General features: G+C 44.8%; 2 protein-coding genes across 5 annotated transcripts in view; one reads left to right on the forward strand and one right to left on the reverse strand.

Annotated features, from left to right (window-relative positions):
• Positions 1-9418, reverse strand: part of dock1 (dedicator of cytokinesis 1) — a 258525-nt gene extending 249107 nt beyond the window's left edge. For both annotated transcript variants that reach the window (XM_066662743.1, XM_066662746.1), the window contains exon 1: positions 9244-9418. In XM_066662743.1, coding sequence (XP_066518840.1) covers positions 9244-9286 — 43 coding nt within the window. In that variant the 5' untranslated portion in view covers positions 9287-9418. The remainder of the gene's footprint in view (positions 1-9243) is intronic.
• Positions 9419-24547: 15129 nt separating this feature from the next.
• On the forward strand, positions 24548-57215 carry c3h10orf90 (chromosome 3 C10orf90 homolog). 3 transcript variants are annotated; one of them, XM_066666130.1, is made up of 10 exons: positions 24548-24665; positions 30491-30563; positions 33314-33387; positions 38912-40223; positions 41235-41390; positions 45775-45932; positions 46488-46623; positions 47242-47305; positions 49699-49798; positions 56548-57215. In XM_066666130.1, exons 1-10 carry the CDS (start codon positions 24561-24563, stop codon positions 56584-56586), a joined length of 2217 nt encoding a protein of 738 aa, XP_066522227.1. In that variant the 5' UTR covers positions 24548-24560; the 3' UTR covers positions 56587-57215. The 3 variants fall into 3 exon arrangements, 2 of the variants coding, with proteins under 2 accessions (XP_066522227.1, XP_066522226.1); XR_010801955.1 differs by lacking the exon at positions 47242-47305; XM_066666129.1 differs by lacking the exons at positions 24548-24665; positions 30491-30563; positions 56548-57215 and adding exons at positions 32435-32745; positions 50257-50651.
• The last annotated feature ends 9106 nt before the right edge of the window (positions 57216-66321 follow it).

Here is a 66321-nt window from a genome sequence, read left to right on the forward strand (position 1 = left end):
AGCTAACCCCGCTCTGTAATTTTATGTGGCCTATCACTTCACGGACAAGTTGCTGTCATTCCCAATCACCTCCACTTTGTTATAATTCCACTGACAGTTGACTGTGGAATATTTAGTAGGGAGGAGATTTCTTGACTGATTTTGTTGCACAGGTGTCATCTTTTCACCGTACCACGCTAGAATTCACTGAGCTCCTGAGAGTGACCCTTTTTTTACAAATGTTTGTAGAAGCAGGCTGCATACCTAGGTGCTTGGTTTTATATACCAGTGGCCATGGAAGTGTTTGGAACACCCGAACTTCCAAACAATATAGTGTAGTTGCACAAATACAGACTATAGTCAATGTGTTGGTCTGCATACTTCCTTCCCCCTTAACTTAATATATTTATTTTAACACACAAACATGTATCAGCTCACGACTATATCACCCTCAGAAAAACAGGTACAAACAACCAAACAAATAAACAGGTTGTTATCCTGGATTTGAAACAGGACTATGGTGGAAGAAAAAACATCTTCCAAAAATTCCTCCACCAAAAATATAGAGGAGTATATGAGGCTTGTTGGATGGTAGCAGGAAGATAGGCCAAGTAGGGCTTGTAACCTCAAAGACACAAACAGGACACCACAATAGAACTATGCAGCTGCAGGTTATGCAACATCACACAAAGAGCTGCACATTTCTGGAATAGAATTTAATATTTATCAGTCTGCTCTGGGCTTCAACTTTGTGTCAAATTTAGTCTTGCTTCTTAGTGACAATACCTCAGACCACAGTTAAGGCAACAACATAGAAGTTTTTAAAAATACATGCCATTGACTTTCTTTATACTACCTCATTTCCTTTGGCAACAACTATTGCACAAAGGCATACGGGGTGTGTAAATGGCAAAAAGACCCATTCTTCAACAAAGGACAAAAATACCAATATGTTGCTACAATTCTTATCTGAGTCTTTTTCAGCCCCATGTCCTTCATTCAACCTAATTAGGGCTGCCAGTGTGAATTATTTGATGATTAATCTCAGTTTTAAAAAAACATTCAAAGAATAAAAATGGATATAACTAAATAACAATGAAGCATGGAGAACATTTTAAATATTGCCTAGAAAGAACCTAGAAATCTCTTTAAAAGGTTTAAATAAAAACACTATTTGGGGAAAAATGCTTATAAATAGGATGTCTTTCAGGCTCAGTTTCTTAATTTAAGAGAAAGCAGTAGGATAATTTAAAACACGCATTTTCATTTAGCTGACAACTAACTGCTAATTCATCTAGAAAATACATTTCTCCACATAGCAGGTTTGTTTTTGTAAACTAAGCAGGTAAAAATATATAGAGAAAGAAAAAAGACAGGCACTTCTCTCCCTGGTTAAAACATTTCAGAGTCTCCAAGGGGTAGAAGTGCTTCAACAGGACAATATTCTCAAGTCAGTGTTGCAGTTTCCAAAGCGGATTTGAATTCATTTGTCTCAAGCCGAGGAGAATGGCAGAAAACAATGCTGATTCCCCGAGGGTCTGGATCAGATTTCACACACGTTTCTGTGTGCCAACAACAAGGACCAACATGAATTCCTTCCACACTTTTGATCTGCTGACTTTCTTTTGGCACTAGAAAATGGCAGTGTACTGGCACAGACAGCAGGTCTGACTGATAGGTGAACAATTCAGATTTTAAGATTTAAAGTGCCCCCAAAGAAAAAAAAAGAAATGCAGAGCACATGTTTAAATCCATGTGACAACTGAGATAGACTGCAAAGAGGATTTTGCATGAAGTTGCTTTAAGAGCTTTAAACAAGGGTGCACAACTCCGGTCCTAGACGGATGGAGTCCTGCACGCATTGGTGATTCACCAGGACCCGAGTTGTGCACCCTTAGTTTAGAAGAAAATAGAGGAAAAAACGTTTTATTATTATACAAATATTCTATATGGCAGTTCAGAGGTCCAAATTTACTGTGATGCCAAAAGGGCACCCATGGTCTCCAGGGATGGGCCACAGTAAATATCTACGGTCACAATGTCCACCATAGGTCAGAGACAGCTTCAGAGACATAACACCCCTTAAAACAGGTGATGGAGCACCTTGGGGATGAGCTGGAGTTCTGTTTGAACTAATCACCCAATATCACTTAACTTTCTAATTAACTCACATATGCTTTAGTGGCTTGAAGCAATCCAATACTTGCAATAAAATGTCTCCATATCTAACGTTAAGCCTTCCCAGAAGGGTAGAAGCTGTTACTGCAACAAAGAGGAGCAGAAAATCCCTGTTCATATACTAGATTTCAACAAGAGAACTAGATGAGCATGCATTCACAAACATTTGAAAATAGTGTATTAAAACTGGCAGGAGCTAGGATCTAAACAATTCTTTATACTAAAGCAGGCTGTGCCTGCCAGCTGGCTGGAGTTTCACTAAAGCTCCTCGTTTCTGGTGACGCAGCAGGGAGGTATTAGAAGCATGCCTGTGGAATGCTGCACTCCAACCAGGAAACAGGAAAACAGGAAGTTTAACTCAGTCTTGCAGCCTCCAGGCAACCTTCACATCACAGTTTCTCAAAGAACAACTCAGGAAAAAAAATACAAGGCTATCAAGGTAGAAGCCTGCACCTTCAGGGAAAGTGGTGGCTGAGGTAAGGATTCTGTTCAACATCCCCAGCTTAAAATGTTTAAATCTACCTTAAGCAGTGATTTAATTCTCTACCCAAAAACCCTCAGTCAACAGCAGAATGACTAAAGGCACCATAGTCATCAGAAGCCAATCACACATTCCTGACATGTGGAAAAAAAAGTAATAGTGGGGAAAGCTCTGGTTTAGCTTCAACAAAGGCCAGCCAGAGGGACGTGGAGAAAGAAGGGATGTTCTTGTTCAACCTGATCCAAACTCACAGCACATTGCCCGTCTCAGACACAAAGTGAAGAAGAAAGATTTGCAGGAATGACTCAGCCAGAGTGGGAGGCCTCGGCTAAAGGCTAAAGGCTAATGAAGAGACACACCGAACCTTACTTCTCAGGCCACTGCTGTTGTAAGAGAGTGGTTCACAGCTATGAATCAGCACAGAAGACAAAAATAATAACATAATTAAGATTAATCCATTTTCAAATGCATGTAGACAAGGGCACAGATACACGATGTTTTTGTGTATTCTCTAATTAACACACGGCTTCAAAATGTATCCAATGACAATTTACAGCTTTAACCAGGATTTGTCCAGCTAGACTCTCAAAATAGTGTTCAAAGCATACAAAGCTTGAAATCATCGTATACAAACTACTTCACAATGTTTTCATTTAGAACATAAAGCTCATTTTGAATGAACTGCAAAAACTAACAAAACAGCATATTATTTGACTATTGGGAAAGGCTTAATAGATTACAGCTCGTAATTCTCATGCTTTTTTTTTTTTAATGAGCACTTCCTGAAATACCTGCGCTTAAACTCATAGCCTAGCAGAGCTGCTGGTTGATTTAACCCTTATAGTTCCTCATTTTTCTTCAGTTCTTTTTCTCTAATAACTCTGGCAATGCTCAGTAATGACTAGGGCTGGGTAACAACAACAAAATAAAAACCAAAAGGCTATGAATTGTCTTTTTTAACTAATTTAATTACAACTGCAAATTGGGTGCGAGTTATGATAAATAAAATTCATAATGCTAATAATAAATATATAACATTAATAATAATAATAATAATTATAACAATAATAATAAAAAAAAGAATATTGTAGAACTGGTCCTAACACACTGCCTAATATATATATAAAGAGTATACGGGGTCCTCGACTTACGACGTTGATCCGTTCCTACGTCGCGTCGTAAACCGATTTTCGGTGTAAGTCGGAACATACGTACACACTGTACGTAAATAACATAAAACTGGCGTACAATGCGACTGGGGTGACGCCGTCCTCCTCGGTCCCAAGCCGCGTAACTGTGTATTCTTCCGCCACGCACACCAAACACGAAGTTAGCGTTACTACGTTTATGACGCAAAACCACTTAAGTCGAAACAAGGCTTTATACTTTACTTTACTTTACTTTAAACACTTTTAAATCAAGACTTAAAACATTCCGGTTTGAGCAGGCTTACAGCTCTGCACTTTTCTGTAACGGCATTTTATTTCTTTTATTTATTTTCTTTTATTGTCATTTTAAATCGTTTTAATCATTTTACTCTTTTTATGTAATTGTCTTATTGGACATTTATGATTTTATTCTGGCTTTTAATTTAATTGTTTCTTTTTCTGTAAAGCACTTTGAATTGTTTCTGTATGAAAGGGGATCTATAAATAAACTTGCCTTGCCTATACAGTAAATGGGAAATGTGTTGTAACCACGAAACATCGTAACTCGGGACTGACGTAACCCGAGGACCTCCTGTATGTGTATGTATTTGTTTCTGTCCCCTGTGTTGAGAAAATATTCTCCTTGCTCTTACTCACCTGACTTATTTCATAAATACGATTGTCACTATTCAGTGAAAAGTCCAGAGAGAACACATAAATCATAAAAGTGCCATGCCCCTGTCAGTCTTTGATTGAAGTGCAGTTTAGACAAACCATCTGCTTCCATTCCAGTCTCAGAGGATTGTTCCTCAGGTCACTTTTTTGCCCACATGTTGACATCTATAAAATAACATTTACACTAGGGTTGGGAGGTATAACTATAATACCATATATCACAGTGTTTACAAATGTGGATGGTATCTCACAATCAGGGCGGTACTTATGATGTGTGTGGGGTGTGTCAAATTTCTGTTCTGTGGCTACGGACTTGGCGATAAAGTTAATTTATGTGCAGTTAAGAGTGCCACAGGGAGGGGGCACTGTTGGAGCTCACTGACTGGTGATGTCACAAACGGGTGGGAAAAGAACACAAGCTCAGTAGCCCACCACAGTTGTGAGTTTAGCGCTGGGTTTGGGTTAAAAGAGAGAAGAATGAAGCCAAAAATCAAACAAAATACTGGACTTTATGCTCACAGGTATGAGGTTTTATCCTCTAAATCTGTGTTTTTTGAGCCTCAGCTGGCTGGAAAATCATCTGCTGTGGTGTGCTAAACCTCAGGTGCCTGTTAGCTGACCATGTCTTGAAGTCTCTTGTTTCACTTATTTTTTTACATTTCTGTTCCTCCAGCATCAGTTGCTGAAATTTGTATACCTTGATAATATTTTGAGACGGTATGACCATATGAAAAATGTGGATACCGCTCGTACCTAATTTACAATTTTATTTGATATTAAAAGGCACCTTCTGGCAACAATGCTGCCAAACTTTCATTGTTTCAATGTTCCAATGTTTTATGCCATGGTTTAAAAATAAATAAAAACGCTGCTACTGCACACTAAGACCATTCAAGAGAACATTGTCTTAGTCATGAACTATGACTCAAACTCTTGCAATCAAAGTTTTGGGAAAGTGTTATTCACACACTTAAAGTGACAGTGGTAATGTGACCAATGCAAATGTACCTTTAAACTGTACAACAGTTGTCCTCAAGTGCAACGGTATACTCTGTAGGTTACACCTCATTAACTTTTCCAGAAGGAAACTGGAATATATCTATGGTTTCATAATAACTCAAAGCTTTCAATAGCTTAAAATCTAAAACGCCTGGAATGAAAACACAGTGTATGGTTTTGCAATTGCATTGGAACATACATCCATTGCATCACTGCGGTGAGACTGACGACAGGGTGATGCTTTGTTTGCACGAGTTATGCTGTTATGCGTGGAACTGGCACAGCAGTGCTACTAGAGTTTTTAAACACTGCGCCCACGTCATTTCTTTCCTGGTTCCGGGGTTTCTTGGCCCAACAATAAAGCCACCGGACAAAACCCTTCTCACATCTTCAAGAAAAATTAGCACCCAGCTACAATCTCGTCTGAAATGTATTCTGTTCACATACATGTGGGAGATGAAATTTTAAAGAGCCCTCCCTCCCCACACCCTGTTTAATTGCTTCCCTCAGGTAAAAGATTTCAATCAATGCGGTCTAGTACTTCAAGGTTCATAAACTGTACATGTTGGGATTCGTATTTTGAATGCACCCCTTATAAACAGCTTAAGACGTGTGCGGTGTGTGGTTACATCGTAAAGTGAAGCTAATAAAATGAGTGTACAAACAAGCAATTTCATTTTAATGTTTTGTCTGATCTATTCAGTAGAATACCATTTGAAAGGGAAAATCACCAGCCCTGTGACACTTCTCCTGTAGAGTGTAGTACAATGAACTATCATTTCATTAGCCTGTTAAGTTACTGCTGATCTCAGTTCAGTTTTTATTTTTGGAGACAATGCGTCAGCTGATCATTGTTCACAGAAATGGGCCTGTCATTTATCATCAATATATACCTTGTAACAGAGAAAATTTGTTTATACACACCACCTCACCCTACCCCAGGACTGCATCAGTAAGTATTCACAGCAGCAATTAGGCTAAAACTTACAATGTATAACTTCCATAAAGCCTATCAAGACGTGGCGATCTGTTCACCAAAGAGTAGATTAGAGCTTAGCAAGTATGCAAGTCTACCAGAAACTGCTCGTCTAAGATATGATCGCCCAATCAGCATCGTAGGACATTAATATAACGTTCATCTGACACGATAATAATCCCAAATGAGACGAGAGAAACCGTACCAGAAATTAAAATAGGAATCAACCACGATTTCTACTTAAAACAATAAAGCAGCATGGTGACAATACAGTTCTGCAAATAAAGGGAATAGATTTGTTGATCACAAATCTATCAGACAGAAGAACTGTTTAAATTCAGTCCTTTAATATGTTTGTGTTACAGCACAGTGCCTAACTTAGGTGTACTAGGTTCTGTATTTGTATTTGTACAAATAAAAACGCAGGAGAGCGCAGTCAGAAAAAAATAGAAGCCACACCACACATACACACACCCCCACACAGCAACCCAAGCCTTTAACACGGAGACTTGTGGTTAGCTCTGCTGTGTATTTCAAAAGAGCAGACTAAAGGCTGCTCTCCTCCTCACTGCAATTCTCTGGTGTATTCCTCATCACACATGACTCATCAAATTACCAACCAGAAAACTCATGTGAATGAAAACTCTTACTGCTATGACTGCGTGCAGGACAAAAATAACCTAGAACCAGAAAGTCAAAAGATCCTGCATAGCAGAGATAATATAAATAGATTTTTTTTCAATTCACCACACATTCGTGTATTTGGCTTTGAACGTTTTAACCCTGCTGTTGAGAGTAAATGTTAACAGTAAAACATACACACATCAGTCTTAAACGGTACCACAGCAACAAAAACAACTGTTTAATTCTAAGGGATAGAAGGAACCCGGATAATTGTCATGCCAAAATAAATTGTGCATTTTTACGGCACAGGATTAAAAGAAATACTTTGCGAAGCGACAGAACGTGGGCCCTTTAATGACCGTCTTCCTCTCCATTTGAGCCCAACGTCATTGCAGAGACATCCTGTATCCTTCTCTTCCCACAGCGTCCTCAGGGACAGGCATGGACACACCACTAATTTATAAACAACGATCAAGTGCAGATAACCTCCATTCCACAGAATCTATAAGCTTTGAACTTTTAAATAAAAATAAATGGCATAACCATGTCGCCTAGTAACTAAAAAATTACCAATTCTCACACAGGACATATTCCCATACCTTTGCAAACAGTCCCGGGGAAAATACGCAATATTCCGGATTATAAAAAGCTTTGGACGTCAGAATAGAAGCTATTTTATCTGACAGAGAGAGACAGATAACATATTTTAAGACTGATAAGTGACAAAAAAGAGAAAGGATTTTATCTGAAAGTCTTTACACCATTCCAAGAAGGATGTTACACACACAAGGTTTACAGGAAAATCATTAATAAATGTTAATAAGTGAAAGATGTAAATGTATAAAGCACCATGGAAGGAGTTAGTCGTTCAGGTTTTCGTCTCTACAGGTAGAGAGACAAGTACAAACAAGAACACACTCTCACTAGCTTCCTGGAGATTCCTGACACTAAACAAAAAAAAATACCTCTTTCAACACAGTTCACAACACATTCCTCAGCACTGAACCACTTCAAAACACTGATAATTTAAAAACAAATCTTGATTTTATGGTTGTAACTACAGCTGCTCGTCAATATTACAGCTATATCACCCAGTAAACAATGAACGTCCCTGGACGTTCAAAATAGATCTAAAAGTAGTCTGTCCGTCAAGGACATATTTTAAACGTCAATGGACGTCCAAAATCCATCTTAATAAGTTAGTTAAGTGGTGACCAATCGATAACGTCAGTGGACGTCCAAAACGCGTTTTATACAAGTAATTTATTTCGGGACCAATTAATAACGTCAATGGACGTCCAAAAATACGTCTAATAGTCGTCTTTTCAATGTCTGTGTTTGGACGTCTTTTCAACTTTCATTTTCAACCTTAAGAGAACGTTGATTAGACGGCAGTCATTACGTTATTTCAACGTTGAATCAACGGCTAAATGTTTACTGGGCAGTGACAAACACTGCAACAATCAGGAAAGAGACTCAGTGTTTGAAACTGTGAATGAAAACAAAAACTGCAGCTTATTCTCAGCAGGAAGTTATTATTATTTCTAAGTGTTTCACAATAAAACCTAAAACGTATATATGTTTAAAGAACTATTTACAGCAGTGTTTTTAATCACAGAGCAGAAATATTTATCCAGACACAGACTTACATACGTAAGGTATTTAACTTTCTTCAGGGCTCTTTAAAGAACCATGGCTTCTAATGGAGAATACATTTTTTTATTGATCTAACGTTAATCACAGCTCGCTCACTCCCGTCCAGGCCCTCCTCCCCCTCCTCCTCCTTCTCACAGGAAACTCTGGCCATTCCCAACACACAAACACAACATAAAAGGTGTTTTCTACACAACAATGCTCTGTTCCACCTAAACAGCGCTGGTGTTTCTTGTAACGGCTGCCCTTTTTTAAGGTGGAACGGAGAATTCCAATAAAAAGTAGAAAACAACCAGCGGCGAACAGATTCTCACAGTTCTCCCACAAAAACCACTTATTTGCATGTATTCAAACACAAGCGAAGCACTTCCCAAACCACACACGCTTACCCTGGTTTGGGGACTCACGTCTGCTCACTGTTATTTATAACAAGGCCTTCGGGAAATAGGAGGGAAAAACAGTAAAGTGGAGATAGAAAACTGCCCATAATCTCCACTCTCCAACTTTGTGCGGCAACGGTCGTTACTCACCAACTCCATACTTTTCCTTTTTCGTGGGGACCCAACGCGACATGCTCTTAAACGGAATAATTTAGTAAAACTCTAAGAAGAGCCCTTGTCGTCCCCGCTCAGCATCCACAGTTTCCTCCTGCACTTTTTGTGTGTTTTCACTCCTAGTGTGAGCGGGCTAGTCTATCCGCCATTTTCCATCACTAACTGATTGCTCCGCGAGCGCAAACTTTTTTCCCACCCGTTTTCTAACAAGCCCCGCCCATCCCGCGATATCATTGGCTACAAAATTCACACTGGTGAACAATCCGCTCATTCTGATTGGCGGTTGATTTACTGGTAGCCAGTCGAATAGCAAAGTGACGGCTGTCCTGCCTGAATACGGGTGGAGGAGAGCAATGCTTTTCAGAGAGTGTCAGCAGAGCAGTGGAGTCACCTACAGAGGGAAAACATTACTTTATCCGTCATATTATATAAGAGGTGTTTTATCTGACCTTCCTTAATTTTTCTAGTGGTACTTTTTTTTAGTAGAACTGTTTATTTAAAGAGTTTAAAAACTTTTTTTAAAGAGACACTCCATTAAAGTTTCTCAATTGTTGTCGAGTAGACAAATTCAGACACCCACTTTTAAAGCACAGGAGATTTTTCCTTGAAGACCATCTCTAAATATGTAATTCAGAGGAAAGGGACTGGTTTAGAGGTTTAATCGACTACCATATGTAGGTTTGATCATATTGGTTTAATACATAATTATGTCCAAGCATTGAGTCCCAAGATTAATTAATAAAAAATCAAATCCTTTAATTTCAAATCCTTTAAATTTTTTTAACCCACATGACATCAGTCGGGTCACATTTCAAAATTATTTTGACCTTGGAGGGGACCCCACTCCTTCAAAGGGGAACACACACACACTCACACATTCGCTCACACACTCACACCTACGGATACATTTGAGTCGCCAATCCACCTACCAACGTGTGTTTTTGGACTGTGGGAGGAAACCGGAGCACCCGGAGGAAACCCACGCGGACACAGGGAGAACACACCACACTCCTCACAGACAGTCACCCGGATGAAACCCACGCTGACACAGGGAGAACACACCACACTCCTCACAGACAGTCACCTGGAGGAAACCCACACAGACACAGGGAGAACACACCACACTCCTCACAGACAGTCACCCGGAGGAAACCCACGCAGACACAGAGAGAACACACCACACTCCTCGCAGACAGTCACCCAGAGGAAACCCTTGCAGACACAGGGAGAACACACCACACTCCTCACAGACAGTCACCCGAAGGAAACCCACGCAAACACAGAGAGAACACACCAACTCCTCACAGACAGTCACCCGGAGGAAACCCACGCTGACACAGGGAGGACACACCACACTCCTCGCAGACAGTCACCCAGAGGAAACCCTTGCAGACACAGGGAGAACACACCACACTCCTCACAGACAGTCACCCGGAGGAAACCCACGCTGACACAGGGAGAACACACCACACTCCTCGCAGACAGTCACCCAGAGGAAACCCTTGCAGACACAGGGAGAACACACCACACTCCTCACAGACAGTCACCCGAAGGAAACCCACGCAAACACAGAGAGAACACACCAACTCCTCACAGACAGTCACCCGGAGGAAACCCACGCTGACACAGGGAGAACACACCACACTCCTCGCAGACAGTCACCCAGAGGAAACCCTTGCAGACACAGGGAGAACACACCACACTCCTCACAGACAGTCACCCGGAGGAAACCCACGCTGACACAGGGAGAACACACCACACTCCTCGCAGACAGTCACCCAGAGGAAACCCTTGCAGACACAGGGAGAACACACCACACTCCTCACAGACAGTCACCCGAAGGAAACCCACGCAAACACAGAGAGAACACACCAACTCCTCACAGACAGTCACCCGGAGGAAACCCACGCTGACACAGGGAGAACACACCACACTCCTCGCAGACAGTCACCCAGAGGAAACCCTTGCAGACACAGGGAGAACACACCACACTCCTCACAGACAGTCACCCGGAGGAAACCCACGCTGACACAGGGAGAACACACCACACTCCTCGCAGACAGTCACCCAGAGGAAACCCTTGCAGACACAGGGAGAACACACCACACTCCTCACAGACAGTCACCCAAAGGAAACCCACGCAAACACAGAGAGAACACACCAACTCCTCACAGACAGTCACCCGGAGGAAACCCACGCTGACACAGGGAGAACACACCACACTCCTCGCAGACAGTCACCCAGAGGAAACCCTTGCAGACACAGGGAGAACACACCACACTCCTCACAGACAGTCACCCGAAGGAAACCCACGCAAACACAGAGAGAACACACCAACTCCTCACAGACAGTCACCCGGAGGAAACCCACGCTGACACAGGGAGAACACACCACACTCCTCACAGACAGTCACCCGGAGGAAACCCACGGGGAAAACACACCACACTCCTCACAGTCACCCAGAGAAAACCCACGGGGACACAGGGAGAACACACCACACTCCTCACAGACAGTCACCCGGAGGAAACCCACGCAGACACAGAGAGAACACACCACACTCCTCACAGACAGTCACCCAGAGGAAACCCACGGGGAAAACACACCACACTCCTCACAGTCACCCAGAGAAAACCCACGCGGACACAGGGAGAACACACCACACTCCTCACAGACAGTCACCCGGAGGAAACCCACGCTGACACAGGGAGAACACACCACACTCCTCGCAGACAGTCACCCAGAGGAAACCCTTGCAGACACAGGGAGAACACACCACACTCCTCACAGACAGTCACCCGGAGGAAACCCACGCTGACACAGGGAGAACACACCACACTCCTCGCAGACAGTCACCCAGAGGAAACCCTTGCAGACACAGGGAGAACACACCACACTCCTCACAGACAGTCACCCGAAGGAAACCCACGCAAACACAGAGAGAACACACCAACTCCTCACAGACAGTCACCCGGAGGAAACCCACGCTGACACAGGGAGAACACACCACACTCCTCACAGACAGTCACCCGGAGGAAACCCACGGGGAAAACACACCACACTCCTCACAGTCACCCAGAGAAAACCCACGCGGACACCGGGAGAACACACCACACTCCTCACAGACAGTCACCCGGAGGAAACCCACGCAGACACAGAGAGAACACACCACACTCCTCACAGACAGTCACCCGGAGGAAACCCACGGGGAAAACACACCACACTCCTCACAGTCACCCAGAGAAAACCCACGCGGACACAGGGAGAACACACCACACTCCTCACAGACAGTCACCCGGAGGAAACCCACGCAGACACAGAGAGAACACACCACACTCCTCACAGACAGTCACCCAGAGGAAACCCACGGGGAAAACACACCACACTCCTCACAGTCACCCAGAGAAAACCCACGCGGACACAGGGAGAACACACCACACTCCTCACAGACAGTCACCCGGAGGAAACCCACGCTGACACAGGGAGAACACACCACACTCCTCGCAGACAGTCACCCAGAGGAAACCCTTGCAGACACAGGGAGAACACACCACACTCCTCACAGACAGTCACCCGGAGGAAACCCACGCTGACACAGGGAGAACACACCACACTCCTCGCAGACAGTCACCCAGAGGAAACCCACGCAGACACGGGGAGAACACACCAAACTCCTCACAGACAGTCACCCGGAGGCAACCCACACAGACACAGGGAGAACACACCACACTCCTTACAGACAGTCACCCAGAGGAAACCCACGCAGACACAGGGAGAACACACCACACTCCTTACAGACAGTCACCCAGAGGAAACCCACACAGACACAGGGAGAACACACCACACTCTTCACAGACAGTCACCCGGAGGAAACCCACACAGACACAGGGAGAACACACCACACTCCTCACAGACAGTCACCCGGAGGAAACCCACGCAGACCCAGGGAGAACACACCACACTCCTCACAGACAGTCACCCGGAGGAAACCCACGCAGACACAGAGAGAACACACCACACTCCTCACAGACAGTCACCCAGAGGAAACCCACGGGGAAAACACACCACACTCCTCACAGTCACCCAGAGAAAACCCACGCGGACACAGGGAGAACACACCACACTCCTCACAGACAGTCACCCGGAGGAAACCCACGCTGACACAGGGAGAACACACCACACTCCTCGCAGACAGTCACCCAGAGGAAACCCTTGCAGACACAGGGAGAACACACCACACTCCTCACAGACAGTCACCCGAAGGAAACCCACGCAAACACAGAGAGAACACACCAACTCCTCACAGACAGTCACCCGGAGGAAACCCACGCTGACACAGGGAGAACACACCACACTCCTCACAGACAGTCACCCGGAGGAAACCCACGGGGAAAACACACCACACTCCTCACAGTCACCCAGAGAAAACCCACGCGGACACAGGGAGAACACACCACACTCCTCACAGACAGTCACCCGGAGGAAACCCACGCAGACACAGAGAGAACACACCACACTTCTCACAGACAGTCAGACCATACCTTTTAATAAATCATTAATTCAACAGTTAATTCATTGTCCTAGACATCTTCCTAGATATTTAACATTTATTTATAATAGTAATAAAATATTATTATTATTATTATTATTATTAAGCTTATCATAAAATATAAGGACATTTTTTTAAAAGTGTGAAGCTAACGTGAAGCTAAAACAGGATACGGAAGAAAATGTAATGTGTGAGATTTTATTTCTAGGCCTGTACCTCAGACCCAGCTGCTGGAGAAAGGTGTATTTGAAATTGACGGGCTCCGATAAATCTTACCAAGAATAGAATAATCCACAATGACGTGTATTTTCTTTTCCTTTTTTTATCAGCATGTCATATTTGATAAGGTTCCAGGAGCTTATCGAATGAGGAGACTGTATACCCATCCATCAGCGTATGGACCGTTATACTTCTGTGTACTCTTCCTATTAACTCCATGATGAGAAGGCTCAGTCTTGGCAGGGCTTTTTCCTCCTGCTCTTGCAACAGATATTAATATTCAGCATGATCTTTACAGTCCCAGAGGATTCTCCCTAACAATTACAAATCATTACACCATATCATATCAAATTAAGAGGAACGAAAATACACACAAACACACACACACGCACACACACACATAGATACACCAAAGGGGCTGAAGTGTGTCTAGACACACAGTTCACACCTCTGCTCTCCTGCACCAGTCCTAGTAAGAAGAGAACCCTTTTTGCTCTGTTTATCCCAGATTTGTGGTATTGCTAAAGCATAGATAAATGACGGAGCACATCTGAAGGGGAAAGATTAAGCGCCTCACTCTACCTCAAGGTCATGTAGATGTTAGCTTTTGCAAGGTAAAAAAAAAAAGAATCCTTCCCTCTCCCTAGCCACCTCTTCCAGCTCTTCTCTGGGATACCGAGGTGTTCTCAGGCCAGTCGAAACATATAATCTCTCCAGCATGCTCTGGGTCTTCCACTGGGAAGAGGAGTTTCATGCAAACTCCTTACCAGGGAGGTGTCCGCGAGGCATCCTGCCCAAACCACGTTAACTGGCTCCTCTCATTGTGGAAGAGCAGCGGCTTCACCATCAAATAAATACATGCAGGAAAAGCACTAATGGGACCCAATCCCAGCAGATATTAGTGTGATTCTTTATTCAAAGCCAAATCGTGTTTTAGGCATGTAGGCCTCTGTCATACAGATCTATGGCTTCACCAGTTTGGACTTCAGAGACGACTGCTGGTGTGTTTGTGATGGTAAATGCATGAAGGCACAAAAATAATAATAATAATAATATTCATTCATTCATTCATTGTCTGTAACCCTTATCCAGTTCAGGGTCGCAGTGGGTCCAGAGCCTACCTGGAATCATTGGACGCAAGGCGGGAATACACCCAGGGCAACACAAACACACAGATACACATTCACTCACACCTACGGACACTTTTGAGTCACCAATCCACCTACCAACGTGTGTTTTTGGACTGTGGGAGGAAACCGGAGCACCTGGAGGAAACCCACGCCGACACGGGGAAAACACACCAAACTCCTCACAGACAGTCACCCGGAGGAAACCCACGCAGACACAGAGAGAACACACCACACTCCTCACAGACAGTCACCCGGAGGAAACCCATGCAGACCCAGGGAGAACACACCACACTCCTCACAGACAGTCACCCGGAGGAAACCCACGCAGACACAGGGAGAACACACCACTCTCCTCACAGACAGTCACCCGGAGGAGACCCACGCAAACACAGGGAGAACACACCACACTCCTCACAGACAGTCACCCGGAGGAGACCCACGCAGACACAGAGAGAACACACCACACTCCTCACAGACAGTCACCCGGAGGAAACCCATGCAGACACAGGGAGAACACACCACACTCCTCACAGACAGTCACCTGGAGCAGGAATCGAACCCACAACCTCCAGGCTCCCCCTGGAGCTGTGTGACTGCGTCACTACCTGCTGCACCACCATAATAATAACAGTAATAATATAAAATAAATAAATGTGTAAATATACAAACAATTAAAAAAACTAAGATGCAAACCTGGCAATGATTGTCTGTAAGTTGTTATTCACTGTTGGATTTACCACTTGTTGGAGTTATTAGCACTTGCTAAAAAGCTAGCGCAGATACATTTTTAAATATTTTTTCTTCATCCCAGTGGTTTTCAAACCCTGGCATTTTTCCCCCCTTAAACATACTGTTTCACCTTAAAAAACATGGAGCTTCTGAATGTAAACAAACCAGAGAACAGGATTTCCCCTCAACTGTAGACGTCCCCTTTAAGCCAAAAGTTAAGGAGTGTCCAATTGGATTCTCCCTCAACTCTGTTCCTGCAGGTGATTAGAGTAGGAAAACATATGCTCAGGACTGGATTGGATTCCCTGCTGTAGCCTCTTCCAGTAAACCCCCCCCCCCTTAACCTCCCCCTCCCTCCCTTAAAGCAGTAGAATGAAAATCTGTTATGTTAAATTAATATCATGAACTGGATTTTTTCCCTCTGTAAGTGTGTAAACAAATAAAATAAGATGTTGTTGACCCTGTGTGTGGAATGTTGTGATTGTTGAGCTGTTAGCGAGCAATACAATCTCATATGATATTCATAATTCCCAGTGCTGTGGTAAGAATATAATTCGCATTTGCATAAACCACACAGTATTCTCATCTGGACTGGTCTTAGTCCCTGCCAGAATGAAATCTACATCCTGTAAACATTGCTTCGTTTTACTGGAATTTTATTTCGCATTCCACAATGCAATCTGCACTATCCCTGCAATGGAAAATATGTAGCAATTCTGTTAATTTTATTAGCTGTAGGCTTGGGTTGTATGCGCCACACTTGAAAGTCTTTTTGAATAAAAGGGTTTTCCAAATGAATAAATGTAAATGTACATGAGATCAGTCTTACTCAAAATCTAGCATAGAATCCCTAGATGTTGAAAACTAGGAAAGACAAAAACACCTGAACTAACTTCTACAATCCCTGGGAACACAGATCAGATTCACACACACACACAGACACACACACACACAAACACATATTTGATGAGAAAGAGATCTCTTGAAATTTTGAATTGCAGGATGTTGATATGAGCTGGGGCTCCTCAAAGCTCAAAGCGTGGAGCAACATCAGAGCCTTGCGAGTTCTCCACCAGCCACCCACACACCACTCACCTCATGTTTATTAATGCATCTCTCTTATCACTCTCCCCTAATGACAGTGTGGGGAAATCTTTCCCCTGCAGCTCTCTGTGTAAGCCCTGCTCCACTGCAGCATAACTGAGCACTCCATTCAGCAGAGGGCGCTATTAATATTTCACCGAGTCACCCCTCTGCCTTTCAGGACTCTGGGCTTGCCAGGAAGTCTGCTTACCAGATATGATGTTATGTTTGTGTGTGGGACATTTGTGGCTTATTGTCAGTTACTGCGTTTCCATTTTTAGCTGGAGAAGAAAGAGGCACAGACAATGGCCTTTGTTTTAGTAGCTGAGGAAATGTGACATAGCACTTGCTTTAATCACTGATTGGGCAGATGTGTGAAGCTGTTGTTTGTTTACTCCCATCTTATCAAGCTTAAAACATTTTCATGTACACAGTATTTTAAGAGTTGGTACATATAACACTCTAAAGCTTAAGGCTGTTTAGGGAGGTACTTTTACTGAGTGCAAGAAATCTAACCCGCAAAATATGAACAGTTTTCTGTGACTATTCAGATCACAGACATCCAGGAACTGGTCAATTATATTGTGAACTGTAAACACCCAGTTTTATGCATTGTCTGAGTCATGGTTACAACGTTTCTCTAGGGTGAAAAACCTGTATAAAGTTCTTTAAAACCACAGAATGGTTCTACTAGCAACAAGAAGTCAACAAAAAAAAAAAACTTTATTTAACAAGTTATGTGTACACAAACCCTGCTCGTGTTAAAATGGGTGCTCTCAGGTACTCCCAGGTGGTCCACATATTACAGCCGAACTTACAGCACAGCATTTTTGGGTCTCTGAGAACCAGTGTGAGATCCACTGGTGAAAGAATGAAATTTCTAAGCTGTACATTCTAAGAATCTACATCTTTAAGAAATATATGCTTGAACCTATAGTTAGAGGTTAGAGCGAGTAATTAATGCTGTGATTCAAGATCTTACACATCCACTTAATCGCTCCTTCCAGTTACTTCCATCGGGTCGCCTCCGTAAAGTTCAGTTTACCAAAACAAGTCTTTTTAAAAGGACCTTTGTTCCAGTGGCTATTAATCTTCTTAATCAGTAAATATTGCAGTTTTGTATTTGTTTTTTAATATATTTGAGTTATTACATTTTGTAGTTTGTTGCTGCATGACTGTTTTTTAGAGCTATGAGTCTTTATTGTTGTGCAGCGTGTCAAAGACAAATTTCTATTATGTAATGCAGTGGTTTCTATCATTCCCCAGCAGAGAACAAAGAAAAGGAATTTCCACACCCCACCTGTCCCATATACCCCCAACAAAATGGCAATAAAATACACACATGCAAGTTTACAATTTTCTAATTTATTGAAAGGGACGGTGGTGCAGCAGGTAGTGTCGCAGTCACACACCTAGAGGTTGTGTGTTCTCCCTGTGTCTGCGTGGGTTTCCTCCAGGTGACTGTTTGTGAGGAGTGTGGTGTGTTCTCCCTGTGTCTGCGTGGGTTTCCTCCGGGTGACTGTCTGTGAGGAGTGTGGTGTGTTCTCCCTGTGTCTGCGTGGGTTTCCTCCGGGTGACTGTCTGTGAGGAGTGTGGTGTGTTCTCCCTGTGTCTGTGTAGGTTTCCTCCGGGTGACTGTCTGTGAGGAGTGTGGTGTGTTCTCCCTGTGTCTGCGTGGGTTTCCTCCGGGTGACTGTCTGTGAGGAGTTTGGTGTGTTCTCCCCGTGTCTGCGTGGGTTTCCTCTGGGTGACTGTCTGTGAGGAGTGTGGTGTGTTCTCCCTGGGTCTGCGTGGGTTTCCTCCGGGTGACTGTCTGTGAGGAGTGTGGTGTGTTCTCCCTGTGTCTGTGTGGGTTTCCTCCGGGTGACTGTCTGTGAAGAGTGTGGTGTGTTCTCCCTGTGTCTGTGTGGGTTTCCTCCGGGTGACTGTCTGTGAAGAGTGTGGTGTGTTCTCCCTGTGTCTGTGTGGGTTTCCTCCGGGTGACTGTCTGTGAGGAGTGTGGTGTGTTCTCCCTGTGTCTGCGTGGGTTTCCTCTGGGTGACTGTCTGTAAGGAGTGTGGTGTGTTCTCCCTGTGTCTGTGTGGGTTGCCTCCGGGTGACTGTCTGTGAGGAGTTTGGTGTGTTCTCCCCGTGTCTGCGTGGGTTTCCTCTGGGTGACTGTCTGTGAGGAGTGTGGTGTGTTCTCCCTGGGTCTGCGTGGGTTTCCTCCGGGTGACTGTCTGTGAGGAGTGTGGTGTGTTCTCCCTGTGTCTGTGTGGGTTTCCTCCGGGTGACTGTCTGTGAAGAGTGTGGTGTGTTCTCCCTGTGTCTGTGTGGGTTTCCTCCGGGTGACTGTCTGTGAGGAGTGTGGTGTATTCTCCCTGTGTCTGCGTGGGTTTCCTCTGGGTGACTGTCTGTAAGGAGTGTGGTGTGTTCTCCCTGTGTCTGTGTGGGTTGCCTCCGGGTGACTGTCTGTGAGGAGTTTGGTGTGTTCTCCCTGTGTCTGCGTGGGTTTCCTCCGGGTGACTGTCTGTGAGGAGTGTGGTGTGTTCTCCCTGTGTCTGCGTGGGTTTCCTCCGGGTGACTGTCTGTGAGGAGTGTGGTGTGTTCTCCCTGTGTCTGCATGGGTTTCCTCTGGGTGACTGTCTGTGAGGAGTGTGGTGTGTTCTGCGTGGGTTTGCTCTGGGTGACTGTCTGTGAGGAGTGTGGTGTGTTCTCTCTGTGTCTGCGTGGGTTTCCTCCGGGTGACTGTCTGTGAGGAGTGTGGTGTGTTTTCTCTGTGTCTGCGTGGGTTTCCTCCGGGTGACTGTCTGTGAGGAGTTTGGTGTGTTCTCCCTGTGTCTGCATGGGTTTTCTCTGGGTGACTGTCTGTGAGGAGTGTGGTGTGTTCTGCGTGGGTTTGCTCTGGGTGACTGTCTGTGAGGAGTGTGGTGTGTTCTCTCTGTGTCTGCGTGGGTTTCCTCCGGGTGACTGTCTGTGAGGAGTGTGGTGTGTTTTCTCTGTGTCTGCGTGGGTTTCCTCCGGGTGACTGTCTGTGAGGAGTTTGGTGTGTTCTCCCTGTGTCTGCATGGGTTTCCTCTGGGTGACTGTCTGTGAGGAGTGTGGTGTGTTCTGCGTGGGTTTGCTCTGGGTGACTGTCTGTGAGGAGTGTGGTGTGTTTTCTCTGTGTCTGCGTGGGTTTCCTCCGGGTGACTGTCTGTGAGGAGTGTGGTGTGTTCTCCCTGTGTCTGTGTGGGTTTCCTCCGGGTGAATGTCTGTGAGGAGTGTGGTATGTTCTCCCTGTGTCTGCGTGGGTGTCCTCCGGGGGACTGTCTGTGAGGAGTGTGGTGTGTTCTCCCTGTGTCTGCGTGGGTTTCCTCCGGTGCTCCGGTTTCCTCCCACAGTCCAAAAACACACGTTGGTAGGTGGATTGGCGACTCAAAAGTGTCTGTAGGTGTGAGTGTGTGTTGGCCTGTGAAGGACTGGCGCCCCCTCAAGGGTGTATTCCTGCCTTGCGCCCAATGATTCCAGATAGGCTCTGGACCCACCGTGACCCTGAACTGGATAAGGGTTACAGACAATGAATGAATGAATAAATGAATGAATCATTTATTGAAGTAACATCAACTTCTATCTTCTATACCACCAGATACATCATTAAGACCAATGTTCAAAAATTCAAAAATAATGAACATTGGACAAATATTGAAAAATGTACTTCAGTTTCTTTTCAGTCTGTGCAAAAATTAGCAAAGGCAGATGAACAAATGACTAAGCCTTATCACAGCATCAGTGACTGCAATGAGTCTGTTTAGCACTACTCGTCTTTTCAAAACAGGGTTGCATGCTCGACACTGCCACTCAAATCATTAACGTTATACACACGTCTACTGGCCTGTTGTACCGTTTATATTTTCCTCCACAATTTACATGCTGACATCATTTAATATTTTTCGCTCTATGGTTCCAGGCAAGCTACATTATTCTGGTCTCCTATCTGATGTTCTTTTAACATGTTTAAGGGCTATTACTGAATCCATTGTGAGTGGATGAGTTTTACTGAGTAAACTTTATTGGCAAACAGAAAGGCATTAATAAAGGCAGGAATAAAAATGCTCAGTTCTTCTGATTCCTTGCGCCCCACCTACATGTACCACACTTTGAAAAACGCTAATGTTATGATAGACAATAAAGTTTTGGATGTTATCTGATAGGTATGAGAAATAGTAGTCATTCCTACATTTATAATCTTGTGTTATCTTTATGTCTCTACAATATCTTCCACATTTTCGCATCTCATTTACAAAACTGTCTCTTTCTGAAGGACCTTTTGCTTAAAAGTTCTTTAAGGTAAACAAACACAGGCAAATACCCAATGTAAACCCCTTATTCTTTATAGTTCAGGGTTGTGGTGGGTCCAGAGCCTACCTGGTTCCACTAGATGTAAGGCAGGAACACACCCTGTATGGGGCGCCAGTGTACAGCCAGGATTGGGAACCACTGCAGTAGGGCTGATGATTGAGGCTGAAAGATCAGAGAGCGTAGAACATAACTCAGTAGGTCTATATAAAAGTGATGTGTGACATCACAAAAGCCATTCATTCAATAAGGGCACCTTTTTTTTCTCCAAACATACCGTACTGTATTGATCTGATAGAGGGTACATTTTGAAACATAAAAAATGTTTACATAACACGTCATATTCTGTCACCATAAACACTATCTCTTCCAATTAAAGGTAATTTAAATGTAAAAAAACTCTGCAGTACAGGATGGGAATCAGAGTGGAACCCATCCAGTAAGTTTGATCTAAACGGATAAAGTGTTTATGGAGATGCACTCAGTAGACCACTGGTCTTACCCCAAGGCATTTTAATGCGTAGCATTCGTTCGAGTGAGTCTTAAGAAACATCATGTGGGTTAAGATGAGCAACAGAAACAAACTGCTCCTCTCATACACAGCCCAATGGCTCCTTTCAGCTCAGAGTGTCTGCAATCACATGCCAAGTTTTGAGCTTTGAGCCACAGCTTCTGACTTCACACACACATACACACCCACACCCACACACACATACTCCTCTACCAAAGGTCTTCCATCATATTTTTGGTCACCCACATGACAAACAAACTAATTTAGAAATGAGTTCAGTGGCTGATTGCCTGCATTTATTGATTTTCTGAACTTATATATATATATATATATACTGTATATATATATTTGGAGATATTAAACTCTGATTTAATCTCTTGCAATTGTTCAGAAGAGAAAGGTTTGGGGAAAGTGCCACAGGTCCAATTCTGTGTGACTTTTACATTTAGTTTTAAAAAGGTTTGAAAGATCCATATATCATCCGTGTCTTAAAAAACCTCTACCTCTGAAAGATAACTTTATAGGGGAAAGAGAAACCTCAACACACAGTGCTGTACAATAGTAAAAGACCACCCTCGGGTCAAGAAAGCCATTAAGTTCAATACTGAGCATTAGGACTAAAGTTAAACAACACACACAGAATAATCAATTAAATATAGCACTAATGCATCTTCTCTTAATTACTGCTTCCATTCTTAAACATTCAGAGATGTAAGTCTACCCAGTAAACATTTAGCCGTTGATTCAACGTTGAAATAACGTAACGACTGCCGTCTAATCAACGTTCTCTTAAGGTTGAAAATGAAAGTTGAAAAGACGTCCAAACACAGACATTGAAAAGACGACTATTAGACGTATTTTGGACGTCCACTGACGTTATCGATTGGTCACCACTTAACTAACTTATTAAGATGGATTTTGGACGTCCATTGACGTTTAAAATATGTCATTGACGGACAGACTACTTTTAGACCTATTTTGAATGTCCAGGGACGTCCCTTGTTTACTGGGTTGGCTCTGAGTCATAGTACTGTGTTTCTTCTCACAGTGGACAGACACAAACACCTGTGGATATTTAAAGGACGTATACAGTATATTTATTTCAATCTTTCAGGCAGTAACTCAGTTTCCTTTTTGTTCTGATGCATGTTTTAGGGTTTCTCTTGATTGTTTTAGAGAGTTTATTTGTATTCAGAAATAGCTGTCCCAGAGTTTATATCTAGAAATATGTTGATGCCATTGTTGTGTTCTTCCAGTGGTTATTATTTTCACTTGTGTGGCTTTGCTGCAGCCGTGCTCCTGTAAATCTCTCACCGCGTTCATCTCTGTAAACACAACACAGACTCCAAAAATGAAGCCCGCCGGAGAGAGAAACACAAAAACACCTTGGAGCCAAAATGTCTAAGTTGGAAAAAAGGGGGGGGGGTTTGGTTGGCTGTGAACAGAAACAGGCAACATTCTCCCCGTGGTAGATGTTCAGCTTTTCTGTAAGTCTTTTGTTCATTCAGAGCGACATGCACAGTCATATTCATGCTTGACTGGAGACAGCACCACCAGCAGCTTTTCTTGGGAGAGTGAGATAGAGAGAGAGAGAGAGAGATAGAGAGAGATAGATCTAGATCTACTCTTTAATAGTTCCACTAAGGGAGTTTTGGGGCTGTTAGATGATTCCATTGCTCGACTTTCAGGTAAACAAAATTCTCTTGACAGTATCAGCTGCTCTCACATGTATTCATTATTTAGTTTAGGTGTCTTTCTGAGTGCAATAATAAGTTTAGTTTATTCCATGCCACTTCTGAATATGTGTTTTGTGGAATATGTTTTGAAGAGAACGGTTGTAAACTACAGAGAACATTTAGAAAGAAGATTCCCAGCTGGGAAATGGAGGAGACAGATAAAATAATAAATAAAAAGCAGGCACGTTAGATATAAACATTAGGAAAAATGTGCAAGAAAACACTATAATGTTGTCACTGACCAGAAAAAAGTTTGATCTCTAAAATGGTGATAATAAGAAGTGCAAAGATATTATTAACAATTAATGTAAGTTAATTTGACAAGATTTTATTCAGGTTATTTATCTTTTTTAATTATATTCTCATCAGTTCTTGTCTTAGTCACTTTCCTTGAGTGTTTGGAGCAAGAATTCAGGGCATCTGTTTCGTATTCAATGCAAAATGTTTTTTTACGTCCTTGGTGGTTACCAGGGCAGCTGTACAGAAGTGTATATAACTGTCTGTGTGTGTGTGTGTGTCTAAGTGACTGTATGTGAGGGGTCGCCATGGAAGTAAAATCTGAGAGCTGGCAACGGTTACCTAAGGCCAGGCAGGATGGCACCTCTCATCTCCGCAGGACTCCAGAGTGGAGGAGGTCTGGAGATGAGAGCCACTGGGAGAGCCCGGTGGTTCAGAGGAATAGATCTACTCGTGCAGCTCGTCCACAGAGCTGTCTTGAGGGCAGGATGATGGATGACTGGCTTCAGACGCTTGAGAGTCTACAGGCTCGACCCCGTCAACAGCAGGGTGCTGCAGGTGTTGACCGAACTGCGTCCATGCCTGTTCTTCCAAACACGATACTCACTGGAGCTGTACATTCCCCAAACTACCCCTATCCCCGAAAATGGGAGTGGAAACCCAGTATGAGCCCAAGCCTGGGACATAGCTCTGTTGACAGTGTGGACTCACTGTGCTCTCAGTCTGGACTGGAGACCCGAGACAGGGCTCAGATAAAGCTGGCACCCAGTGCTGAGAAGGCCAAGATGTGCTACTTGGCTCCAGTCAGGATTGGCTGGCTGCCCATTCAGAGACGTGTGGTCATGACCAACAGCCCTACCACTGCACATCACCATGGTAACACCAGCCAGGTAAGAGACTCCATGTTGGAGGCTATAGTCTTGTGCAAAATTTTGCCCACCTTTGCTGTGAAATAAGACCGACCTGTTCTTTTTTGTGGACGGATAAAGCCAAAACTCATGAGTAAACAAGCCGTACTGATTCAACGTTGCATCTTTCATAGAGTGCAGCAGACACTTTAGAATAACCCCACCCCATCGTCTGAGTGTCAGAGTGAGGGGTATTTAATTCTGTAAAACATTGGTATCTAGTGATGTAGCTTTGCCAGGCTTTTAGTGCTATAAAGTTAGTAATAAATCAGCTGAGAGTAATACGTCAGCTGAGATACAGTATGTTTACTTCTTTAGTTTTGTACTAGCGCTGGAAGGCTACTGTCTCAATAAAGGGACATGTCTAGAGCACCTGCCTAAATTACTGCACATCTAAGATGACTATAAGAATCCTTTAACTAAATCTGTGCACATTAGCCCCAGTGCAGAGCTTTGGGAAAAGGGAGAAAACTGTGTAAACTTCTAAACTCAGAAATGTTCCTAGATTTGTCAGCAGCCCTCCAATTCTTCCCAATGTTTGTGTCTCTGTTACGCCCCCAAGCTGCAAAATAGCCTCCACTCTGCTCTACAGAGAGACACATTCAAAATAAATCACTCTCCTACTCCACTCAGGTTTGATTTACTGCAGCCTGCAGAGTTCTCTCAATCAGGGAAGTGAAGAGGGGAAGAGGGAGAAATGGGTAGAGATGAAAGAGAGTGGGAAAAGTGAGTGAGAGAGAGAGGATGAGCAAATGAGAGAAGTGGAGAGGGAGTAAGAAAGAAATCAAATATATCTGGCAAACAGGCAAATGCTGCAAGTGTCTGAGATAAAAAAATAAAAAAAATTTAAAAGAAGGCTGAGTCAGCGCAGAGCAAGTAGAATAGCCATTAGTCCTGACCCAGCTGCATCCGAACCAGCACCGGCAGAGGAGAGCAGACACACTGGATCCACACAGGTGTGAGGATGACCTTTTTGTTTTGAGTTTCGCTCTCACACTCAAATACGATTACTGAAACACAGTTCCCATTTTCAGAACGATTAGCTCAAAGCCCAAAACACAGTTTGCAGTGCAATCAACACATTTTGCCTCCAGAACGCCTGAAGAAACCCAGCACCTTTGACCAAAACAAAGTGATCAAGGCAAAAAGTGCAACAGATCAGAACATCAACAAGCATAACAGGTCTTTGTCCAAAAAGGACCCAAAATAAACATCATTAAAAAATGTTCACACCTCAGCACTACAAGACTCATTCATTCATTAATTATCTGTAAGCGCTTATCTAGTTCAGGGTCGCGGTGGGTCCAGAGCCTACCTGGAATCATTGGGCGCAAGGCAGGAATACCCCCTGGAGGGGGCGCCAATCCTTCACAGGGCAACACAGACACACATTTACTCATACAATCACACCTACGGATACTTTTGAGTCGCCAATCCACCTACCAACGTGTGTTTTTGGAAACCGGAGCACCCGGAGGAAACCCACGGAGACACAGGGAGAACACATCACATTCCTCACAGACAGTCACCCGGAGGAAACCCACGCAGACAGAGAGAGAACACACCACACTCCTCACAGACAGTCTCCCGGAGGAAACCCACGCAGACACAGGGAGAACACACCACACTCCTCACAGACAGTCACCCAGAGGAAACCCACGCAGACACAGGGAGAACACACCACACTCCTCACAGACAGTCACCCGGAGGAAACCCACGCAGACACAGGGTGAACACACCACACTCCTCACAGACAGTCACCTGGAGGAAACCCACACAGACACAGGGAGAACACACCACACTCCTCACAGACAGTCACCCGGAGGAAACCCACGCAGACACAGGGAGAACACACCACACTCCTCACAGACAGTCACCCGGAGGAAACCCACGCAGACACAGGGAGAACAGACCACACTCCTCATAGACAGTCACCCGGAGGAAACCCACGCAGACACAGGGAGAACACACCACACTCCTCACAGACAGTCACCCGGAGGAAACCCACGCAGACACAGGGAGAACACACCACACTCCTCACAGACAGTCACCCGGAGGAAACCCACGCAGACACAGGGAGAACACACCACACTCCTCACAGACAGTCACCCGGAGAAAACCCACGCAGACACAGGGAGAACACACCACACTCCTCACAGACAGTCACCCAGAAGAAACCCACGCAGACACAGGGAGAACACACCACACTCCTCACAGACAGTCACCCGGAGGAAACCCACGCAGACGCAGGGAGAACACACCACACTCCTCACAGACAGTCACCCAGAAGAAACCCACGCAGACACAGGGAGAACACACCACACTCCACACAGACAGTCACCTGGAGGAAACCCACGCAGACACAGAGAGAACACACCACACTCCTCACAGACAGTCACCCGGAGGAAACCCACGCAGACACAGGGAGAACACACCACACTCCTCACAGACAGTCACCCGGAGGAAACCCACGCAGACACAGGGAGAACACACCACACTCCTCACAGACAGTCACCCGGAGGAAACCCACGCAGACACAGGGAGAACACACCACACTCCTCACAGACAGTCACCCGGAGGAAACCCACGCAGACACAGGGAGAACACACCACACTCCTCACAGACAGTCTCCCGGAGGAAACCCACGCAGACACAGAGAGAACACACCACACTCCTCACAGACAGTCACCCGGAGGAAACCCACACAGACACAGGGAGAACACACCACACTCCTCACAGTCACCCGGAGGAAACCCACGCAGACACAGGGAGAACACACCACACTCCTCACAGACAGTCACCCGGAGGAAACCCACGCAGACACAGGGAGAACACACCACACTCCTCACAGACAGTCACCCGGAGAAAACCCACGCAGACACAGGGAGAACACACCACACTCCTCACAGACAGTCACCCAGAAGAAACCCACGCAGACACAGGGAGAACACACCACACTCCTCACAGACAGTCACCCGGAGGAAACCCACGCAGACGCAGGGAGAACACACCACACTCCTCACAGACAGTCACCCAGAAGAAACCCACGCAGACACAGGGAGAACACACCACACTCCACACAGACAGTCACCTGGAGGAAACCCACGCAGACACAGAGAGAACACACCACACTCCTCACAGACAGTCACCCGGAGGAAACCCACGCAGACACAGGGAGAACACACCACACTCCTCACAGACAGTCACCCGGAGGAAACCCACGCAGACACAGGGAGAACACAGCACACTCCTCACAGACAGTCACCCGGAGGAAACCCACGCAGACACAGGGAGAACACACCACACTCCTCACAGACAGTCACCCGGAGGAAACCCACGCAGACACAGGGAGAACACACCACACTCCTCACAGACAGTCTCCCGGAGGAAACCCACGCAGACACAGAGAGAACACACCACACTCCTCACAGACAGTCACCCGGAGGAAACCCACGCAGACACAGGGAGAACACACCACACTCCTCACAGACAGTCACCCGGAGGAAACCCACGCAGACACAGGGAGAACACACCACACTCCTCACAGACAGTCACCCGGAGAAAACCCACGCAGACACAGGGAGAACACACCACACTCCTCACAGACAGTCACCCAGAAGAAACCCACGCAGACACAGGGAGAACACACCACACTCCTCACAGACAGTCACCCGGAGGAAACCCACGCAGACGCAGGGAGAACACACCACACTCCTCACAGACAGTCACCCAGAAGAAACCCACGCAGACACAGGGAGAACACACCACACTCCACACAGACAGTCACCTGGAGGAAACCCACGCAGACACAGAGAGAACACACCACACTCCTCACAGACAGTCACCCGGAGGAAACCCACGCAGACACAGGGAGAACACACCACACTCCTCACAGACAGTCACCCGGAGGAAACCCACGCAGACACAGGGAGAACACACCACACTCCTCACAGACAGTCACCCGGAGGAAACCCACGCAGACACAGGGAGAACACACCACACTCCTCACAGACAGTCACCCGGAGGAAACCCACGCAGACACAGGGAGAACACACCACACTCCTCACAGACAGTCTCCCGGAGGAAACCCACGCAGACACAGAGAGAACACACCACACTCCTCACAGACAGTCACCCGGAGGAAACCCACACAGACACAGGGAGAACACACCACACTCCTCACAGTCACCCGGAGGAAACCCACGCAGACACAGGGAGAACACACCACACTCCTCACAGACAGTCACCCGGAGGAAACCCACGCAGACACAGGGAGAACACACCACACTCCTCACAGACAGTCACCCGGAGAAAACCCACGCAGACACAGGGAGAACACACCACACTCCTCACAGACAGTCACCCAGAAGAAACCCACGCAGACACAGGGAGAACACACCACACTCCTCACAGACAGTCACCCGGAGGAAACCCACGCAGACGCAGGGAGAACACACCACACTCCTCACAGACAGTCACCCAGAAGAAACCCATGCAGACACAGGGAGAACACACCACACTCCACACAGACAGTCACCTGGAGGAAACCCACGCAGACACAGAGAGAACACACCACACTCCTCACAGACAGTCACCCGGAGGAAACCCACGCAGACACAGGGAGAACACACCACACTCCTCACAGACAGTCACCCGGAGGAAACCCACGCAGACACAGGGAGAACACACCACACTCCTCACAGACAGTCACCCGGAGGAAACCCACGCAGACACAGGGAGAACACACCACACTCCTCACAGACAGTCACCCGGAGGAAACCCACGCAGACACAGGGAGAACACACCACACTCCTCACAGACAGTCTCCCGGAGGAAACCCACGCAGACACAGAGAGAACACACCACACTCCTCACAGACAGTCACCCGGAGGAAACCCACACAGACACAGGGAGAACACACCACACTCCTCACAGTCACCCGGAGGAAACCCACGCAGACACAGGGAGAACACACCACACTCCTCACAGACAGTCACCCGGAGGAAACCCACACAGACACAGGGAGCTTCACCACTGTGCCGCCACACTACAAGACTCAGAAGTGTCTTATTATGAAAGCATGTGAAGACCCGATACAGTATGACAATACGTAACAGATGCTCTCAGATATTTGTTTGCTTCTCTTTATTGTAAACAGCATCGCTTGCTTTCATTTTCATGAGAATTATACTTCTTCATTTATATTCATGCACTGTACTGTTTCACTTGGTTTTCATATTTAACTGCAGTATTCGACCTGTGAAAGGAAAACCTTTTGGGAAGACTCTTGATGTTCATAAGACATTGGAGTTAAAACTAAACAAAAGATTTCCTTTTCAGTCCACTTTTAAAACCCAAGACTATTGTAATGAGTCTGGACCATGTCTAAATGGAACCGAGGCCAAAAATCAAAATACTAAAGACATTTTGTGCTATTAAAATCAATTATATTATTAAAAAATTGATTACATTCTCATGTATTTGGCCCACATTTAAACTTAATTTATTTTCTATGTCAATGGATTCATGTCGGACTCCAGTTCCCAGAAAGTAGGAAAATACAAAAATATTGATTTGGTCTGTCAAGACCAGAGATAACATTAAGTGAGAAGAATGGCCATGAACAAACACAGCCTGAATACAAATGTCATCAAATCCAAGACAAGCCCTAGGCATCTGAAGAAGTCTCGCCTCAAATCTGGAATTTGAAGCCAAACTGCAGGCCTCCATCTCTTACCAGAATCAATAAGCCACTCTTTAAAGGATGCTTAGTTACCTGAATGTTACAGGAATGACGTTTCTTTCAGGTGAAGCTGAAGCCTCCCATCACGCCTGTAATAAGCAGCGGTCCTGTCAGAACATCTGGATCAGACACAGGAGGTAGGCAGTGCTTTATGAAACACGCCACTGAGACACGGTTCATTGAATGATTGAAGTAAAGACCAACTTAAAATGCCTGTCAGTTCTTTCTCACACTCTGTCCTTGATGTTATATCTGCATCGCTATAAAAGTTAAGTACAGTGTAAAAAGGATTTGCCGTTTTAATTTAAAGTGTAGGCACCCTGTCAGCATTTGTGGTCACCAAACTTCAACAAAGTGAAGTCAAAGAACAATAAACAGTGGGTTACACTCTGTGATCTTAGTCGAGGTTTAATAAAAAACGCATTTTAAGACGGCAAAGTTGCCCTATTCTTTAAAGTTAAAACCCTTAATCATTTTTACAGTGCAGTAAAAAAAAATCAATACTTCAATTACTTTAGGAAATATTTGAAATAATTCAGGGGAAATCATTGCTGTGATTAATTTGAATGGCTTCCTATGGATTAGGACATTTGAGACATACATCATTCTGCTGAAAGGGAGAGAAAAGAGTAAAGATGAAATATGCTCTGATTACAGTTAAAAAAAAAAACAATGTTTTAATTTCTTGTGAATGAGCTGTTACAGGGTACAGAGCTCAAATCAAGTGGATCAGTGTAATGTGTGTGACAGCGCAAGCCCTGATTTGTCCCTCTTGTGCGTTTAGAACTGGCAGCCGGTGTGTTGTATGCAGGTTGAGATTATCATAATGACTAATTCATATCGGCTCATACACAGTGATTACTGTACAGAGATACACTTTTTACTGACACTAGGTGCAATAAGTCAATCAAAGGGCATCATATGGTTCCCTAAACACTGAAGACCCCATGCATTTTTTATGCAGCGTCAGGAACACAGTCGCGCACAGAAAGCTCCGGATCTTCACATAGAAATTGGTAAAAATGACTGTGCTGTTGCCAACAGCAACATGCATTCCTTATGTAACTTTATTTGGCATCAAATGTGATGTAGCAGCTTTCATTGGCTTACTTTGCTTGTTTGTTTTCAGCACGGTATGGGGCTCATTGGTTTTATGTGGATAAAGGAGTCTACTGTGATTTGTCTGCCATCTTTTCAGGTTTGAAGAGGGAAATGTGTTCTGTGTTGTTTGTATTCACACAATCCTTCACCCCTCTTAGGGCTCATTCCAATTAAATTCACTTCAGAAAATAAAGTAACAGAATGAACCCTTAGATTCGATGTAGAGGCTGAAGGAGAGGTGCAAGATCAACAGCGCCCCCTATGACTCTGGGTGTCTAACTAACGATACAGAAGCATTTAGCCTTGTTTAGCAATTAGCCTTGTTTAGCAATTAGCGTAGCAAGTGTGTTGATAACATGGCACTGTATTAGCAGCAGTGTGGAAAAGATGCTGTGGCTAGCTTTGCATGTCTTGGAGGGCTGTGATTGTGGGAGTTTTAGCTAAACAGTGGAACTGAGAAGCGGCTAAATTAGGAAGGGATTTGGATACAATTCTGACAAAATAAAAGCAAGAACAGGCTGTTGTTTTTAACTTAAAGGATTATCAGTAGGTGTTTACTGGTTCGAGGATGGCAGGCTTGGAGTCACACACTCGGGTGCTCTTTAATCACAATGTTAAGGAGCACAGCAGCTGCTGGTTACTCCACCACTTGCCTTTAAGTGTTTACTGTGGAAATGAAGATTGCTAATGTGTTAGCCCCCCACCCTCTCTCTCTCTCTCTCTCTCTCTTTCTCCATATAGTTTATACTAAAAGACTGGAGGGATATTTTGGTGTGTGTGTGTGTTTTCAGGTACTTAGTCAGCTCTCCAAGCATAAGCAGTGTCATTAACTCATGTTGAGTGGCTAGCGGCTAATGTAGTGATGATTAGCGCGGGCTGCCTCTGTCACTCAGGAGTACACAGGGTTGTCAGGTCTACTTCTTTTTAATCCTTACATCCCCCTTTCCTTAACCTTAAGGAGAAACAAATTACCCCAGCCCCTAAAACCACATCTGAACTATTTACACAAGTCCAGGCCTTCATCAGTACAGAGTGGGAAGTTGCTTCCTCCCCCAGGCCATGTGACTGATAAGTGTTCACTAATGCAAACCGTGATTTTAAAACAAACAAACAAACAAAAACCCAATGCTGTCAGTCAATGGCAGGGGCATGTCACCATGGCAACCAGGACCCAGCGCACTCCATCATTCAGATGCAAACAACTCTCTCATGCATCAGGTGAAAAGTGTTCCCGCTCGCCTTATCTTTCTTTTACTTTCCTCTCATTGCTCATTGATTCTGTTTCTCTTTCTCCTTTTCTTTCACTCTCTCTCTTCTCCTTTCTGTTTCCTCGTTTGCTTTCTTCTCCCTTGCCCTGTCTGTGTTCCTCTTTTTCTTCATTACTCCCTTGCATTTTTACCCTCTTTATTCTAGTTTTTTCATCTTACTTTCTTTCTTTCGTCCTGTCTTTCACACGTAGTGCTCTCTCTTTCTCTCTCTCGCCCCTCTGTGAGTTTACAGTTATTATTTAAGTCTAAGTGTACACATATCCACTCTCCTGCCCTCTGCCTGTTATAGCTGAGGGTTGATGATGTAATATTGGCTTGGTCAACATAAGCAGTGCTCTGTTGTCTATGTAAACAGAGGCAGTGTAAGAGGGAAGGTGAGAGGAGTCAATAAGAGCTCTTGTAGTTCTCTCTCTCTCTCTCACACACACACACACACACACACACACAATGAAACGAATCTTTAATCCTGGACTAATACTCAACTGAATTGAGAGGGTTCTCTGTTCTCTCACACACAGCTCAGTGGAGTGGAGCCAGACTGTCTTCTGGAGCCCAGCAGCCCTGGAGGATCCCTGGACACGGTTCTACACAGGTAACTACATCTAAAACTCTCCACAGCTGTGTTCTTCACCACAGCTTTCAGGTCAGGACTGTATCCTAAAAGTGAATAGTAATTAACAGGAAAATTAAGATCCATGCTCTACATTAGAACATATGTCTTTCTTTATTCAACAAATAGGGAAAATGTTTGTAGAGGATATTTCTGTCACATCATTGTTGGCTTAATTTGCATTTAGAGGCTGTGTGCCAATGGAAGCCTTGAAGGAATTGTCAGAGGTGATGAAAGGCAGAAAATGGTTGGGGAAGTGCTGTAAATGGTTATGAGGAATCTTGAGCATATCCTCACCGTCTAAAGGAAAATGTGTATCTCCAAATGACCTTATCTTTCATTGGAAGTCAATGTAAAAGACTTTATTCAGCAGTGGCGATTGCTCTTAGCTCAGCTTCCCCTAAAATGTAAAAAAATAAGTGATCAAATATATACTGTTGTGTGTACATGTCATTGAATATATATGCACTACAACGCGCTCAACTTTTGTTCAAAATCAGCTTCTTATCACTGGTAAAGACACGGCTTTCCTCTCAATCATTCCCGCAGCTTCACAGTGCTTTAAACAGCGTGGGTGCTGAGCTTCCACAGAGTTCAATAGCGAAGCAGCGAAGTGCAGCGAAACGAGACGAGTGATTGGATAAATGCTGGGCTTTGTCCCGCCCATCGGACGCTCAGTGTCTCTGGGGGTCTATGGGGCAGTGGGCTGGCCTCGGCTGGCCCGGACACTCAGCTTCTGCATGATGATTGGATGATCTGTCTGAGGCTGAATCCCTTTTTGATTGACAGTGAAATGAGCGAATCAGCGATCCTTTGGTGTAAAGATCCGTGGGAGCACAGGCGGACACACTTCACATGGGCCAAGGCCGTTTAAGCAGCCTAGCTCTGCTGGCCATTGAGAGGACACCAGTCAAGTCCCTGGAAAAGACGCCTTGTTGGTACGACAGGGTCACAGATCATTTTCTTAAAAAGGAACGGAGGGTAGAATTTACGTATAAATAAACCGACACATTTTATGATGTAGGCCGAAATTGAGCTTCCCCTCCTTGAAAGACCAGCATCCGCCACTGTTATTCAAAGTCATTCTGGAGCATTTCTATTGGTCCATTCATCATGAATATGGACCAAAATGGAGATACATTGGAGTGCGACATGCTGAAGGTGTAGCTGGTGGTGTCTTTTTTTTACATAAATTATGAAATTAGCAAAAATTCAAAAGGACTGTTATTTAATCTGTATCTTCCGTCATGTCAAAAGGTCTTCTTTTTGGTTTGTTTATTTTTCTATCTATCAATATAGCGCCTTTCTAGACACCCAAGAACATCAATGCTCAGAACACTCAATCCACACACACACTGGCGAGAAGCGGCAACCAAACGCACACAGTGTACTCTCAACCAGGAACGACCCTCCACCTGGAGGACTGCATCAGGCACTAGGGTTTCACCCAGGACAGAGCGCCAATCCATATCTGGGCTCACACACATTCACTCACACATACAGACATTCATTCACTCACACACCATCACATCCATCACCTAAAGTTTGTGGGAGGAAACCGGAGCCCCCGGAGGAAACCCACGCAGACACGGGGAGAACATGGAAACGCCACCCAGATGGGATCCCAGCACTGAGAGGCCACTAAGCCACCGTGCCGCCCATTTTTCTACACAAACCAGACACATTGTACCAACTGTCCATTATACTGTGTTCACACGTGGAGATTAAAATTAATAATATAATAAAATAATATAATGTCACATTCTCATGAGTTAAATACTTCCTGGTCGTTATTGGTAACTCCAAAATGAAATCGAAACACATGCAAATATATCTGCAAACTGACTGTGACTCTATTTTCCAAATACTGCAACAAATATAGAGCTAAACTTTGCTGTTTCAAAGCTCTTTTTTAAAACTGATTTTCCAAATGGTACACACCTCATTTAGCTAATTATCAACCACTTTGTGAGCTGAATAAACTGGTCTAAAGATGGACACTATAAAGTGTAGAGAAACATACAGGCTCGCTTTATGCTGGCCAATTTAACCCTGTGTTGGTTCAGGATCAGCTGTATGCAGTCCATTCTTCCTGCACACACACACACACACACACACACACAGGTGTCTTTCTCTCTGCGGGTGTGAATGTGTGTGTGTCTGTGTCTGTGTGCATATGTGTTATATATTCTCAGCACGTTTTTGTTTGTTCTGATGTTCTCTCTCTCTCTCTCTCTCTCTCTCTCTCTCTCTCTCATTCCATTTCTTCTCATTCAGTGACACTATCCCTCATTCACCCTTTTTGACTTGTCCACCCCTCCCTGTGAAACATGTTCAGTCCAGGAGATGGGAGTAGAGAAAGAAGAGCAGGTTTTGGGAGGAAAAAAACAGGAAATGAGAGAAAAGGAGAGATAGGGCAGATGTAGCAAGTGGAGAGCGAGGATTAAAGCGGAGAAGGAAGAGGAGCCAGTGATGAAGGTGTGATGTTATAGTCAGACAGGGCACAGGGGAGGACCACTGTTGGATATTTGATTTTTGCAGGATTCTGTGGATGGTGGACAGCCATGGTTTCCTTTCTTTCAACCCTCAGCACAGTATGGTGTCAGGCTTCTGCAGAGAGAAAACAAACAGCAAATAGAAGGAGTGAAAAGACTGAAGGACTGAACAAGAAAGGGCAGTAAATCAAAACACAAAGTGTGAGGGAAAGATGTAGAAGCTGTTTTTTGAACCTACTTCAGAAATCAAAATTATATTTGATTATTGGACCTGGTCAGAAAATGTATAGCACAAAGAACTGATAGCAAAAATTTATTGTTATTGTTATAAAAGTTATTGTTACTGAAATTCATTCATACATTAATTCATAATGAATACATTCATTCATTCACTGTCTGTAACCGGCAGGAACACACCCTGGAGGGGGCGCCAGTCCTTCACAGAGCGACACACACTGACGCTTCTGAGTCACCAATCCACCTACCAACGTGTGTTTTTGGACCATGGGAGGAAACCGGAGCACCCGGAGGAAACCCACGCAGACACAGGGAGAACACACCACACTCCTCACAGACAGTCACCCGGAGGAAACCCACACAAACACAGAGAGAACACACCACACTCCTCACAGACAGTCATCCGGAGGAAACCCACACAGACACAGAGAGAACACACCACACTCCTCACAGACAGTCACCCGGAGGAAACCCACGCAGACACAGGGAGAACACACCACACTCCTCACAGACAGTCACCCGGAGGAAACCCACACAAACACAGAGAGAACACACCACACTCCTCACAGACAGTCATCCGGAGGAAACCCACACAGACACAGAGAGAACACACCACACTCCTCACAGACAGTCACCCGGAGGAAACCCACGCAGACACAGGGAGAACACACCACACTCCTCACAGACAGTCATCCGGAGGAAACCCACACAGACACAGAGAGAACACACCACACTCCTCACAGACAGTCACCCGGAGGAAACCCACACAGACACAGGGAGAACACACCACACTCTTCACAGACAGTCACCCGGAGGAAACCCACGCAGACACAGAGAGAACACACCACACTCCTCACAGACAGTCACCCGGAGGAAACCCACGCAGACACAGGGAGAACACACCACACTCCTCACAGACAGTCACCCAGAGGAAACCCACGCAGACACAGGGAGATCACACCAACTCCTCACAGACAGTCACCCGGAGGAAACCCACGCAGACACAGGGAGAACACACCACACTCCTCACAGACAGTCACCCGGAGGAAACCCACACAGACACAGAGAGAACACACCACACTCCTCACAGACAGTCACCCGGAGGAAACCCACACAGACACAGAGAGAACACACCACACTCCTCACAGACAGTCACCCGGAGGAAACCCACAGAGACACAGGGAGAACACACCACACTCTTCACAGACAGTCACCCGGAGGAAACCCACGCAGTCACAGAGAGAACACACCAACTCCTCACAGACAGTCACCCGGAGGAAACCCACGCAGACACAGGGAGAACACACCACACTCCTCACAGACAGTCACCAGGAGGAAACCCACAACAGTCCAGGGTTCCATTTTACTGAGGAATCCTTGAGCAAGACCCCTAACACTGCATGTGCCTACTCCTGTAAATTTATTGTAATTGTCCCTCTGGTTAAGAGAGTGTGCAAAATTGTAAATTTCAAATAGTATATAGGAATACATGCAAATAATAACAATGATGCACACAAACAGTTTCATTAATTCTTTGTGTAAACTATGGCATCTGTGATGAGTTATTTCACCCTTACCTTTATCCGGCGCTTCTCTACTGTACCATTGATTATCATGGAGAAGAACGTCAGAGTTTCCTTGTGTTCAGAACTGATTAATAACATAACAGAGGTCACTGGGAAGCTCCTGAATTCCAGCACTACAGACACTCGACTAAATAACATGCTTTTGAAACTGCAGCCATTGCACTGAGTAGCTGTTCTTATGAAACGTTATCCTGCTTTCCAAGACTGGAACACCATAAAGCAAACTGTATTACACAATAAAAACTCGTTCTAGTGTACAGTCGGGCCGGAGTCTATACAACACACACCATAACACTGCTAATATACAACCCTAGCTCTTCCTTTTGGAAAGCTAACCCCATCTCTGAAAGAACAATTATACAGATTTACAGCTTAATTTACAAAACGATGCAACGTTTTTCCCAGTGGCTAGTTTAATAAGAGCAGTGTTGCTGGTCACTTTATAATATGTATTACAGTCTTAGACTTTCAGAGAGACTAAATAATACACGTGGATCAATAACTCTACTATCTTCAGTCTTATTCCTGTGAGAGATCTGGATAGCCCAGTAATCACTGTCACTGTAACAGAGAGAGAGAGAGAGAGAGAGAGAAAGCTCTGTAGAAGGAGAAAACAGTTTTAAAGTAGAATATAGAATAGTGAGAAGTGAAAGTGGAAAGCTTTGTTGTGTGTGTTATTAGAAGACCAGATTCCCTTGGGTTTTCTGGGCTAACAGCGTCTGAGAGACTCCTGCTCTTTATCGGTTATGGTGTAGTAGGTCAGTGAGAATGACCCGCCGTTTTACTTTAGCTCCACACAGCACCTTAAAAATGTTGATGTGGAATTAGCCTACGGTAAACCCACCCACCTGCCCCTCCGCCTGACATTCATTAGGCAAAGCGTTGTTGCCGTGAAGTGCCGCGAATCGGAAATTGAGAAATAAAATCTCTTGTGATACTTAAGCAAATAATAAAGATGAGTTTTGGCTTCCAACTTAATTAAATTAGCCCTGAGCTCCCCTGACACTGGAGTGGTTGCCATGGCAACAGTGAAAGCCCCTTCAGGTCTTGGAAACAGTGGAATTGAATTTTTTGAGTGGGCTGGTTTCCGAGCCTGTGACTGCGTACGCGATCAGCGGAAATAAGCTCTTTTGTCCTCATAAAGTGCAAAGGTTTTAACTTTGTGTGAATCTCATTTTGCTCTGCCAGGCTGCTGGCTCAGGGAACTGCGCTCCAGCGGAGAGGGACCAGGACACGGCCCGTGACCCCTCCGGCAGGGGGCAGATGCCTCGCTCTCAGAACAGCAAGCTTCAACACAACAGCCTCCTGTGGACAAAAACAGCACCAGGGCAGAGAAGAGGCAGCATGCCCCAGTCATCTCCTTTCATACCCCCGCTTTCCGATGGCAGTCCTGATACCAAACACTGCAGCTCCATATCCTCCATCACCATTACTTCCAGGAGGGTCGTTCGGTCTTCCAGCCTGCCCGATACGAGCCTTCCTCCTCAGGCTGGCAGCCCTATGACCATAAACAGCCAGCAGACAGACCCTGCAAAGTTCCTAGAAACTCAGTACACAAGCCAGGTCCCTCCACATAGGAAAGCAGTGGTGGTCAAAGTTACAGAACATAAAGAAAGAAGCACAGCCTTTCAGCCGAGTGATAAAAAAAACACAGTGGATGCAGTCCCCTGTAATCAAACTCCTGGAGAAAACTCTTTTTCTAACTTGATAACTAGAAGGAGCCCTTGTCCTGCAATCTTTAACCTCAGCAGTACAGAGAACCGTACCCTCCCAGCCCTTGTAAATGAAACTACCAAAGATAACCTGGCACCAGGCATTTCCAGGGAGAGCCATTCCTCATCTCCCTCCAATCTGACCACTCCAGAAACCCATCATCCAGTGGTGCTTAGGAGAAAAGCCACTATAGTGAAGGTGGAGCACAGAGAGAGCGTGAGGAGGGAGTCCAAGGAGAGAGCGGAACACCGGCAAAGTTACACAGAAGGCTTCAGGGCCACCAGTTCTGTAACATACACAAGCAATCCATCACACACTAGCACTGCACCACCGCTGGCTAATGAACCCCAACTTGCTGGGTTTGAAAACCAAGCTCTCGGGTACGTCCAGCCAAGGAGAAGTAATGAGAAGGTAAAAGAACTCCATAGATCTACACTCTCCTTCCAGCTGAGTAGCCCATCTTCCAGATCCAACTGCTGGGAGGTTCTGAGGCCCCGCAGGCCTGCTAGCTGCTATGCTAGGATGTTTAGCCCCACTGAGCCAAGTACCGATGCTTCTGATCCTGGGTTTCAGAGCACGAGTTCAGCACTTCCCAAAAAGACAAATATTGACCCTCTGAGCTCCGGCGGCAGCGGCTCAAACAGGCGCTGGAGCACGGGCGGAGGGGCAGGGAGCCGTGACGAGATTTACCCAGGGAGAGACAGCACTGCTGGGGATGTAGGGCAAAGGCAGAAGGAGTCTACTCTCCTGGGGAACCAGCCGCCTTTGACTCTTATCAAAGTGCCAGGTAAGAAACCGACCCAGACGGTGCACACATGAGCGCATACAGATTTAGACCCACCTTATCTACTGTTTAGCTCTTATCAGCTACAATAGTTATTTGGGATCAAAGCTTATGCAATGAAAATGCAAGCTGGTTCTGTTACGAATGAGCCTGAAAAATCCCGCTCTCACATCCCCTGTGCTCTCAGGTTGTACAATTCCTATGTTCGCTTTGATGTATAATTGATGTGTATTACAGTGAGTGAGGGAGTGGAGATGAGAGTGAGGTTTTAATTGAAGTTACAACACAGCGGATGTGTGCATTGCTGACTTCTTTTCAAATAACAGGGCCCTGAAGCGGATCATTACCACACCTTCTCTCTCTCTCTCTCTCTTTCTCTCTCACTCTCATACACACACACACACACACACACTGTTTCTCTCATTTTCTCCTCTTTTCATTTTCCCACGCACCTCTTTGCATGCATAATCTATTGCAAGCCTGACTCCAGCAGTGCTGCAGTACTTCCTAGGGAAATTAACACTGCAATATCACAGGCAACAAATTTTGCAGCAGCCAGAGCAAACACACGCCTGCATGTAGACACATAATTAGCATGCCCATACTGTACTCACACAACTACCAATCACTGCACACATGCACGTTTACATATACAGTAACTGCGATTAGCACAGTCCTGTGTGTATAGCCTCTTCACCATCACAGGACATCACACACTCACCCAGCTCTTCTCGTACTCGCATCTGTGGTCAGTTTCGCACAGCCACTTCATTATTAACGTGTTTCTGGAACTGGGGGATTAGACTGAAGCACCCAGAGGAAACCCACACAGATACAGGGAAAACACTGAAAAACGTCTGACAGACAAGGAAGCAAGAATTGAAACCACAGGACTCTGGAGCAGTGTAACAGCAGCGCTACATGTTGCACCCCCAGAATGATGTTCTTTCACCACTGAGGTGCTTCTCACAGTGAGTCTGTGGTCAGGTTTTTATTGTTTTTGTTTTCCCTCAGAAAGCTCAACCAACGCCGCCTATGATGCCGTAATGGCTCTGAACGCAGCTGCAGTTATAGCCAACATCAAGAAGCACAGCCAGCAGAGAAAGAGAGCTCAGACCCATAGCAGCATCAAGAGAGAAGTAGCGCCATTATCTCAGAGTAAACCTGCAGGTAACATCTGATTTTCTGTGTCATTTCTTTTCTGTCGTCATATTTGCATTGTTAAATATCCCTAATGTAAACGTGATTATTAAATATGTGAACAAATTTGTTGAACCCCTCCATGAAACAAATAAATAAATAAATAACCTACAATTGTCTCAGAAATAACTTTGCATTCAAATGAATCTTTATTTAAAATGTAATTGTATTTATTTTCATTTCAATACAATAGCTGTTTTCCCCCCACTATCTTTAGAGGTAATCATTGAAAGAGTTTTCTGCACCTGTCCACAATTGCATTGGGCCACTCCCTCTGAGCAAACTGCTCTATCTGTGTCAGGTTTAAAGGTGTCTTCTCGAGACGTTCGACAGGATTCAGATCAGGGCTCACAAAGGCCACCTCAGAATAGTCCAGTGTTCTGTTGTTTGCCGTTCTTGGGTGCTTTTAGCTGTGTGTGTTTGAGTCATTATCCTGTCGAAGGACCCATGACCTGCGACTGTGAGAGAGCTTTCTGAGGCTCGGCAGTGCCTTTCACTCCAGAATGCGATGATAGTCTTGAGATTTCATGGTGTCCTGCACAGATCCAAGGCACCCTCTGCCAGATGCAGCAAAGAGGCCCAAAAAACATGACTAAGCCTCCCTCATGTGTCACGGTGGGTATGGTGTGTGTGTCTATTTTAACATTTTTCCTTCGCCAATGAAGTCGTCTGGGGTTTCTTCTTTGGAGCCCACTTTCGCTGAAAAGTAACAGATGGTAGATGTACCTTGACCTTGGAGTTCAGCTTGTAATTTCTTCCCTTGACTCTTCTCTTCCATTCACACTTCTGTTTAATCTTGGGTCAGTTTTCTCTTTCGGCTGCATCTAGGGAAGTAGGCCACGGTCCCCTTGACCTTAAACTTCCTAATAATATTTGCAGCTGTAGACACAGACATTTCAAGCTTGTTGGAGGTGGACTTATAGCTTTTATATTTGACATGATTGTGTAGAATATATTCTCTGATCCATGTTCGCTGTAGGGTGGCTTGGTGGTGCAGCAGGTAGTGTCGCAGTCACACAGCTCCAGGGACCTGGAGGTTGTGGGTTCCATTCCCGCTCCGGGTGACTGTCTGTGAGGAGTGTGGTGTGTTCTCCCTGTGTCTGCGTGGGTTTCCTCCGGGTGACTGTCTGTGAGGAGTGTGGTGTGTTCTCCCTGTGTCTGCGTGGGTTTCCTCCGGGTGACTGTCTGTGAGGAGTTTGGTGTGTTCTCCCTGTGTCTGCGTGGGTTTCCTCCGGGTGACTGTCTGTGAGGAGTGTGGTGTGTTCTCCCTGCGTCTGCGTGGGTTTCCTCCGGGTGACTGTCTGTGAGGAGTTTGGTGTGTTCTCCCTGTGTCTGCGTGGGTTTCCTCCGGGTGACTGTCTGTGAGGAGTGTGGTGTGTTCTCCCTGCGTCTGCGTGGGTTTCCTCCGGGTGACTGTCTGTGAGGAGTGTGGTGTGTTCTCCCTGCGTCTGCGTGGATTTCCTCCGGGTGACTGTCTGTGAGGAGTGTGGTGTGTTCTCCCTGCGTCTGTGTGGGTTTCCTCCGGGTGACTGTCTGTGAGGAGTGTGGTGTGTTCTCCCTGCGTCTGTGTGGGTTTCCTCCGGGTGACTGTCTGTGAGGAGTGTGGTGTGTTCTCCCTGTATCTGTGTGGGTTTCCTCCGGGTGACTGTCTGTGAGGAGTGTGGTGTGTTCTCCCTGTGTCTGTGTGGGTTTCCTCCGGGTGACTGTCTGTGAGGAGTTGATGTGTTCTCCCAGTGTCCGCGTGGGTTTCCTCCGGGTGCTCCGGTTTCCTCCCACGGTCCAAATACACACGTTGGTAGGTGGATTGGCGACTCAAAAGTATCCGTAGGTGTGAGTGTGTGAGTGAATGTGTGTGTGTCTGTGTTGCCCTGTGAAGGACTGGCGCCCCCTCCAGGGTGTATTCCCACCTTGCGCCCAATGATTCCAGGTAGGCTCTGGACCCACCGCGACCCTGAACTGGATAAGCGCTTACAGATAATGAATGAATGAATGAATGTTTGCTCCGTGTTCGTTCCAATACACTGCATGTCTGATTATAAGACTGAAATCATTTAACACTAATTAAAGAAAACGTAAAGAAATATTACTATAAAAAAATTTATTTATCATTTTTCGAGGGATATCCCCAAGTCGGTCCAGACCCATTTAGAATATCTTTGTAGAAAAAGCAATGACTGATCCCTTTTCACACGGGATTTGCTTCACTTTGTGACATACCAAAGCACGCATTTATAGATGAGTAAATTGCTTTTAATTTCACCGCTTTTCAGGACGAATGAATCATGTTTCAATGAGCTGTTAGAGTACCAACAAATTTGCCTATATCTGTATATACCACCATTGTTTCCAATTGCGGCCTATTCATAATCTGTGAATAAGAAATAAACAGCAGTGTACTGCCTTAGCACAGAAGGAAGAATAGCATGGAGCTCAGTCGATGCTGTGATAATGTTTAGACAGATGTAAATACACCCACTTATATTCCAGCCTTCAAGATGCTATTAACAACACAGGCACAAGAGGAAAGCTATCTTTATCACTATTGTGCCCACATTCAGATCTAAACTGACGCTAGCGAGAGGCTAGAACCGGTCAAGACTTACATTAGATCAGTCCCATTATGAGTTATTCTAAATCCACAGCTCAACAGATGTAGCTTTTAAAAGGAGACAGGAAGGACACGACATACACTGATGCTATTTAATTCATTCATTCATTATTAACTTAAGGTTAATTATTTAACTGACCTTTAAATGTTAATTCAGATTTAATGAGTGTGAAAGTAGGATTAACTATGTTTAAGCAGAACAAGCAGCACAGATTCCTTTACCTGTTTTACTCTTAACGCTTCTCGTGTATGAATCTAAGGCTTGTGTTGTTGAGGTTAAAAGTGTGGCTTAAAAAAACACGGGTTAGAAAATTGTCTGGACATTAAGTGACCTCTGGCTCTGACCCTGTCATGAGAGAGATAACAAATGTGCATAATGCTGGTAAAAGTAGTATTGGATTAGAGCAGTTCAGCTTAGTTCAAGAAGTCTATTTGATGCGTAAAAAAAAAGTGATGCATTGAATTCACTCAATTCAAATATGCATATAATTCCCACATGAATAAAATATGCTGCATAAGCACAAGAACTGCCAAGCGTTGTAAAGTCTACGACAAACTTGTGTTGATGTGATGTATTCTTGGGGGAGCAGTGATGGGCTAAGCATTAGAGAAGGGGCCTGGGGACCTAGAGGGAGTCACGGCACTGTCTCCTCCCTCAACATCCATGGCTGACACTGGAATGATGGGTTACCTTCTGCACAACCATTACCTGAGCTGAGGGTTAAATTGTACTGTCACGTCCTGTTTGTTTTCCTAGCCATGTGCTCATTTAGCACATGGCTCTGTTTATTCTTTCTGTTTCTGCCCTAGCTCCGCCCTCTCGTCTCCTTTGTAGTCCTGCTCTCTCGTTATTGTCCCCAGGTGTTCCTTGTCAGTGCTCTGTGTATATATAGTCCCTTTGTTTCAGTGTTCCCTTGTCGGTTCCTGTGTGTGTAGATCTGTTTCTTTGTCTGTTTTCTCACACGTTACCACCAGTTCACAGTTATGTTCCTGTTCTAGTTATGTTCCCTGAGTTCTTGTTTGTTTTCTTGCCTCCCTGCTCTTGTTTGTTGGGTGTTTGCCTTAGTTTTGGTTTAATAAAGCTTCCTTGCGTGTACGTCCACCTCCTCATCCTCCTTCAACTGTGACAGAAGAACCGACCAGGGAACACTGAAACAAAGGGACTATACATACACAGAGCACTGACAAGGAACACCTGGGGACAATAACGAGAGGGCAGGACTACAAAGGAGACTCTGAGACTCTGACGAGAGGGCGGAGCTAAGGCGGGACTAGGGCGGAGACAGGAAGAATAAACAGAGCCGTGTGCTATAAGAGCACATGGCTAGGAAAACAAACACAGGACGTGACAGTAGAGCCATAATGAGCAGGCAGTTAAACCCTGGTTCAATAAGGTGTGATAAGAGCATTAAAAACCCCATCAAAAAAGCTTCAGTCTGTCGACTTATTGCTTAATAAATCCATAATGAACAACCTCAATGATTTTGAGCTATTGACTTTAAAAATGTATTACTTTTATAACTTTTAAAGACTTAGTGGAATTGGTACAAGGGCCTTAAAATGCCCCCTACACCAGCGTCTCACTAATATCTGTTACCATCTGGAAATGATGCCTATATTTGGATCTAGTAATGCAATGTATTACTTCTGTCACAGCAGCTACTGACACTAATCCATGCTGATGAAAGCAGACCGTCCTGAGATTTGTCTAACAGAATATTATTCATGTGTGTGATCTCACATCAGAGTCTGGTGGGGGTGATAAAGTGAGTAATGGTGAGCTGGGGTCAGAAGTGTCCCTCCCTCTGGAAACTGAGACCGCAGCGTGTGTGAGACATTGGCATGCAGAGTTTGTCCCGTTTCAGAACACAGACAAGTCTTCATCAAATATAAACACACTCAGTGTAAGTCAAGACAAACTAGAGGCACTACATTAATGAAACACACACGCACACACACACGCATACACACGCACACACACGCATACACACGCACACACATGCACATACACACAAATACACACGCACATGCACACACATGCACATACACACATATACACACAAACATGCACACACATGCACACACATGCACATACACACATATACACACGCACATGCACACACATACACACGCACACACATGCACACACGCACATACACACGCACACACACGCACATGCACACACATACACACACGCACACGCACACATATGCACACACACATATACACACACATATACACACGCACATGCACACATATGCACACACACGCACACACACCCACATACATACACACCCACACATACACACAGCAGAATGAAGAACAATGTTCCAAATGTAGACAACATAAACATCTAAAGGCTGCTGCTGCTGTTTGTGTGTGTGTGTATATGTGTGTGTATATGTGTGTGTATATGTGTGTGTGTGTGTGTGTATGTGTGTGTGCGTGTGTGTGTGTAGAAAGCCCTGGAGCAGAGAAGGCCAGACTTCATCAGACGATCTCAGGCCAGGGTTCATGCTTTACAGCAACACACGCAAGAAAGACTTCAGCTGCGAACAACCACATCATCACAAACACCTGTACATAGGCAGAGGGGTGAGCCACACACACACACACACACACACACACACACACACAGAGCATATCACATATGAACCCTAACCCTAAAACCTTAAAATATAATTATGGACATCATGCTTTTTTATACCCATAAGGAAAAACATCCCCACAATTTATTATATACCTGGACCACACACACACACACACACACACATGCTTGAAATGTAGTTAAGCACAATACAATGCTAATTGGCCTGTAGGTAAGTACAGGAGCTACATCCTGGCCTCTGATATTTAAGAGGCTGCAGTTCAGAGAGGAAGGGTCCACGGTCAGGGGAGTGTTAAATGTTAAACTGGACCGTGGGCTGGATGTGAAGTTGAACGCTCTGAACCTGTTGATAACAGCAGGGATTTTAGTCCATAGTCGCCCTCTGCAGGAAAAAATGAAAATAAAGAACTGCAGCAGTGTCCTGAAAGGCATGTTTTTATCAGAAGGATTGCACCCATGTCTATTTTTGGTCAATTCAGCTACTTCCTAAAAATCCTTCTTAACTCCTCTGAGTTAAATTAAGACCTAGTTTGCTAAGACTTGAATTAGTGAGGAGGGATGTGTGTGTGTGTGTGTGTGTGTGCGCACACTCATGTGTCTTGCAGATAACATTTTCAAATCCCAGGACAGAAGTGTATCAGTGAAACAACTGCAACAGCTGCACTTCAGGTGATGAGTTCTAATCATAGCTGTATTTTGTGTCACAATATTTCTCTCTCTCTCTCTCTCTCTCTCTCTCTCTCTCTCTCTCTCACTTGCTCTCTCTCTCTCTCTCTCTCTCACTTGCTCGCTCTCTCTCTCTCTCTCTCTCTCTCACTTGCTCTCTCTCTCTCTCTCTCACTTGCTCTCTCTCTCTCTCTCTCTCTCTCTCTCTCTCACTTGCTCTCTCTCTCTCTCTCTCACTTGCTCTCTCTCTCTCTCTCTTTCTCACTTTCTCTCTCTCTCTCACTTGCTCTCTCTCTCACTTGCTCTCTCTCTCTCTCTCTCTCACTTGCTCTCTCTCTCTCTCTCTCTCACTTGCTCTCTCTCTCTCTCTCACTTGCTCTCTCTCTCTCTCTCTCTCTCTCACTTGCTCTCTCTCTCTCTCTCACTTGCTCTCTCTCTCTCTCACTTGCTCTCTCTCTCTCTCACTTGCTCTCTCTCTCACTTGCTCTCTCTCTCTCTCACTTGCTCTCTCTCTCTCTCTCTCTCTCCTCTTTCTCACATTGTGTGTCTGTATGTTCAGTTACAAAGACATTTTAATCCACATTAAACACGTTAGAAAACCCAAAAGTAAACACAGATGGCCTATCATTTTAAAACTGAGTAATATTGTGGAGGTTCCCCTGTGAATGTTCTACTGTATCTGGCCTGTAGGTGTCCTCACTCAGTTTCCCAGGACCTCCCCCAGTTGCTCAATCGGTTTCTTATCTGGGGAATCTGCAGGCCAAGTCCACACCTTGCACACATTGTTGTGATCCTCAAACCATTTCTGTACAATCTTTGCAGTACGACAAGAGGCTGCTGCCATTAGAGAACATTGTTGCCATGTACTTGGTCTGCTACAATATTCTGGTAGGTGGCACACGTCAAAAACGATATCCGCAGGACATTGCAGAGGGCATCACAGTCTCACCATCGACTACCAATTTATATTGACCCTCAGAAATGGCAAGAGTCAAAATAAAGGTGAAGTTTCTCTCCAAGATTTCGTTCTCTAATCATCTCAAAGCTCTGCATCTGAATCCCCAGCTCTGACAGCCTTCAGAGCCTTCTGACACCAGATCTGGTGCCCATGGACCCAGCGCACATGCATTCTGTAGTGGTCTAGGACCAGCATGGGCGGCGACCTGCAGATACAAAGCTCCATTCCCATCAAACTGTGAGACACGATGTGTTCTGATACCTTTATATCAGGGCCTTTGCAGGGCGTTGCTTTAAAGTTTTTCCCCCTCATTCTGCTCGTCTCCCTGCCGCTGAATAAGAGCTCATCCGATCAGGCAGTGTGATTATGCTTCAGACTCTGTTTAATGAAAGAAAGCCCCCTAGTGAACGAACCCGCCTGCTATTGATTGAGATAGTTGAATAGGCAGGTTTGGACGTTCTATTGACAGCTCCAGCTATCGGTCATGCTGTGGGACTGATAAACAAGTTCCAGGGTCTGGACGTTCCAGATGGGCTCCAGTCTCTGTAGTTAGGTTTGGTGAATGTGAGATATACAGAGGAGAAAATACTCCGTGCAGACTGTTGATAAGGTGTTCTCTCCAGCTTTGTACAGAGATAGGATTGTATCTGTGTGTCTCTTAGATTTACGCTCTATCTGAGCTGACTGAACGTGTGAGGATGTGAATAATAGTCCTCTCACTGTGATATATACTGAATACTTTGTTATACACCCCCACTACAGTGTTGGACTATGACTTAAACTCAACACTGTAGTATTCAGTGACTTTTCCAGCTCATAAAATGCATCTAAATAATCTCAAGATAAAGGTAAAGTGACACACCGTGAGCAAAACCAGAAAAGTTTAATGAAATTTGAGGATTTTAACTCATTAATAGAAGTCATAACCAGTGTGAGAGGTAGCTCTGTTACCGGACAGTGGCATGCTATTGTAAGGCAGTGCGTGTGGTGCTGGTACTAATACATCTGACTCTACAAAGAGTAGTTTAAGAATGGTCCACCGCCCTGAATACATTTAGCCAATAGCAGCACCTAGTAATTGCTTTTCTAACAAAGCTCTGCTTATGACGCTATGAATGGAAGAATGATGTAGAATAATGACGTAGACGACCATACTCTCAGTCCCACAAATAATTACATTTTCAGCATTTAGCAGACGCTCTTATCCAGAGCGACTCACAAACGTGCTTAGTGTTCAGACAGTATTTGTATCCTAGCTAATACAATAGGTTCGAGTCTAATCTCCCCCTGAGCTCAGACGCTGTCAGAACAAGGGCCAGGGCTGATACTTCGAACGAACGAAAGCCTAGTAAGTGCAATACACAGCATCTAGTCAATGAACTGCATCCAACTCCTGAAATAATGAGTTAAACACGTTTCTGGTTTTTGCCTCTGACAGGAATCACAGCGACCTGCCAGAAGTGAAGAGGAGGAAAGAGGAAGAGAGCAGAAAATTAACATCTCAGACTAACAGACTGAGGGCTGAGCTCTTTAAAAAGGTATAAGGGCCCAGATAACCCCTCCCTACACACACACACACACACACACACACACACACTATAATCATTGCATTCTCATATAATATATAATCATTAGTTCTCAGAAAATAACAATAACAAAAATAACAATAATTTCACACATTAAGGCAAACACCACATTATCATTAAAGTATAAAAAGGCACTCTGTTGGTGGTTAATTAATTAAAGGGTTAAACTTATTAACAAATATGTGCTGAAGCTGACAGGGTTAATGCTGACTGATGGAGAAGGCAAAGCAAGGTCAGTATCTGAGAAGATCTGAGGTTTAACCGTGTAGATGGATGTGAGCTCACTATTTGGCAAACAACAGGTCACTGTTACTCTACTATATTTATGAGTTAAAACTGATTATTAATTACTATCAATGTATTAACTACATGATTCATTCATTCATTCATTATCTGTAACCCTTATCCAGTTTAGGGTCACGGTGGGTCCAGAGCCTACCTGGAATCATTGGGCGCAAGGCGGGAATACACCCTGGAGGGGGCGCCAGTCCTTCACAGGGCAACACACACACACACCACACACACACATTCACTCACACACTCACACCTACGGACACTTTTGAGTCACCAATCCACCTACAAACGTGTGTTTTTGGACTTTGGGAGGAAACCGGAGCACCTGGAGGAAACCCACGCAGATACAGGGAGAACACACCACACTCCTCACAGACAGTCACCCGCAGGAAACCCACGCAGACACAGAGAGAACACACCACACTCCTCACAGACAGTCACCCGGAGTAAACCCACGCAGACACAGGGAGAACACACCACACTCCTCACAGACAGTCACCCGGAGGAAACCCACGCAGACACAGGGAGAACACACCAACTTTTCACAGACAGTCACCGGGAGGAAACCCACACAGACACAGGGAGAACACACCACACTCCTCACAGACAGTCACCCGGAGGAAACCCACGCAGACACAGAGAGAACACACCACACTCCTCACAGACAGTCACCCGGAGGAAACCCACGCAGACACAGGGAGAACACCCCACACTCCTCACAGACAGTCACCCGGAGGAAACCCACGCAGACACAGAGAGAACACACCACACTCCTCACAGACAGTCACCCGGAGTAAACCCACACAGATACAGGGAGAGCACACCACACTCCTCACAGACAGTCACCCGGAGGAAACCCACGCAGACACAGGGAGAACACGCCACACTCCTCACAGACAGTCACCCGGAGGAAACCCACGCAGACACAGGGAGAACACCCCACACTCCTCACAGACAGTCACCCGGAGGAAACCCACGCAGACACAGAGAGAACACACCACACTCCTCACAGAAAGTCACCCGGAGGAAACCCACGCAGACACAGGGAGAACACAGCAAACTCCTCACAGAAAGTCACCCGGAGGAAACCCACGCAGACACAGGGAGAACACAGCAAACTCCTCACAGAAAGTCACCCGGAGGAAACCCACGCAGACACAGGGAGAACACAGCAAACTCCTCACAGAAAGTCACCCGGAGGAAACCCACGCAGACACAGGGAGAACACAGCAAACTCCTCACAGAAAGTCACCCGGAGGAAACCCACGCGGACACAGGGAGAACACAGCAAACTCCTCACAGTAAGTCACCCGGAGGAAACCCACGCAGACACAGGGAGAACACAGCAAACTCTTCACAGAAAGTCACCCGGAGGAAACCCACGCAGACACAGGGAGAACACAGCAAACTCTTCACAGAAAGTCACCCGGAGGAAACCCACGCAGACACAGGGAGAACACAGCAAACTCCTCACAGAAAGTCACCCGGAGGAAACCCACGCAGACACAGGGAGAACACACCACACTCTTCACAGACAGTCACCCGGAGGAAACCCACATAGACACAGGGAGAACACACCACACTCCTCACAGACAGTCACCCGGAGGAAACCCACGCAGACACAGGGAGAACACACCACACTCCTCACAGACAGTCACCCGGAGGAAACCCACGCAGACACAGGGAGAACACACCACACTCTTCACAGACAGTCACCCGGAGGAAACCCACATAGACACAGGGAGAACACACCACACTCCTCACAGACAGTCACCCGGAGGAAACCCACGCAGACACAGGGAGAACACACCACACTCCTCACAGACAGTCACCCGGAGGAAACCCACGCAGACACAGGGAGAACACACCACACTCTTCACAGACAGTCACCCGGAGGAAACCCACATAGACACAGGGAGAACACACCACACTCCTCACAGACAGTCACCCGGAGGAAACCCACGCAGACACAGGGAGAACACCCCACACTCCTCACAGACAGTCACCAGGAGGAAACCCACGCAGACACAGAGAGAACACACTACACTCCTCACAGACAGTCACCCGGAGGAAACCCACGCAGACACAGAGAGAACACACCACACTCCTCACAGAAAGTCACCCGGAGGAAACCCACGCAGACACAGGGAGAACACAGCAAACTCCTCACAGAAAGTCACCCGGAGGAAACCCACGCAGACACAGGGAGAACACAGCAAACTCCTCACAGAAAGTCACCCGGAGGAAACCCACGCAGACACAGGGAGAACACAGCAAACTCCTCACAGAAAGTCACCCGGAGGAAACCCACGCAGACACAGGGAGAACACAGCAAACTCCTCACAGAAAGTCACCCGGAGGAAACCCACGCGGACACAGGGAGAACACAGCAAACTCCTCACAGTAAGTCACCCGGAGGAAACCCACGCAGACACAGGGAGAACACAGCAAACTCTTCACAGAAAGTCACCCGGAGGAAACCCACGCAGACACAGGGAGAACACAGCAAACTCTTCACAGAAAGTCACCCGGAGGAAACCCACGCAGACACAGGGAGAACACAGCAAACTCCTCACAGAAAGTCACCCGGAGGAAACCCACGCAGACACAGGGAGAACACACCACACTCTTCACAGACAGTCACCCGGAGGAAACCCACATAGACACAGGGAGAACACACCACACTCCTCACAGACAGTCACCCGGAGGAAACCCACGCAGACACAGGGAGAACACACCACACTCCTCACAGACAGTCACCCGGAGGAAACCCACGCAGACACAGGGAGAACACACCACACTCTTCACAGACAGTCACCCGGAGGAAACCCACATAGACACAGGGAGAACACACCACACTCCTCACAGACAGTCACCCGGAGGAAACCCACGCAGACACAGGGAGAACACACCACACTCCTCACAGACAGTCACCCGGAGGAAACCCACGCAGACACAGGGAGAACACACCACACTCTTCACAGACAGTCACCCGGAGGAAACCCACATAGACACAGGGAGAACACACCACACTCCTCACAGACAGTCACCCGGAGGAAACCCACGCAGACACAGGGAGAACACACCACACTCTTCACAGACAGTCACTCAGAGGAAACCCACGCAGACATAGGGAGAACACACCACACTCCTCACAGTCACCCGGAGCAGGAATCAAACCCACAACCTCCAACTGCTGCGCCACCGTGCCACCTAACTACATGATTAATAACTGTTAATAAACAGATGTCTAAACCATTTATAAACATTTATAAGTGTAGTCTTATTTTAATGCATTCTGTCTTTTAGAACTAAATAATGTGAGCTCCAAATGTGCTGAATAATATAATGGCTCCATACGTAGCCTTGGGTGTGCTTGTTCCCTTATGTGTGCTTTTATATTAAAGCATGGTCCTAAGCCTAATTATACTGGGCCAGATTGTGTGTACATGAGAAATGATGGTGGAAATCCCTTTGTCCCACATGCTCCATTACTGCCTGTAAAATGGGCTGTTTGCACTGGCTGATGAAGCTGATGAAGCTGGTGTAGAAAGGCTGGAGGTAAGGGCTCTGTGACTGTGTGGCACACTCCCTGGGTTAATTAAAACTTAGAGCTTAAATTCAGAGTCAGAGTATGAAGGAGATAGGTGTTATCAGTCTGTGATGAGTGTGTGTGTGTGTGTGCATGCGTGTCTTGAATTTGTCCACAAGGTATGAGTGTGTGAGTGACTGGGTGAGTGTGTGATGCTCTGCAGTAGACTGGGTGTGTCCAGCCCTGTCCAGGGTGTGTTCCTGCTCTCCACCTGAACAGCGGTGTATTGCAGTGGAGTGTTTGTGTGAGGGAACATGCAAATCTGTTTGTATTCTCTTTACATTTTATTGGTGCTTTTAACTGCATTTAACAAGCAATAAAGCTGCCGTACACATTTCAACCACACTATAAGATTAACAGAGTAGAACAAAGTTAATGCAAATAAATGATCACAGAATTAAGGTCTAGAACAAGTGGCAGGATTAATATTTCATTATTTTTACAGATATATTCATGATGCAACTTTTATTCAGTGTTTGACAAACTGTACTGCACCGGGGTGACCTATAAATACTCTTTAAAAACACTGCAGTTGGTATTATTGCTTTTAACACAATACCAAAACTTTCATAAAAGTGATAAAAATATCATCTTATATCCCACCTCTATTAGAATTCATTTATTCATCTGTTTACTGCTCACTGATGTGTGTCAGTGAATGGTTGCGTAGTGTACAGTAACTACATCATTCATGTATTCCTTTAGTAACAGTGATTGTCCACTAGATGTCTGTATTAACCAGCCCTTCAGTGAAGTACTGAACCTGCTGCACAGAACCCTACTGTAGAGGACATACACAAAGGAGGCTCTTTATGAATGTTTATCATTTTATTCTGAGTTATGTTTTATTTGGATTAGGAAGTATCTTTTATCTGTGTCAGCATTTTTGGTGTTTGTGTATATACACACCCACACACACACATCTATATATATATATATATATATGTGTGTGTGTATGTGTTTGTGCTTCTATATGTATGTACCAGGAATTTTTCACATTGTGAACAAAAATGTGTTTGTGTGTGTGTGTGTGTGTGTGTGTGTGAGGGCACATGTTCTTATTGGCTACGTGCTGCGGTGTTGAACAGTCTCATTGTGCTGTGTGTTCACTGGGAGTAAACAAACAAGAATTAAAAAACAGCTCCTACTGCCAGAAGACTGCCAAAAAGGCATTTCAGACAAGCTGGCATTGTGTCTGTCTGTCTGTCTCTCTGGTGGTTTGTCTGTCTGTCTGTGTCTCTGTCTGTCTGTCTCTCTCTCGACAGTACTCAGTATTTTTGCACTAATAATAATGCACTTGTTAACAGGCAGAGGTCAGCCACCCAAACACCTTGCCACTGGAATGGTATTATTCAACCATGATACATACATACTGTATATGTTTAACCATTACCACTTTCATGTACAGTACTTGAACAGTACAGAACCAGGGGATCTGAGGTAATTGCCTCATAGTAGCAAATGTCTTTGATGAGGTACAGATTAAGCAAAGCCACAAGTAGCTGATGCCTTTACAAAATAAAAAAACTTGAATATCCATCTACAGATAGAAGAGTTGTGAAATGTTAACTGATTATATACAGGTATCTGTAATATACACTGTCATAACACCAGGAAAGAACATAAACATCAATTCAGTCTGCCCTAAGTACTGCTCACTTTACCTTCATCAATAATCAGGTTTCCTCTGCTACATAATGCTATTTCAACTAGTGCATCAGTGGCTTTTCGATTTGGTTAATTAAAGATTGTAACAGACATTCAATTAATGTTTTTTCTTTATTTTTGTCCTTTATTTATTTAGTCTTGAAATGACACTCATCCTCAGGAAACTCACTACACTTTTTTCGTGTGCGTAGGGCGGCCATCTTTATGAAATCAAAATAAGGAATGCAGAGGCTGGGAGACTACAATGCACTTGTAAACTCTTTTTGATTGGAGTCAGTCAGATAAAATATTTTTGTTGTCAAACATTCACTACGTCAGTGCCTGTCAGTAGCTTTTCAGAACAAATGGCAAAGCAGAATGTATTACCAGTTTAAAATAACTGTATTTTTTAAAATTGTTCATTAATTACAACAGGATCTGATGACTCTTATTGGTTCAAGAGTCTAAAAGAGAGTCTAGTCCTCATTACATTATCAGACGTCCACTCAAAAATGTCATAGAATGAATTGCTTATTCACTCATATTTGTCTTACACTAATTAATGTTAATCTATATGAAAATATCTAATGTGGTTTTTATGTATAAAGAATGACTTTGATTGAAAAATGTGATGTGATGTGTTGAGCGAGAATGAAATGTAGTTTCTCCGGGACACAGTGCTAGCATTATTTCTATCTAAAAGCAGTGCTGTAGTTCCCCTTGTTTCAGCTCTGAACCCACTGTGGGAGGGACTGTGACGCCATTGGCTGCAGCGCTGACTGGTGAGCAGAAAACACTGGCTGCTGATTGGATAAATAAACGACCAATGAAAAGCGCGTTCTCTGATTAGTAACCGTGGAGAATCTGCCCCTCGGCTGAGAGACAGAGAGCTACGTGTTTCTGTCTATCGCCACAAGTGTGACCTCAAAAGTACGGAACAAAACAAGTCCCGTATCGGTTCAAAACGGAACACATTTTAGTGTCCAAATACGGGACGGTTGGCAACACTGTATATGCTTATTCTGCCAAGAAAGCAATACAGACCGAGGGTCAATGTTACTGACCAAATGGGACGAGTCTCTGTAATTGTGAATATTTGCACAGAGTTGTGTGAATAATGAATGTTAATCACGTGATCTAGGCTGATTGTGCTTTGGTTTTCTTGCAGAAAATTCTGGAGCAGGTTTTGCACAGAGGAAAAGACTGAAGTGAAGTGAGAGATTGATGATCTCTGTCTTTTCTCTATTGTCTGTCCATCCTGTGCCGGCCCAGTGAAGCGCTACCAAAGCTCTCCCTCAGTCTCAGTGCAGAATGTCCTCAGAATCACTTACTATTGCACAGCAGATCCTCATTTACAAGCACTCCACTAAAGCATTAATAAACTAATACTGACATCACAAGCAGATTTAAAAATCAGATATTTTATAAGTATACATCTACACTCACAGCATATCTCCTGAGTATTTTCTTCAATGTGTAACATTCTTAAAGCAGTGAAAATACCCTTTTAATACCTACGGAGATAAATGTATGAGCATAGAGGACTTACGTTTTAATCTACATTTTCATCAGTGAAATTTGAAACCTTTAGTCTCACAGCACGCTAAGATTGCTCTCTGGGACTGATTGTGTATCACTGCCTTAAAACCACAGTGTTTAGTTTAATGATTAGTATAAAAAAATGCAGAACACTTTTGCTTTTTAAACTGAAAACCTTGACAACTTTTCATTAAAAAACATTACAAGCTTTTTCTATTATTTTACAATTGTTGCCAAAATCTGAAAACAAGTTTTTTTATGTATTGCTCTTCATACCAAACAATATGAGTTCTGTTATAACCTTAACAATGTTTCTGTACAATTCCTACATTCAGAAAACCTTGAAAGAACACATCTCATCTGGAAAATGTTTTAAAAATGTTTTCTCTGAATCACATTCATTAAATATTTCCTGAAGGCTGCATTTTGATTATTCTTATATTGTCGTCATGAAACAGGATCTCTGGCCCTGACAAAATCCTCACAACATCTGAATGTTGAACATACAACATCATGTCTTAGTTAAAACATTTTTTTAAAAATGAAAAACATGTTTAATATGGTTTCTGAACATTTCATTAAAGTGTGTTGCTTAAATCATTATTAGAACTGGTAGGTAACGTTAGCCAACACTGGTGGAACGCTCTGTGCTAATGTCACTACAAGAAACACACAAAAGACGCACATGGACGTATATCACTGCAGTTTTTCCCTTATGTGGTGTCCCAGACCTTGACACTGACTACTGCTCCATATTGTCCTTATGGAGAGAATACTCTGAATTGTCAAACACCTACTTGACCTTCTGTGTGCTTATTGCCAATGTGGAGAAATGAAAGGACTTGATTAAATAAATGGGGTGGCACAGTGGCGCAGCAGGTAGTGTCACAGTGCGATTGTGGGTTCGATTCTCGCTCCGGGTGACTGTCTGTGAGGAGTGTGGTGTGTTCTCTCTGTGTCTGCGTGGGTTTCCTCCGGGTGACTGTATGTGAGGAGTGTGGTGAGTTCTCCCTGTGTCTGCGTGGGTTTCCTCCGGGTGACTGTCTGTGAGGAGTGTGGTGTGTTCTCTCTGTGTCAGTGTGGGTTTCCTCCGGGTGACTGTCTGTGAGGAGTGTGGTGTGTTCTCCCTGTGTCTGCGTGGGTTTCCTCCGGGTGCTCCGGTTTCCTCCCACAACCCAAAAAAAATACTACACGTTGGTAGGTGGATTGGCGACTCAAAAGTGTCTGTAGGTGTGAGTGTGTGAGTGTGTGGGACTGGTGCACCCTCCAGGGTGTATTCCTGCCTTGCGCCCAATGATTCCAGGTAGGCTCTGTACCCACCGCGACCCTGAACTGGATAAGGGTTACAGATAATGAATGAATGATTAAATAAATGACGGCACATCCATTTGGTGTTTTCTTATTAACCCAACCATTAGTTTGCAGTAGTTATGTAGTAACTACTGATATTAGATCCATGTTACATAACACATACACACGTCTGCTGAAATGCAATTAAGAATACTGCTGTCCTCCTGAGGCAGAAAACGTTGTGGAGCCTAAGTGCGTTATTTGACTATTATGACCAGTAAAGAGATTCCCCTTGAGGGTAAAAGACCATTATGTTTCCGAACACGACCACGGCCTCGGTGCCAGATGAGTCAGTGCAATATCTCGTGATATTCCACCGCACACAGCTGATCCAAGGTGGCACAGTGATGTTCAGTATTCAAGATCTTCTTCAAGAATTCTATGATGATTTAGAAAACCATTGCATGTTTGACGGGGAAATGTCTGTATTTGTAAAAGAACAAGAAGAACATTCACAGTGTGTACATTTTCTGACCAATAGGTTCATGTAGTTGTGTATTTAGCTATTGACCACAATGCATGCAGTGCACAATGCTAATGCATAGTTCTATAAATGCAGAGGTGGGTAGCAATTAACACATTTGTACATTTGTTTATTAATTAAGTAAAGCGTAGATTGATTTGAAATTCTTTTAAATCATAATACACATGCCTAATGGTATTATTTTTAGTCATATTTCTTTTGTGATATTTATTTTCACTGTGTTTTGGAGGTGGGCGGCACGGTGGTGCAGCAGGTAGTGTTGCAGTCATACAGCTCCAGGGACCTGGAGGTTGTGGGTTCGATTCCCGCTCTGGGTGACTGTCTGTGAGGAGTGTGGTGTATTCTCCTCGTGTCTACGTGGGTTTCCTCTGGGTGACTGTCTGTGAGGAGTGTGGTGTGTTCTCCCTGTGTCTGCGTGGGTTTCCTCCGGGTGACTGTCTGTGAGGAGTGTGGTGTGTTCTCTCTGTGTCTGCGTGGGTTTCCTCCAGGTGACTGTCTGTGAGGAGTGTGGTGTGTTCTCCCTGTGTCTGCGTGGGTTTCCTCCGGGTGACTGTCTGTGAGGAGTGTGGTGTGTTCTCCCTGTGACTGCGTGGGTTTCCTCCGGGTGCTCCGGTTTCCTCCCACAGTCCAAAAACACACGTTGGTAGGTGAATTGGTGACTCAAAAGTGTCCGTAGGTGTGAGTGAATGTGTGTGTGTGTGTTGCCCTGTGAAGGACTGGCGCCCCCTCCAGGGTGTATTCCCGCCTTGCGCCCAATGATTCCAGGTAGACTCTGGACCCACCGCGACCCTGAACTGGATAAGGGTCACAGATAATGAATGAATGAATGAATGAATGAATGAACGAATAATGGTACCTTCATGGCCAGAACAATACTGAAGCCCTAAACCATGAATGATGTTGGTTTTTGCCCTTTCTGTAGACAACTGTTTTTCTATTTTGTCTTTTGAAAAGATGGCTCAGTGTCCATTTTTTCCCAAAAACAAGCTGCAATGTGAAATCATCTAACCACAGCAAACCATTCCACTGTTTTTTGGACCATCAGGGATCGGGAATGCAGGCGCTCTGCATTGTGAACTGATATATTTCTTTACTAAAGTAAAATCTCAGTCAGATACTGATTTGGAAACTAGGAATGCATGCTGAATTAGGTCAACATGCAGTCTGGTACACTCATATTCAACTACCGACTCTCCTGACATCCCAGAGGTTTGTTCAGACCGAACACACAGAACAGACGTTTACAGACTACAAGGTTTCTCCTTTCACTAGAGTTTTTGAGACCAACCAACATGTCATGGTAAAGACTTTCTGAATCTGTCGTGTATACAACAGCTGCAGTCTCTGAGAAATTCACAATTTATGGGTTCGCTTTGTGCTGCCCGATTCTAACACAAGGAATCAACATCCTGAGATATTTCACAACACTTCTTTATCTCCGTCCAACAGCGTTTCTCATGTGGAAAAGTCAGCGCAGCAAAATTTATTCCATTTTCAGCTGCTTTGTCATGTATTTTCGGGGCTCTGTCATATTCATCAATGTGTCAAAGTCAGAATACACAACACTTTGTTGTGAGACTAAGACAGGCCTCTTGTGAAATATATATTAATATTTTTCAGAACATTAAGAGTCGGCTCTAAAATTAGTTGGCCCAACAGGCAGCAGTCTGGTCTCAGATCCGCAGAGATAGAAGGAAGGAAACAGAAAAAAAAAACTCAGCAAGAAAACATCTTTCTGAAACTCGTATATTGCCCAATTCTCAGGCCTCGCGGCACAGAAATGCCGAGACCTGCTGCGACTTTACATGGAAACAAACACAACTCACGGAGAACATAAAGCATCTGCATGTTTTCCCATCATGCACCCTCTAGCCGAGTCTCTGAAATAAAAATAGCGTCTGTGAAAAATGCTCAACTACACCATGTACTAAGCACAGAATGCAGCATGTGTTCTTCCAAGGTTTGGCAAGAGCAGGGATGAAGAAGTGTATTGAAACTGCAGGGAAAGTTATATTGAAGATGTTCGCCCAACTACTTGCATGAAAGCATGAGAGAATCTTGAATGGGTGAAACCCAGTGGAGCACATGGTGGCACACAGAGCCCTGGGCACTCATCTACCCTCTGTAACAGCTCTCGGACAATGGCCCTTTTCTCCCTGCCTGTGTCCGGCGCCCCATTAGTGAGGCATTTCTATTCACAGAACTCCAGACACAGAGAAGATAATGATGTTCCACTAAGAGTTATGGAACAGGGAACTCCTGACTGGAGACAAAAAAAGACCTTCAACTTTTTTAGTATGGTGACAAAACACAAAATCAGGCCAGATGCATAATGAAATAACCCCTAAAGGTATAGTTCAGCAAAAATACTAATTCACACATACACCATGAAACCCTTCACAGGAGAGTTTCAGCTTTCTTAGGATGACCTGCTTTTGCCTGTTAGCGCTAGTGAGAATTCACAGAAAGGTTGCGCATTAAGTTGAACGACTACTGAACTGACCCCTAAAGTTACACATAAGCAAAACGAGTCAAAAGAAATGGAGAGGTTCTGCATAAATTACAGAAGTGTGGTGGAGCTTCCCAGGATATCCAGCATCTATCACCACAGGAATGAAAGTCTGTAAAGCTCTATTTTTCTATTAAAATTCAATTCAATTTCATATACAGAGCATTTTTACAGCCATTTTCACAAACATCTTTATAAAACACAAATCAACAAAAAAGGACAAACTCAGTCAGAAGCTGAGGAAGAAACTATAAGAAGAACCAAGCCCCAAAAGTAGACGTCATCCTCAGGTCAACACCAGAGCAGCAACCCACAATGAGCAGTAAATAAAAAAAGAGCAGTCTATAAACAAAGAGGGACATTTAAACAGTGAACTACGTAATAACAAATGGATTTGTGGAGCTACAATTAATTTTTTGGCTTGAAATATACGGTTAAAGCTCCAAAGATTTAAGTATTACTAATCAAAATGCAGCGCATGAGTTGCCACCTCCAAAACATTCATTCATTCATTATCTGTAAGCGCTTATCCAGTTTAGGGTCGCAATGGGTCCAGAACCTACCTGGAATCATTGGGCGCAAGGGGAATACACCCTGGAGGGGGCGCCAGTCCTTCACAGGGCAACACAGACCCACACACACTGGACCCATTGCGACTTTTTGTCTAAAAAATACTTTTTTAAGTCGCCAATCCACCTACCAATGTGTGTTTTTGGACTGTGGGAGGAAACCGGAGCACCCGGAGGAAACCCACGCAGAGACAGGGAGAACACACCACACTCCTCACAGACAGTCACCCGGAGGAAACCCACGCAGACACAGGAAGAACACACCACACTCCTCACAGACAGTCACCCGGAGGAAACCCACGCAGACACAGGAAGAACACACCACACTCCTCACAGACAGTCACCCGGAGGAAACCCACGCGGACACAGGAAGAACACACCACACTCCTCACAGACAGTCACCCGGAGGAAACCCATGCGGACACAGAAGGAAACACACCACACTCCTCACAGACAGTCACCTGGAGGAAACCCACGCGAACACAGGGAGAACACACCACACTCCTCACACACAATCACCCGGAGGAAACCCACGCAGACACAGGGAGAACACACCAACTCCTCACACACAGTCACCCGGAGGAAACCCACGCAGACACAGGAAGAACACACCACACTCCTCACACACAATCACCCGGAGGAAACCCACGCAGACACAGGGAGAACACACCAACTCCTCACACACAGTCACCCGGAGGAAACCCACGCAGACACAGGAAGAACACACCACACTCCTCACAGAGTCACCCGGAGGAAACCCACGCAGACACAGGGAGAACACACCACACTCCTCACAGACAGTCACCCAGAGGAAACCCACGCAGACACAGAGAGAACACACCACACTCCTCACACACAGTCACCCTGAGCGGGAATCGAACCCACAACCTCCAGGCCCCTGGAGTTGTGTGACTGCGACACTACCTGCTGCGCTACCTTCAAGGCGACTTCTTTTCAGGGAAGTCCATGGTTATTTCAGCAAGAATAATGCTGGCCTTTTTCTGCATGTGATAACTAGCTTGCCTGCATTCTATATCAATGTCCTATGGCATGAAGAAGAGAAGTATAAGGAAATAACAACCACAAACAGCTGATTAGCTGAGTCTTGCAAATCTACAGCATGTCATATTCAGTTCCTAAAAGTGAAATTAAAAGGAAAGGTGATGTAACTGTGCTAAACACATCTTCTTCTTCTTTTTTTATTCTTGGTTTATTTTTCCAAAATATCTCAACTTTCCTCAAGTTTCTATGTGAGATATTATTAATTCTGTGTCTCAAGATTCATCCCATGACTCCAAAACCCAAACACACTGAAAGACAAACCGTGCTTTTCAAAAGCTAACACTGGTGAAATGAATCTGGCAGTGGTGATTTACTGTGTGTGCACTAGGACCAATGCCTGATTGAATTTTTTCATCTGTTTCCCCTTTGCACAGAACTTCATCTTTAAAAGCCAGCAGCCTGAAGCTGGGAAAGGGTTCTTCTTTTGATTCGGGGCATGATTTTTAACCAAACAGTTTTATATCCAGATAGTTCTGGCCTCTTTGGAAATAATGGATGTGAAATAACTCCACGAAGAATGCACTCACATATGCATTCTTTCGTTTCACTCGAGTGCACTCCTACATCTAAAAGCCTCACAAAAAAAGGCATAATGGCCACTTTTATCAATTTATTTCATGAGCAGAGCCACGCTGTACTTCATTGTTTGCATATTTCTTTCCAGTGGACTGCAGGATTGGGATAATACAGCTCTCTGTTATGTGTCCATGTGTGCATATACTATGCATGTGCAGTATATTTTCTGAATAATGTGCACTGCCAGTGCTGACATCTGTCTGCTTTACGCCTGCATTGCTGCTCATAAGGAGCTGTGTGCAGGGCTGATGAACAGCAAATGCAGCAGAACCTCTACAGCTGACAGTACTGCCTGCCATGTGACATCATCTCTGACCACTGATCAGGGCCAGTTTATGATAGTCCACTGCTCCTGGGCATTACAGTCATGTGTGTCCTGTCCCCACAACTTCTGCAAACATAACATCCCATCATCCTTATCTCACACACACACATACACACGCACACGCACACACATACACATACACATACACACACCCACACACACACATACACATGCACACACTCACCCTCACGAACACACCCGCACTCACACATACACACACTCACACTCACGCACACACACACATACACATGCACACACTCACACTCACGCACACACACGCATACACACACACACACTTACACACACACACATACACACACTCACGAACACACCCGCACTCACACTCGCACATACACACACTCACACTCACGCACACACTCACACTCACGAACACACCCGCACTCACACTCACGCACACACACGCATACACACAGACATACACACACACACACACAGAGAAATACACACACACACACAAACATACACACACACACACACAACATTAACTGAGAGTATAAATAAACAAGATGAGGCCAGAATATGCAAGAATTATACAATTCAATTTATATATCCTTGATATCATTATGTGATAAACAGTATAATGTGCTGGACAGTAGTCTGCTTAAGGCATTTCTATCCATCAGACTCAAGCTTTAACATAATTTAATTCAAACTGGGGTCTTAGCGGTCTAATAAACTTACTGTGGTCTTATCCAAAAGAGCTGCATTTGACTAATTAGGCTTTTTAAAACGTTGTTGATATACCTATAATAATCTGCTCTGTGAATAGAGATAAAGCAGCTCTTAACTCATATTTAAAATAATTTTATATATATTTTACTACATCCTTTTATTCCGGCTTTTGTGTGGCCCTGAGTATTTGCGGAGGTCGCCCATATTGTACACTCATCCATGCCACTGCCGTCCTCTCTATAGCCCATAATACTAACAAGGGAGGTGCATTAAGCTTGGGCAAAGGTCTGATTAGGGCAATGAATGTGAGCTGTCTGTGCAGTGTGACATATGGGTGTCTAATTTCAATATAGCCTTAAACGGCTTTGAAGAGGAAATGGAAATGTTAAAATTCTCTTTTACTCTATCTGTCACACACTAATACACATGCAGAAACCTACTCACTCACACACACACACACACATGTGCATGGAGGCTCCCAGAACACCTCAAGCGGAGGTAATGAGCTGTCAATGGCTGCGTTTGAATAATTAACCGAATATTCAAAAGCAGCTCGGCCGAGTGAGGAAGGAGCACACAGCTCTGGCTGTGAAAGCATGAGAGATATGCACTGCGCCAAAATAAAATATTCCGATTCAAACCCACAGCTCATTCTATTTCATTTCAAGAATGGCAGAGCTACACGAGAATGTCACAAATATGAATATGGATGTGCTGTATTCACAAATGCAAATAAACAAGATTTTTTATCTCAAACCTCCTCATGAAACTTAAATTTTCATCTTGATGATCGGTGACACACTGCCGAGCACCAAGAACCTAGCTCCGGTATAAATCCGCAAGTGTGGCATTCAATAAAGTGTTTGGCAGAAAAATAAATAAATCAATAAAATAATACTTTATAATAAACATTTTCCCCTTCCTCCAAAATGTACTTGATTAACCACGACATGTGAACTCTGACTGAAATGTGCTTCTTCCGTTTTTACCCAGAGCTCAGAGGTTAATGGGGCTAACAAATAATGGAATACACTAATGAGTACAGCGCAAGCTATGTCTGAATCATCACATTAGTCTCAAACCATAGAATGACTATTCTATGTAACCACTTCATCCTGATCAGTGTCCCAGTGAGTCCAGATCCTACCCGGGAACCACTGGGCACATGGCTTTAACACCCTGTAAAGGAGGCCTATCCCTCACATGGGATCTCACACTCACTCATTCACCTGTGGAAAGTTTCAACATGATTTTTAGACTAAACTTAGAATTTGGAGGAAACACACACAGACACAGGGAGAACACACCACACCCCTCACAGTCAGAGACCGAGGGGAGGATTGAACCCAAGACCCTTGGAGCTGTGTGGCAGCGAACACATCAACAACTAAGTAAAACATTTAAAAAATCACATAAATCACAGGTAAACTGTGTTATAATTGGTCATCAGTGCTTAATAATTTGTGTTATAATTTATAATGTGTTATAATTGGTCATCAGTTCTCCCCTCAAGGCCATTGATTCCTTGCAGGTGTCTTGGTGGGACAATATGACAGCAGTGTGTCCTACTTGAATGATGTTGGTGTATACTTTCTGTCAAAAAAAGCTCTTCACAGGTTGTTGGAAAGAATGTTTTGGATTTAGTTTTAGTTTTAGTCTTTCAAATGTGTCTGCTATTAGCTTTAGTCTTGTTTTAGTGATTTATTTATTGTTAGGGTTAGTGTTGTTAGTGCTTTAAATTAAATTTATTCATTCATTATCTGTAAGCGCTTATCCAATTCAGGGTCGCGGGGGGTCCAGAGCCTACCTGGAATCATTGGGCGCAAGGCGGGAAT

The sequence above is a fragment of the Hoplias malabaricus genome, chromosome 3, assembly GCF_029633855.1.
Source record: "Hoplias malabaricus isolate fHopMal1 chromosome 3, fHopMal1.hap1, whole genome shotgun sequence".
Taxonomy (NCBI): domain Eukaryota; kingdom Metazoa; phylum Chordata; class Actinopteri; order Characiformes; family Erythrinidae; genus Hoplias; species Hoplias malabaricus.

What these genes read in the sequence shown, in the direction of transcription:
- c3h10orf90 (XM_066666129.1), top strand. Translation starts at nt 32,610, where the DNA reads ATGCAAACCGTGATTTTAAAACAAACAAACAAACAAAAACCCAATGCT. An exon ending in CTGGACACGGTTCTACACAG is followed by an intron (nt 33,388 to 38,911) that starts GTAACTACATCT and finishes TTGCTCTGCCAG; the next exon opens with GCTGCTGGCTCAGGGAACTG. An exon ending in GGGCTGAGCTCTTTAAAAAG is followed by an intron (nt 49,799 to 50,256) that starts GTATAAGGGCCC and finishes ACCCTTATCCAG; the next exon opens with TTTAGGGTCACGGTGGGTCC.